At 41.6% G+C, this 62851-nt stretch overlaps 1 protein-coding gene and 1 long non-coding RNA gene across 5 annotated transcripts; both read right to left on the minus strand.

Moving 5' to 3' along the window:
- Positions 1-31655: 31655 nt before the first annotated feature.
- Positions 31656-36351, minus strand: LOC139583499 (D(1)-like dopamine receptor). Of its 2 annotated transcripts, none has more exons than XM_071414665.1 (2): positions 36204-36351; positions 31656-35069 (listed from the first exon to the last, which is right to left on the minus strand). In XM_071414665.1, exon 2 carries the CDS (start codon positions 34905-34907, stop codon positions 33594-33596), a length of 1314 nt encoding a protein of 437 aa, XP_071270766.1. In that variant the 5' UTR covers positions 34908-35069; positions 36204-36351; the 3' UTR covers positions 31656-33593. The 2 variants fall into 2 exon arrangements, with proteins under 2 accessions (XP_071270766.1, XP_071270758.1); XM_071414657.1 differs by having other exon boundaries at positions 35514-36351.
- Positions 36352-58378: 22027 nt separating this feature from the next.
- LOC139568164 (uncharacterized) lies at positions 58379-59355 on the minus strand. 3 transcript variants are annotated; one of them, XR_011673534.1, is made up of 3 exons: positions 59191-59355; positions 58963-59056; positions 58379-58704 (listed from the first exon to the last, which is right to left on the minus strand). It is a non-coding gene; the product is annotated as an uncharacterized lncRNA (long non-coding RNA). The 3 variants fall into 3 exon arrangements; XR_011673533.1 differs by having other exon boundaries at positions 59143-59355; XR_011673532.1 differs by having other exon boundaries at positions 58963-59355.
- Between the last annotated feature and the right edge of the window lie 3496 nt (positions 59356-62851).

A 62851-nucleotide genomic window follows, 5' to 3' on the forward strand; every position in this document is an offset into this window, starting at 1 on the left:
CTGCAAACCACTGGAAACCAGGACAAAGGAGAGGATATTTTTAAAGTACTGGGCAGCTTTGTGACATCAAATGGACTTTGGTGGTCAAGATGTGTTGGTATCTGTACTGATGGCGTAAAAGCCATGACAGTGAGACATAGTGGAGTGGTAACGGCATGCAAGCAGTTGCTCCCGGCACCACTTGGGTACACTGCAGCATCCACCGAGAGGCTCTTGCTGCCAAAGGAATGCCTGACAGCTTGAAAGACATTTTGGACACCACAGTGAAAATGGTTAACTTTGTTAAAGCAAGGTCCCTGAACTCTTGTGTATTTTTGCCCTATGTAACGATATAGGCAGCGACCATGTAATGCTTTTACAACATACAGAAGTTCGCTAGTTATCCAGGGGCAAAGTATTGACACAATTTTTTAAATTGAGAGAAAAGCTTAAAGTTTTTTTTCCTGACCATAATTTTCACTTGTCTGACCGCTTGCATGATGACGAGTTCCTCACACAACTGGCCTATCTGGGTGATCAGGTGATTGCCTGAATGATCTGAATCTAGGATTACAGGGACTCTCTCTGTAACTATATTCAATGCGCCGGACAAAATTGAGGCTATGATTAAGAAGTTGGAGCTCTTCTGTTTGCACAGGTCTTTCCATCATTGTATCAGTTTTTGTGTGCAAATGAACTCAAGCTTACAGACAATGTCAAATGTGATATAGCGAAGCACATGAATGAGTTGGGTGCGCAATTACGCAGGTACTTTCCCGAAACGGATGACACACACAACTGGATTCGTTATCGCTTTCATGCCCTGCCTCCAGTCCACATACCAATATCTGAATAAGAGCCTCATCGAAATTGCAACAAGCGGTTCTGTGAAAATTGAATTTAATCACAAGCCAATGCCAGATGGTTGGAGTGTGGAGGAACAGACTGTCATGGCGGAATGAAGACAGTGCCTCAAGAAAGATGTCATATTCAATAAGTTTGACTAAATATTAGCACTTCACTCCACATACTTGTGGGCAAAAACATTCAATCAGAATAACACAAACAAATAAGTCTAGACAAATGTATCGACCAATATCACCATTACAACCGAGAGTAAGCATGGAGAACAAATCCCCAAAAGAAAACTAAACTACTCGCTGGACACAGACGATTTATGCTTTTCACCACCGGGAATGGTAAGTGTAGAAACTGACTTGCTAAAGTTGATCAATGATAAACTGGGCATACTTGAATTATTCAGGAAATATATAAAGTAGGTGAAGGCGAGCCTTGAGATGAGTGGTGAAAAAGCTGTGACAATGGAGAAAAAATAAACAAGCTCAAAGGTACAGTCAATACTACTGAAATGGATGTTAAAGAACTTCAAATGTTCCTGAGAGAAGTCTTACTTGAAATACAGACTAGATCTATGATAGAAAATCTGGTACTTACTGGATTCAAAGAAAATGAGGGTGAAGATCCTGAAGGTGTAGTGAAATATTTTTTTCTTAAAGCTTCGCAGATTCCAGGCGACACTCGACAAATTCAAATGTGTACCATTGTTTCGGACAGAGAAGACACAGTTGAAGTCGGAAGTTTACATACACTTAGGTTGGAGTCATTAAAACGCATTTTTCAACCACTCCACAAATTTCTTGTTAACAAACTATAGTTTTGGCAAGACGGTTAGGACATCTACTTTGTGAATGACACAAGTCATTTTTCCAACAATTGTTTACAGACACATTATTTCACTTATAATTCACTATATCACAATTCCAGTGGGTCAGAAGTTTACAAACACTAAGTTGACTGTGCCTTTAAACAGCTTGGAAAATTCCAGAAAATGATGTCATGGCTTTAAAAGCTTCTGATATGCTAATTGACATAATTTGAGTCAATTGGAGGTGTACCTGTGGATGTATTTCAAGGCCTACTCAGTGCCTCTTTGCTTGACATCATGGGAAAATCTAAAGAAATCAGCCAAGACATCAGGAAAAAAAATTGTAGACCTCCACAAGTCTGGTTCATCCTTTGGAGCAATTTCCAAATGCCTGAAGGTACCACGTTCATCTGTATAAACAATAGTACGTAAGTAGAAACAGCATGGGACCACGCAGCCGTCATACTGCTCAGGAAGGAGATACGTTCTGTCTCCTAGAGATGAAGGTACTCTGGTGCGAAAAGTGCAAATCAATCCCAGAACTGTTGCAAAGGACCTTGTGAAGATGCTGGAGGAAACAGGTACAAAAGTATCTATATCCACATTAAACAAGTCCTATATAAACATAACCTGAAAGGCCGCTCAGCAAGGAAGAAGCCACTGCTCCAAAACCGCCATAAAAAAAGCCAGACTACAGTTTGCAACTGCACATGGGGACAAACTTTTTTGAGAAATGTCCTCTTGTCTGATGCAACAAACATAGAACTGTTTGGCCATAATTACCATCGTTATGTTTGGAGGAAAAAGGGGGAGGCTTGCAAGCCGAAGAACACCATCCCAACCGTGAAGCACGGGGGTGACAGCATCATGTTGTGGGGGTGCTTTGCTGCAGGAGGGACTGGTGCACTTCACGAAATAGATGGCATCACGAGGAAAGACAATTATGTGGATATATTGAAGCAACATCTCAAGACATCAGTGAGGAAGTTAAAGCTTGGATGCAAATGGGTCTTCCAAATGGAAAATGACCACAAGCATACTTCCAAAGTTGTGGCAAAATGGCTTAAGGGCAACAAAGTCAAGGTGTTGGAGTGGCCATCACGAAGCCCTGACCTCAATCCTATAGAAAATGTGTGGGCAGAACTGAAAAAGCGTGTGCGAGCAAGGAGGCCTACAAACCTGACTCAGTTACACCAACTCTGTCAGGAGGAATGGGCCAAAATTCACCCAACTTATTGTGGGAAGCTTGTGGAATGCTACCCGAGTTAAACAATTTGAAGGCAACGCTACCAAATACTAATTGAGTGTATGTAAACTTCTGACCCACTGGGAATGTGATGAAAGAAATAAATGCTGAAATAAATAATTCTCTCTACTATTATTCTGACGTTTCACATTCTTAAAAATAAAGTGGTGATCCTAACTGACCTAAGACAGGGAATTTTTACAATGATTAAATGTCAGGAATTGGGAAAAACTGAGTTTAAATGTATTTGGCTAAAGTGTATGTAAACTTCCGACTTCAACTGTGTATGTGTATCACAACATTCCTAAAGAAAATAATGTACCTTTTACTCCATACATTTTCCTGACACCCAAAAGCACTCGTTACATTTTGAATGCTTAGCAGGACAGGAAAATTGTCCAATTCACACACTTATTGTATCAAAAGAATATCCCTGGTCATTTCTATTGTCTCTGATCTGGCGGACTGCCTGAACACAAATGCTTTGTTTCTAAATTGTGACCTGATTCAGGAAACTAGGCGTATGTCTCAAGTCACAGGAGAGCCATTTGAAGGCAAAAAAAAAACATTTTTTATCAACATGCCTTTTTTGGCAGAAATGTCTTCTCGAACATGTGAACTTTCATGTGCCTTAATAACAAACCTGTAGGCTATCTGTAAATACAAATAACATTGTTAAATTATGAGCCATGTTGGTTGAGCCACAGAAAAAGTCAGCAACCTTCCCACTATCCATGATTGGCTAAGATAATGAGTGGGCTGGACATGCTGAGAGAGGAGAGGATTGGTCTGCCATATTGAAAGCTTCTGTCTATTTGAGCTCGTCAGTCTGTGTTAGTAATCCTGTCGAACGCTTCTTTTAAAAAAAATGTATTGTGTAGTGGAGCTGCATAAGTGTTGCTCTCCACTTTCTGGAGGATCATCTCCGGATTACATCTTCAAACTAAGGGCAACCGTGGTATGGCATTTCTGACAAGGAAGGAGCTGCATAAGTGTTGCTCTCCACTTTCTGGAGGATCAAGTTTTAAAGTATGTATTAGAGTATGATAGCTAAAGAGATGGAGAAAACACCTGTCTCCGGATTACATTTCAATCTAACGGCAACCATGGCATCCGACAGGAGACGCGTATAATGATGTATATGGGTAAGATCAATCAATCAATCAAATTTATTTACAAAGCCCTTCGTACATCAGCTGATGTCACAAAGTGCTGTACAGAAACCCAGCCTAAAACCCCAAACAGCAAGCAGTGCAGGTGTAGAAGCACGGTGGCTAGGAAAAACTCCCTAGAAAGGCCAGAACCTAGGAAGAAACCTAGATAGTAACCAGGCTATGAGGAGTGGCCAGTCCTCTTCTGGCTGTGCCGGGTGGAGATTATAACAGAACATGGCCAAGATGTTCAAATGTTCATAGATGACCAGCAGGGTCAAATAATAATAATCACAGTGGTTGTCGAGGGTGCAACAGGTCAGCACCTCAGGAGTAAATGTCAGTTGGCTTTTCATAGCCGATCATTCAGAGTATCTCTACCGCTCCTGCTGTCTCTAGAGAGTTGAAAACAGCAGGAATGGGGCAGGTAGCACGTCCGGTGAAGAGGTCAGGGTTAGATATGAGTGCCCAATCGTTGACAAATTTGCATTCTTTAAAGATAAAGTAATGGTTAAAAACCTGGGCTTAAGACTGGCTGGCACAATAATAGGCATGAATGATCAGTTCCCGAAAGAACTTGCATAATATCATAATACTCTTAGCAAAAATTGTATCTTTAATTTACAATCTGTAGAAACTATGAAATATATAAGATAACTATTGTAAAATATACTGTGTCTGTAAAGTGTATATAGTATGTATAAGCTGGAAGTAGAAGCCTAAGTGTTGTTGTCCATTAGTTTACTCCAATTAGGTGAGGGTTGGTAGGGTTAGGCGAAAATAATGAAGGAACATTTATTAAAATATACAGTGGGGAGAACAAGTATTTGATACACTGACGATTTTGCAGGTTTTCCTACTTACAAAGCATGTAGAGGTCTGTAATTTTTATCATAGGTACACTTCAACTGTGAGAGAAGGAATCTAAAACAAAAATCCAGAAAATCACATTGTATGATTTTTAAGTAATTAATTTGCATTTTATTGCATGACATAAGTATTTGATACATCAGAAAAGCAGAACTGAATATTTGGTACAGAAACCTTAGTTTGCAATTACAGAGATCATACGTTTCCTGTAGTTCTTGACCAGGTTTGCACACACTGCAGCAGGGATTTTGGCCCACTCCTCCATACAGACCTTCTCCAGATCCTTCAGGTTTCGGGGCTGTCGCTGGGCAATACGGACTTTCGGCTCCCTCCAAAGATTTTCTATTGGGTTCAGGTCTGGAGACTGGCTAGGCCACTCCAGGACCTTGAGATGCTTCTTACGGAGCCACTCCTTAGTTGCCCTGGCTGTGTGTTTCGGGTCGTTGTCATGCTGGAAGACCCAGCCACGACCCATCTTCAATGCTCTTACTGAGGGAAGGAGGTTGTTGGTCAAGATCTCGCGATACATGGCCCCATCCATCCTCCCCTCAATACGGTGCAGTCGTCCTGTCCCCTTTGCAGAAAAGCATCCCCAAAGAATGATGTTTCCACCTCCATGCTTCACGGTTGGGATGGTGTTCTTGGGGTTGTACTCATCCTTCTATTCCTCCAAACACGGCGAGTGGAGTTTAGAGCAAAAAGCTCTATTTTTGTCTCATCAGACCACATGACCTTCTCCCATTCCTCCTCTGGATCATCCAGATGGTCATTGGCAAACTTCAGACGGGCCTGGACATGCGCTGGCTTGAGCAGGGGGACCTTGCGTGCGCTGCAGGATTTTAATCCATGACGGCGTAGTGTGTTACTAATGGTTTTCTTTGAGACTGTGGTCCCAGCTCTCTTCAGGTCATTGACCAGGTCCTGCCGTGTAGTTCTGGGCTGATCCCTCACATTCCTCATGATCATTGATGCCCCACGAGGTGAGATCTTGCATGGAGCCCCAGACCGAGGGTGATTGACCGTCATCTTGAACTTCTTCCATTTTCTAATAATTGTGCCAACAGTTGTTGCCTTCTCACCAAGCTGCTTGCCTATTGTCCTGTAGCCCATCCCAGCCTTGTACAGGTCTACAATTTATCCCTGATGTCCTTACACAGCTCTCTGGTCTTGGCCATTGTGGAGAGGTTGGAGTCTGTTCGATTGAGTGTGTGGACAGGTGTCTTTTATACAGGTAACGAGTTCAAACAGGTGCAGTTAATACAGGTAATGAGTGGAGAACAGGAGGGCTTCTTAAAGAAAAACTAACAGGTCTGTGAGAGCCGGAATTCTTACTTGTTGGTAGGTGATCAAATACTTATGTCATGCAATAAAATGCAAATTAATTACTTAAAAATCATACAATGTGATTTTCTGGATTTTTGTTTTAGATTCCGTCTCTCACAGTTGAAGTGTACCTATGATAAAAATGACAGACCTCTACATGCTTTGTAAGTAGGAAAACCTGCAAAATCGGCAGTGTATCAAATACTTGTTCTCCCCACTGTATATACAGTACCAGTCAAAAGTTTGGACACACCTACTCATTCCAGAGTTTCTTTATTTTTACTATGTTCTACATTGTAGAATAATAGTGAAGACATCAAAACTATGAAATAACATAAATATATGAAATCATGTAGTAACCAAAAAAAAGTGTTTAAACAAATCAAAAGATATTTTATATTTGGGATTCTTCAAAGTAGCCACCCTTTGCCTCTATGACAGCTTTGCATACTCTTGGCATTCTCTCAACCAGCTTTTTTGTTTTGGCTACTACTTGATTCCATATGTATTATTTCATAGCTTTGATGTCTTCACTATTTTACAATTACAATGTAGAAAACAGCACAAATAAAGAAAAACCCTTGAATGAGTAACTCTGTCCAAACTTTTGACTGGTACTGTATATATACTGTATATTTTTAAAGATATACATGGGGAATGGAAAGGATGCAGACAATTACATTGATGGAAGCCACAATCAATCTGTAATATTAAATGTGATCTACCTCCTATACATTTTGTTTAAATACCTAAGTTAGCAAACAGGGAAATCATTTGATTTCCCCCCACTGTGACACAGTAAGTAGTATGTTAGCCAGCATTACACAATATGGGTTTCAGCTAAATTTGCTAGCTAAATGGCTTATATGAAAAATAACTTACATAGCTAGCTATTTGTCATATGCCCTGTTGGTACAGGCATCGTCTGTAACTGAGCATGTAGCTAAATCCAATTCTTTGTTTTAAATCATCTTTGCTATATTCAGTCTGAAACATACAGTTGAATGTCACCATGTAGCTAGCTAAAGAACATAAAAAAATGCCCCATCATTGAATTTGTGTTGATGAAAGGAATTACTTGAAGCCATTGCAGTCTGGTCAGTTCTTTCAGTTTTGTCCTAGAAGATTTGTGTTGCCTCCACCTCCCTTTCAAAAAAGACAGCCTTGGGGAGGGATGGGACCAGAGCAGGAAGCGAGACTGGAATAAAATGTGCAGGACTACACATCTCACTGACCTAGAAATGTCTTGGACATGATCAAAACAAACCCATATTCCCGCAGGGTGAAAATTTCCTTTAATAACAAGGGACCAAAGGTGTATCCTATGAAGCAAGCTAGATCTACTCAGGGTTTTCTAAAGCTAACCCTCTTTAGTTAGCTTCACATTCCAGCTGAGGTTTCATTTGTACTACGACGATGGATATTGCTAGTCCACCTGCCGCTAACTGTAGCAGGCTTGTAACTGCGCTTGCATGTCACACATGGCTTGTTGAACGCTGAACTCTTCATTGGGACAATGCTGAAACATTAATCCGTGGGAAAGTCAGTGCCACATTTTCATTTGTGCCAAAATCAAAATGAAGGAAAAGTTATCTTGAAAATTCAGCAGGCTATGGCGTGAAATAGGCTTTTAGAAGTGCCGTCTTTATTTTATTACGTATCTTCAATGCCAACTTTGGTGTGCTTATCAATCCACCATTTTTCCCACTCCTACCGATAAAATAATTGTATTAAGACGTTCAAATGAAACTGTGACATTCAAAATGCTTCAAAATTACAATTTTTTAACACACAGAAAACATTTGATAAGTAAAATATTTAATCAGTCATCTTCCTCAAATTAAAGTGATGATGATGCAATCTTTGCTACAGAGAGGGAATCTGATTTTACAGGTTCTCAACCCCGCAGCTCAGTCATTTCATTCAGGGTGTCACGTCGTATAAATGATTGGAGACGGGCTTAGGAATTCATAATAGGGGGTTTAATAACAAGTGCACAATACACACAGCACGAAAGCTGAAATAACAAAGCCCAGGTATTCACAGACCAACGGACATGGGACCAATAACCAATCAGACAATGGTGAACAGAGGGCACATATATACAATTACTAACAAGGGGAATTGGATTCAGGTGTGCGTAATGAGACAGTTCAGTGATGCCTAGAGGCCGGTGACATAGACCTCCGGAACTGGTGCTCGGAAGGGCAGCAGTACCGGGGTAATCTGTGACACAGGGTAAGTGGACTTATCCGTGAGTTAGCCGGTACACCGGCACAGGTTAGTTCTGAAGGATTTGTTGCCATAGAAATGTACCTGGCTAAAAGGTGAGCCACTTTCGTATGACTGGTTATCCCGAGTTGAACTCAGAGTTGACCAAAGTTACCTTATTAACTCCTCAAACCTGCTACGTGGATACCCCGCTGGTTGACACCTCATCCTGTTGCATTGCCTCTGTCGATTTACCAGACAGAATTTCATTTCACTGAGATTGAGTTAAAGGGAAATTCCACATCATTGGAATTATTCAGTGTACTGGAATAATGTAGTGGCACAGATTTGACTTCAGCTCATCATTGTGCTAAGAAATACATAAATGCATATTTCTGTGCTGAATACTCTTTCTGGTTGATTTTCTGTGAAGCACCACATTAAATGATAACAGCCAGAGTATCCTGCTCACTTGCTGAATATATGCAGATGGCAGCATAACCAACAGGTTGGGGGTAAAATGAAAGGTGACCGCGGAATTTGAGGGCCTCTCTAAAATAGCATCCTGACGCAATTTTATTTAAACACCGTGGGTATTTCAGTTTCTGCATGTTTGATTTTGATTTTATTCCCTAGTTTGTCATCCCCTTGGGCTGCCTTAGTCACTTCAGAGCTGGTGCTGAAACTTACATAACGGCCTGCCTGATCTGTGTCTGGACAGATACGCTGTAAATATACAAGTTACAGGCAAACTTGTGGAGCTGTGGTACTGTCACCCTTCCCTCACCTCCCTTCCCTTTCCCATCCCTTATTTTCCACTAGCTGCAACTTCATCTTCCGATCTCATGTTCACGCTTCTGTGCCATCATCACCCCTTCCCCTTACTATCAGACCCTTGCCCCCGAACCATTCCCCCCCCCCACCACCTCCTCCCTTCTCTTCACACCTCCATCCTTGCCACTTCCCATCAGACTTCTGTGGTCACAGGAGGGTGTGTGAAAGCGTGCCACGCACCTGCCAGTGAGAGGCCTGTCGCACAGCTGTGAATCCACCTCGCCTCGGCCCGGCCTAGTGTCTCCCGGCCAACTGTGCTCATCCGCTCTATCCCTAACACCAAGAAGCAACAGCAGCTGCATCAGCAAAGGCAAAGCAGTGTTCTGTTTTTGGGGTTGCAAGAATAGCATAGTCCTCACAGCACTAGGAGCTAGCTAGGAGAACCAGAGGGTGGCTGATGTCTTTGTTCTATTTTGTTTTAAAAATACAAAACCCCAAAAAGCAGCCCTCAGGTCATTGTGACGTCACTGACTCCCTGCGATGGCGATGTGTGGGCGCTGACTCACTGCAAGAGAATGACACTCTCCTTTCCTCCTGTGACTTCCAGCCGCTGCCTCATCACCTGGTGCATCTGGCCCCGAGTTCCTCCCTCCCTCCCTCTCTCCTCCTTCTCTCCCTCCACCCTCTCGCTTCCCTCCCCTCTGCCAGTTTCCCCTTTGGGGTGATCAGTGGGCTGGACAGGGAAAAACAAATCCACACCTCCATTTATGTGAGCCCTTTCCACTGCACTATGGCAGTGGATCTACTAGCATGGCGTTTAGGAGCCCAGCCAAAGGAAAGGTCTGGAGTCTGTGGACAGTGGCGCCACATCCCATTCTCTAGCCTTGGACAGACGTTTTTAACTAGGTTTTTCATTATGTGTCATGGAGGGCTCAAACTTACCATGATCACAGTCCCTATCAGCAGCCATGCAGGGATGAGGTGGTAATTGATTTTCGCCACGGGTGAAGCACTTTATAGCAGAAGTCAAATTGCGTCATGGCGTAGTCTGTGCACCACGAGAGCTACTGATGTCGTCCTCAGGTTTGATGGAGTTCTGAATGTGAGCTTTGGTCACTGGTTACTATGGAGATAGTGAGGCTTTGTATCTAGTAGGTAATTGATCAATACAGCCATGTATGTATAACTCTGTTCATGGTACTTGATGCCTCATTCTCTGCAGTATGACAGGACCACAGTGGGGAGAGATTAGTTGTGAAACTCTCTAGAAATGTCTTTGCATGTGTTAAATGTGCATACGGTATAATGTATGTATGGTGCTGTGAACCATTATTTGATAGGTTGAAGGGACGTTTCTAAAGGCATTATGCTCTCTTAATGTGCTGTTTTTTAAAACGTGAATGAGCCTTGTGAAGGCTTGTGCAACTCAATGAATATATACATCTATGAATACTTAACCGCCTGTAAGGAAGTGCAATGCCTTTTTTTGTTGTTGCATAAACTGAAGCAAATAGACCCAATTTGTGGCAAAACCAAGAGGAGAAATAAGCCCGTGTTTGAGTTGTCATCATAACCATAGGAAATAATGAGCAAAGTATATGCGGTGTACCTGCACTTACTATAGTCATATCCAAATGATGATGCTATACTCAGCAAAAAAAGAAACAGCCCTTTTTCAGGACCCTGTCTTTCAGGTAGACAGGATGGACCGCTGATCATCCTCGCAGTGGCAGACCACGTGTAACAACACCTGCACAGGATCAGTACATCCGGACATCACACCTGCGGGACAGGTACAGGATGGCAACAACAACTGCAAGAGTTACACCAGGAATGCACTGTCCGCAATAGGCTGAGAGAGGCTTGACTGAGGGCTTGTAGGCTTGTTGTAAGGCAGGTCCTCACCAGAAATCACCGGCAACAACATCGCCTATGGGCACAAACCCACCATTACCGGACCAGACAGGACTGGCAAAAAAGTGCTCTTCACTGACGAGTCGTGGTTTTGTCTCACCAGGGGTGATGGTCGGATTCGCGTTTATTGTCGAAGGAATGAGCATTACACTGAGGCTTGTACTCTGGAGCGGGATCGATTTGGAGGTGGAGGGTCTGTCGTGGTCTGGAGCTGTGTGTCACAGCATCATCGGACTGAGCTTGTTGTCATTGCAGGTAATCTCAACGCTGTGCGTTACAGGGAAGACATCCTCCTCCCTCATGTGGTACCCTTCCTGCAGGTTCATCCTGACATGGCCCTCCAGCATGACAATGCCACCAGCCATACTGCTCGTTCTGTGCGTGATTTCCTGCAAAACAGGAATGTCAGTGTTCTGCCATGGCCAGCAAAGAGCCCGGATCTAATCTCATTGAGCACGTCTGGGACCTGTTGGATCAGAGGGTGAGGGCTAGGGCCATTCCCCCCAGAAATGTCCAGGAAGTTGCAAGTGCCTTGGTGGAAGAGTGGGGTAACATCACAGAGCAAGAACTGGCATTAATTGCAGTACTTAATGCAGCTAGTGGCCACACCAGATACTGACTGTTACTTTTGATTTTGACCCCCCCCCCAATTCAATTTCTGTTAGTCACATGTCTGTGGAACTTGTTAAGTTTATGTCTCAGTTGTTGAATCTTGTTATGTTCATACAAATATTTACACATTTTAAGTTTGCTGAAAATCAACACAGTTGACAGTGAGAGGACTTTTCTTTTTTTTTCTGACTATTGGCTATGCAGCCTAAATGACAACCCATTAATTGGTAGGCTATAGCCATGATATATTTGATTAATATCCATTGCCAGTTTTTAGAATTAAAAACTTTTTAGGAGCGTTTGAAATTTGTCACGATCGTTGTATAAATAATTAGACCAAGGCGCAGCGTGAGTAGAGTTCCTCATTTTAATGATGGTGAAACTTCCAAAAACAACAAGGATATAACGGTCGTGAAATACGTGGCGCACATAGGCACTCAAACAAAACAATATCCCACATCGCAGGTGTGGTATGATCCCCAATTAGAGGCAACGATTATCAGCTGCTTCCAATTGGGAACCATGCCCACACACCAACATATAAACACAATACCTAGAACCCCCCCTAGTCACGCCCTGACCTATTACACCATAGAGAACCCCGAGGGCTCTCTATGGTCAGGGCGTGACAAAATTAGGATCCTTTGCCCCAACAAGAGCATATCCAGGCACGGAAATTAATAATATATTTAGAAAATTCCCCAAACAAATCTTTCCCTTATAAAATCCCCATTTTAAGCTTAAATAATGCAACAAAATATATATATATTTTTTTTTACTATACAAATAAAGTTTCCCTGCTTGATAAGGATTGTCCCGACTTTCAAGAATCTCTGAGCTAATTTCCTGCTATTCTACACATTTTGCCATGAGGATAAGATACATTTTAGCAGTTTTAAAGCTAATTTCCTGTAATTCTAAACATGACGTGTTCATATGCTATCTGGGCGGCCCGACCTCCGGGTCGACCACAACCCCTCTGGTACGGCAACCTGGTACAGTGTCACGTGGTACGGCAGCTGCGCCTCCTTCAATCGCATGGCTCTCCAGAGGATGGTGCGAGCAGACAACATTGGAGGCACACTACCTGCCTTCCAGGACATCTACAGCACCTGGTGTCAAAGGATGGCCAAGAAGATAATTAAGGACCCCCAAGAAGATAATTAAGGACCTCAACCACCTGAGCCACGGACTGTTCACCCGGCTACCGTCCGACATACAGAGACAGTACAGGTGCATTGGAGCTAAGACTGAGAGACTATAAAACGGCTTCTACTACAAGGCCATCAGACTGTTGAACAGCCATCACTAGCCATCTACCAACTGATGCACACTCACTCATACAAAACATACACACAAACTATCACACACACACACCACGTACACACATCCAACACTGCTTCCCCTTGCTATAGAGGCATTGAACTACTGGTCACTTCCGTTTCAAACTGTGATACTGTATCCCTGACTCATCATTTATTTATGGATTCTTGACATAGCTTATCTATTGCTGTAAAATACCATTCTTAGCTGATCCGTGTAAAATTCTCCCGGTGTTCATGTGTTTAGATTGCATTTGATTACTGCTACAGTGCTATTTTGGTTATTAATCAGAATCGTCCCACCGGTCTTGATTTCATGTATTTTTGTATATACTGTATATATTTTTTCTTACATTTGAATTGTTTGACATTTTACTGCATTGTTATATCTGGCCAGAGGAACCCATAAAAAATATAAAAAATCTTCACGTCCAGCCCTTATATTTAGGTTCATGAAGTGTTTTACCATTTTCTTTTCAAGACAACCAGGGCTGAACACAAAACAAATGGACATAAACAGTTCATTGGCAAATGTCAAAAAAGAAATAAGCTCCGCCTAGCAAAAACCTGATAAAAACTCATTTATAAGAATGCTGTAAGTACGGAAATTGTTTGCTCAGTGGGAAATGAATATCCAACTAGTCAGTGACAACTGAAGTCTATGTAGAGTCCGTTACAGCTGCAGTATGTATATCATTGCATACTGTATATCATGGTACAGCTATATGGATGGAGATCAGACATGGACTATGATAAGGGTTGTTAAGCATGGGTAAGTGTCGAATAGTAAGTATCTAAAAAAGTAGCCCATCATGCACTGTAAAACTTTTCCCCGCAAATGCACAGCTTTAAACTGGCACCATAGTTGCAAGCTTAATACTGTAATGTTGCTTTCCAGCAGAGTAGCTGCAATATATTTTCACAGTACTATTTTCTGTCAAATATATTACAGCATCCCTGCTCTACATTTAAGAAAATATAGTACCTTGAAATATATTACAGTATTTCTGCTGTAAAGCAAAATCACAGTATTAAGCTGGCAACTCCGGTGTAAATATAGAGTGAAATTCTTCCTAAAATCGAAATGTAAGAAAAACAATACATTTGTACATGTAATGCATTTATTTATTCAAATTGGTAAAGACCTTATCGCGTGACGAACACATTTGAGTTATCGAGTGTGACCAGATACTCAAGAGGCCACTCTAACAATGAAAATAAATGTCGAAAGCGTTCCACAGGGATGCTGAATCGAATGCTTCCCATAGTTGTGTCAAGTTTTCTGAATGTCCATTAGGGGTGGAGCATTCTTGATACACAAGGGAAACTGTTGAGTGTGAAAAACCCATCAGTGTTGCAGTTCTTGGCACACTCAAACCGGTGCGCCTGGCTCCTACTAGCATACCCCATTCAAAGTCACTACAAATAATTTGTCTTGCCCATTCACCCTCTGAATGGGTAAGCACAATCCATGTCATGCACAACCCATGTCTCAATTGTCTCAAGGCTTAAAAATCCTTATTTAACCTGTCTTCTACCCTTCATCCAAACTACAAGACATCAATAAGGGATCATAGCTTTCACTTGGATTCACCTGGTCAGTCTATGTCATGGAAAGAGCAGGTGTTCCTAATTTTTTGTACACTCATTGTAGCGGTTATTTTGAGTAATATATTTAATGTTTTATGATTTTCTGTTGTTTTAAAATCATTTAATATGATTAGAAGTTTAGCTTCAAAGTGTCTCTTTACCATGAATGGCCAGACAATAGGTTCACAAAATCCTTCTAGGTCTTTCTCTTTTTTCCAGCTCACATTCCATTAAGCTGTGGAAAAGTTATGCATGATTCAATTATCTTGACATCGTGTCTATTTAATTTCAAACAACAGCAGTGTTTCGAGTGCAGTCACACAGCAAACATCCCACCGTGAGTCAAATAGTTGTTATACTAAGAATGCACTTTCAACGCTCAATTATTCATCTCAAATTCACATGAACGAATCAGGCTTAAAAACACATTTCAAGAATAATGTCAGACAGGAAATGTTCCAGTCCTGTGTGAACCCTTGGTCAGGCTGACGTGGCACCTTGAGCATGCCTGTCGTGCATCACTCACATTGACTAAACTCAACTCAGGACTCCAGGCCCCAGACCTTTACACAAGCCTCGGTGACCTTGTCAGCAAGTTCAAGTATGTTCGCTCCACTCCTCCCGAGTGCTGTAGTAGTCCCTCATCAGGCGATACCATGCAGTCGCACAGACATTGACAAACTGTTGACTTATTAACGGGAGTTTCAGATCATGTGGCATCATCTTTAGAACATAATGACCATCGGAATGATATTGGACACACAATAAGAAAGTCCTCTGGGGTGGTGATGTAATGAGATTTCTTAATTATGTCAAATGAAGTGTAGGGCCCAGGGGGGGCAGCGGCGCTCTCTCCTCCCCACACTGTAAATAAAGTCACTGTCCGTGATCCAACAACAACAAAAAATATGTTTTGTCTGGGAGGATGACAATCTGTCTGGGCGGATGATAATCAATCTGATAATCCCTCCTTCTGACATGAGCCATACTCTTGGGCAAACTCATATGCACAAATGACTGCGCTGTGGAGCGGCGCAAATTTCATTCTCCTCCTGAGTCACACTATACTCATTGGTCGTTAAGATATTACTGTAGGTTTGGCGCATGTGTGTTGGAAGGGGATGTCAAATGCAGAAAGCTCAATCCTGTGGCACAACTGTTGATATGATGAATATTGAAAAGGACAGATTTGCATGAGAGAGTATTTTCTCTCGCGATGATTAAGCTCTCATTAGGCATCCTTTGGAGGTTTCACCATCCCTTTGCAAAAACACCAATACCTTTGAAATACATTTTTGTGTAGCCATCAGTGACGTATTTCCACATGTAGAGGCTATGTGGCTTACCAAACAAACCCCTGGTGTTTTCATTAGCATAAATAAATATATTCAAAGACGTGCTCCAGAACTTTGGCGACTACTCAGTATTTTTCAAACTTCCCTCTTTGGCCTGGATGTGTCAATCAGGGGCGAAAATCTGATATCAACCTTGGAGGGGACAATTACATTACATTTTCTCAAGAGCAATTCCTGAGGGGGACACCAAAAGTAGTGCTGTAACACATAGCCTACGTTGTAATATGTTAAATGTATATTGAGGAACCATAATTCCTACAACTGAATAATTGATAGGTACAGTAGTTAACTGAAGGGTTTAACCAACTTGTTCAAATGTTTAAATCATTATAATACTACTACTAATAATAGTTATAGCAGTGCTCCTTACCAGTCCAGTATGTATGCAGGTATTCGTACTTACAACTAGCAATATCAAGAAAGGCCAGTAGGTAGCAATGGTACTGTACACTGTATGGGTGTAGTTTTCATAAATACAATGAACATGGTGTGATCTCATCTAAAATAATCTCCATTGAGAACCATCACAAAGTTAGTCTCGGTATTGAATTGACCTTTTAATTTGACTTTTTCTGATACATTTATATAGTCATTAAATGTGCCACTGGCCTGAGTCTACTACAATATCTTTACAAGAACAAAAAGCTTAAAATAAGTACAGTTCTAAAAGCAAAATAACTACTTCAATGAAAAACCCAAATAAATCAAACAAAATATCCTTCAGTCAGTGTCTCAACTCTTCAAACAGCAGCTATGGACAAGTATGTCGCACAAAGTATGCAATTTTAAATAAAATAACATGAAATAAATAATTTGTAAGTGTACTGTCGTGTACTGTCATGTACTAAAAACTACTCTCCTCTAGGCTGCTTAGTACCCGCTCATACTGCCCTAGCACAGCTCTAATAGCAGTATTCCGCACAGTCCACCTTGTTGGACATAGGGGTTTCCGGGTGGGCAGATGTGTTTCTTTGGACGTGGCAATTGATTCAAACATGCTCTTAAACTTTCCTGACTGGCCATAGAGGACACCTAACTGATGGACCCAAGAAAGGGAATCCCGGATCAGTGGGGAGGCTGAGCAGCCAGCCTGTGTAATCAGATTTACACAGTGTGCTCCACAATGGACATAGAGGGCTAATGGCTGCTGCCTTCTCACAATTGCCTGTGCACCTGTGTATTTTCCTGCCATGTTTGAGGCACCATCGTAACTCTGCCCACGTAAGCCAGACATGGGCAAATTGAGCCTCAACAACACTTCAGTTGCCACTTTCGCAATGCCCTCGCCTGTTGTCTCCGACACCCTGTATAGCCCAATAAACTCCTCGTGAGGGACAAGGTCATGGTCAACATAATGCAAAAAGACACTCTCCTGTTCAGCACCAGAGACATCTTGAGTACCATCAACAATTAATGAAAATTGTACAATCGGAAGAGATCTAATCTCAGCTGCAATGCCTCGAATGATTGTATTGGCCATGATGTTCAGAATTTCATTCTGTGCTTTGGGGCCTCTTGAAACGTCAACACTCTGTTGGCAAGAGTTTGCGGTTCAAAAATTGTGGGTGTGGCTGATATGGTTTTGTGCCATCACTGAGGTAACTGGACAATGCTGTGCCACTGTCCCCTATACTGGTGCTGCTGGCAACAAGGGTGACACCTGGTCCTGCCGTGGCTGTGACATTGTTCTCTGAAGTCTCTCTCCCTGGCTCTTTCCCTTTCACCACCCTCACAGACTCAGTCTGTCTCCTAGAAAAGAAATAAGGTGTTTGCCGTACTCCTAACTACTGGTACCCAAAACTACACAATTAATCACAACAGCAATACCATTGCCATAAACAAATCTTAGTTTAGTCATCAGTTTAAGTTGAGAGCGGGGGTATCCATGGCATTTTCCAATTATGTCCCTATTTTACAAGTAAAAAAAATTGAGAACCTTTCATAATGTTGCCAAACAAAGACTCAACAAACTTACCTGAGACTCCCTGTCTCTGCCAGTCTGTCCCTGCCTATCTGTCCCCAGCTCTGCTGTCTGTGTGCCATCTGTTGCCTGCTCTGCCTAATGACATCATTGTGAAACATTCCATTAGCATTTCACTTCTTTCTTATGAACATTTTATCAACTCGTCTTTGAGATATTAGGCTACTAGAGTTCTTACTTTGCGTTTTGGTGTACTGAAAAATACTCTGATGTCCGTCTTTTACTTTTTTCTGCAATTTTTCTACCTGGCTGGCTGGCTGGCTGGCCGGTCTAGCTGCACACACACACATTTACACAACATATGCTACAACCTTTTCTAATTTTAATATAGTTTGTTTCATATTGGCTGGCTTCCAACAATAGCTGAATTTGTAAAGCTAGCGAGCACCAACTCCGTTTCTGTGGTGTTTGCTATAATCAAAAAAAAAAAAAAGTGAAATAAAATAAATGTAAAAAAGTTCACTAGCGACAATTTAGCTTTTGCAACGAGACCATTAAATATATTTAAGACAATGGTATAAGAGAGTGTAGTTCTGTTCAGTTTGGACTTCAGTTTATCGCTAACCTTATCACAGGGACTTTGAAGCACTACAGCTGCATGCTGATCTTGGAATAAACTGACGATAGCGAAGATTCCATCTTTGACGACGCCACATTAATGGAATAGGTACTAGCTAGCTTGCTAGTTAATGTTTGCTTTAGTTTGCGCGCTAGCTCTGCAAATTCAGCTAGTGTGTGAACCCTGCCAACATAAAAATGTAAACATTGCTATGGCGCGATTGACTGGATTAACCTCACGTCAGTTACGTACATGTGCCTTTCAGACAGTAGATACGAACCCTCTATTACCTTGCCAGCTAAAGAACTGGCAGTGGATCAAACCATTGTGAGGCAAAGGGCGGGGTGGTCGCAATCTTTTGAAACTTAAAAAGGCGCTATTAAGTGTCTATAATCAGCACAACTGCTTTCATTGCGTATTATTAATATTATTGAAATTACATAGTTATGTTTACAGTGATAGATTGGGGGGGACAAATCATATTTTTCCCAGGATGGGGGGGTCGTGTCCCCCCCATCCCCCCTGGGATTTCCGCCTATGGTGTCAATGTGTAGTTCATACATGCATAATTACTGTTTTACCTCAATTAGCCACTAAATCCCTAGTTTGAAAGTGACTGTTTTTTCGTGAAGCTCTGCTGTGCCATTTTCCCAACATTTCCCACCAATTCGAGTTAAACCAATGACCTTAAGTCCGTCGCCATATGAGTGACAGCTAGCATGCACACACATGACGTGGGGCACATATATGACAGTGGGCAATTTTTGGCGACCACTTTTGGCTCCTGAGCTGTACTTTCAGATCTACTGGCTAAAAAGTACACACAAGTACCAGAGAATCTCTTTAATCAGTTTTTGACAAAAACGAATAAGTAAAAAAAGTGGGTGGTGTGACTTAACTTGATTTCACTCAAATTCAACACAGAACAAAGCACCAGTCAAATTCACATCCAACAGTCATAGCTGACAGTGAGGTGTCAAAAAAATGTGAATTCAACTTGAAATAAACTATACCTTGAAACCCTATCTTTGATTTGGGGTTGAAATCTGGATTACGAAGCTGTTTTGTATCATGTAGCCCACAATATGTGTGCTTTCTGTCACAAGAAATGAATCCATATATCTGTAGAGCCCAGTAATGCATAAACACAGCAACAGCACAGCACTGAAAATACGATTCCAATTTAAAATATTAACCAGCTAATTAATGAATAAAACGAAGCTATGCTGACACTTCTCTGACCTCTACTAATAAGACTAACAACTGGCCAGCAGAGGGAAAGCTATTTTTGCTGATCATTGCTGGTCATTTGACTATCATGGACAAATCATTTGTTTGCATCTGCCTGTCCATCCACATGCAAATATTTAATTAAACAAACCTGGTGCAACTCTTCATCTGTGAAACACATATATTAACAAATTATTCATTCGCTTTACCATCGAATGTACTGATCTAGAGGTGGTCAGGCCAGGGCCAGCAAAGCAAAAGCTATAGGGTAAAAGATAATGGTAGGATGAATTAACCTTTACAAATGTAATAGTGTGTCCCAAAGGTAGCCGACAGTATTCCATTTTTTTAAGAGAGGGCAGTTAGTGGTGTCAGAGGCGACTGGAGCTACAGTTGTCGGATCTTAATTTGACCCCTTTCGTCTCAGGAGGAAAATAATATCAGAAGAAATATTTAGAATCACCACCAGATGGCAGATGGAAGCGATATTTGCACACCGTACAATGCACACCGTACCTACTTTGTAATGTATGTAGGCTACGTGCAGGCTACAGCGTGTTTCACATGAAGTCTTATGTAGATTATTATAAATTGACATATTTGTAGGTTAGGGAAAATCTTTTTTTTATTATCAATTGTTTTATTATACGTTGAGGGCAAGTAATAGGCAGAATAAATTATTAGTTTCCTCAGTGCCTGTGTGGTCCAGTGCTTACAGCCACTGACCTCAGCACACATACTGTATGCCGGAGTTGGCATGGGTTTGAATCTGGCCCACTACCCTTTGACTCATGTATTAATGTCTATTTTTTACGCATTAATTCCACGTGGTTACAGGGTTAAAACAGAAACAACTCAAAGGTTAACAGTTTAGGCATTAATTAAGTTAAGGCTATGGTTTGGGGGAGGCTTAAAACAAAATAATAAAAAATGACACGCCTATGAATCAGCAGTATTCATAGTATTCTTAGTGCTTACTACAACATCGTGAACTGCGCATAGCTCAGTGGTCTGAGCAGCGAAGCAAACTCCGGTTCCCAGTTTCATGAGTTTGTGCCCAGTGCTCCCCGATATTGTGACCAGTCTGAGTGTACATTAGGCCCACAAGTTAATTGCATTTATTTCAATATTTGTATTAAAAAGTAAAACAAATAGTCTGATATTTTACACATCAAAGAAAAGTGTTTCAGCTCAAAGAATAGGCTCAAATGCATAAACATCTAGACAGCTTTACGAAATGAAATATTAAAGCCACACAATACATGCTTTCAATCCACACCAAAGACATATATATTGGCAAATGATACATAGCCTAACTATAAAACATGGACGAGCATCCACACTGGAGGAAAGTTTATACCCCCTGTATATAGCCTCGTTATTGTTATTTTATTACTTTATTTTATTGTGTTACTTTTTTTACAATTTTTTACTTTAGTTTATTTGGTAAATATTTTCTTAACTCTTTCTTGAACTGCACTGTTGGTTAGGGCTTGTAAGTAAGCATTTCACCTTAAGGTCTACACATGTGACAAATAAAGTTTGATTTGATTTGAACAATCGATGGCACTAGATTATCGGCAGTTGATGTCTCGTTAAACATTCAATATGGGCTAAATTCATCCGCACAGCTGATCTCAATTGCATCCATTATTGGTCACCTCATTACTGCTCCCTAAAAGATCTTGTCGGTGTTACCCTAAGTCCTGCTTGCAACCAAAGTCTTTCAAGATATGTTAAACCTGTAGTTGGTATTGTAATCGGAACAATTTAGTCCTTTTTGAACAGACTAGGGGCAATTGATCTATTTGACAAACATTCCGTACAATATATATAAAGTATTTAATCGTTTACCACTGCAACCTAGCCAGCCTCCATTACTTACAATGGAGAAAATACCAACAAGTTTTTCACTCTGTTAAAACTCCCTTTAATTGCATTCAAAAATCACCAAACTCATGGACTATGTAGTTAACCATGTTATCTCAATATTTAGTGAGTCAGATTGCACTTTTGCAAATTACATAACTGAATTGACAGGGTGAAATTATGAGACAGAGAAACGTTAGTAGTGTTTAGTAGTAGGCATTCTCCAACATTGAATAAGAAACCTCCAAGACCTCACAATCCCACTAACGCTCCCCATTGACGCCACAGCTCCCCCTAGCGGCAGTAATCAAATACATTACCTTAAATGCAAATACCTGGGAGGCCTAGAAAATGATACAAGGGATGGCTCCATACAATAACAAATGAATTAAAACATCCCAAAATCGGACCATATACAGTTGAAGTCGGAAGTTTGTCACATTCATTAAGTTGATAAGCCATTGGCAAAAAGACAGAACATGGTATTCCAGGGGGGGAGTTATTCAGGCCAGATCGCGGAACTCCCCAAAGCAAGTATGACAAGACATTAGTGCTCAAGCCTCATTGAGTGAAATTGCAGATCCATTTAGGCCGCCGGCCACGTTGTGCGTACATGTAAAACTTTCATATACCACCGTCTCATCTAGACTGAATTCCTCGATTCATCCTTCAGTGTAAACATGTCCTCCAGCTCTCTCCCAGAGCCATTATAATGACCCAAGGAGGTAGTGCACTGTTTACTAGTGCACGTCACAGACAAACCCTCTATTAAGGAAGAATGTGGAAATACTGTGCCTGCACTAAGCTTTGTTTTGTCTCTTTGTGTGCATGATTATAAATAGGCCTTTTGGTAAAGGCAGTTATTCTTGGGTGGAAGAGTTTGATCCTTTCTCTCCCACCTTGGCACATAAGTATGAATGGATGTTACAGTAATTGTGCTGTATTATAATCTACCTTGTGGATCTGGTAAATACATGTCTGGATGTGGAGTAGGGGAGTCTTGAGGGGACACATAAGGCGTTTATCCTTAACTCTATGTCTTCAGATGCTTTTAAAGAAATAAGACCCAAAGCATAGTGAGGACTGAAGAGTGAGTCAAAAGAGTTTATTTCCTGTCAGACACAGGACTCTTTGAGATGTTTGATTTACTCTCCAGTATTCATTCAGGGACATGCTTTTAAAAATGATCATTCAGTGACATGCCTCTGATGAAACCTAACTGATGATGCAACCAGTGTTAGTTTTATTGAGTTGTTGCCTAAGTTAACATGGTTACTTTTTGTTAATATTTTTCTATTTAATACTGTAATTACTGTTTTTATAAAATGACCTAATAACAAACTGCCTACGCTACCCCTTCCCCAACTACTACTTGCTAATGTATAGGATAAACAGGCTAACTATAGGCTATTTGTAACCTGACTGCATTTAACGTCACATTAAAATATGAGAAGGTGTGTGTGTGGCAGTCAGCTCACCTGGACCTTCAGATTTCTGATCTGCAGAATTGACACTTTTGGCGGCCAGTCCCAGAATAGGGTTTTTGTTCAAAGTTATTGGTTCTGGGAAAAGGATTGATGTAACGTCCTGACCAGAGTTATTATGTGTTTTGCTTGTTTAGTGTTGGTCAGGATGTGAGCTGGGTGGGAATTCTATGTTGTGTGTCTAGTTTGTCTGTTTCTATGTCCAGCCTAATATGGTTCTCAATCAGAGGCAGATGGTAATCGTTGTCCCTGATTGAGAATCATATATAGGAGGCTTGTTTTGTGTTGGGATTTTGTGGGTGTTTGTTTCCTGTCTCTGTGATTGTCTGCACCAGATAGGTCTGTCTCGGTTTTTGCACATTTGTTATTTTGTATTGTTGTTTGTAGTGTTTCACTTGTTCTTTATTAAACATGTTTAACACTAGCCGCGCTGCACTTTGGTCCTCTCCTTCACCCCTGGAAGAAAACCGTTACAATTGAGGTGAAACAGACCATGTACATCAGTAGTCCATCATTAGTGGTCCAACACTAGAATGCAATTTCTGATGTTTAGATTGGCACAATTTGCAGACAGCAAGGAATAGAGAAACCTTCCTGTTGTAAGCCCTCTGACAGTAAGTCAGTTCTGGGAGGTTGCTACTGCACTCTAAATGATGGGGGTATGTAAGGGTGTAGTGTTGTAAGTGTAAGGGTGTTGAGTTCTCTAATGTCTACTGTAGAAAATAACGTCTCTAAACCTACCAATCCTCGTGCTATCCCGGAGCATGAGTACAGGACTTAAAAGGCTGCTTCCGACTGTTCTACGACAGCTGCCGGGAGCTGATGCTGTCGTAGTCCATGTGAGGTCAAACGACAATAGGAGGGCTAGCTGGGAACTGCTGAAAATAGATTTTAAAGAACTGATGCTAGTTCTGAAAGATTCCAAAAAGCGGCCAATTATTTCAGGTCCGGTACCATCGTTGGGCCACGGTTGTGAAATATTCAGCAGGCTACTGGCATTACACACCTGGCTAAAATATTACTGTAGCTCTGTTGGAATAACTTATATAGATAACTTTGCACTGGAAACAGAAGATGCTCTACAGGAATGACGAAGTCAATCATGTTGGCTCCTGGACACTCTGAACCAGAGTTATACTGTTAGTACTAAGGCGGCGTGCCCTAGTACGAGGTCCACCAAGTGCACTTCATCCTGCACTATCAGCTCAAACATAAATAACATTGCCATGTCTACTTCTGATAAGCTTCCCAGTAAAGCAATAAAAACAATCAACCATCCCAGAAACGTTATAAAAATAGCCCACATTAACATATTAACGTGCTTCTACACCTGCATTGCTTGCTGTTTGGGGTTTTAGGCTGGGTTTCTGTACAGCACTTTGAGATATCAGCTGATGTACGAAGGGCTATATAAAATAAACTTGATTTGATTTGATATGTAGCTTAAGAAACAACGTTCATAAAATAGATAACTTGCTAGTAACATATTACATTCATATTCGGACTCTAAAAATCACTTAGATAATACCTTTGATGATACAGTGGTAACAATACAGGGTTATAACATCTACAGAAAAAAACAGAAATGCCAATAGCTGCGATGTTGTAGTCTATATTCAGAGCCACATTCCTGTAAAGCTTAGAGAGGATCTCATGTTAAATACTGTTGAAGTAATATGGCTACAGGTTCACCTGCCTCACCTAAAGCCCATTCTTGTGGGAAGCTGCTATAGACCACCAGGTGCTAACAGTCAGCATCTGGATAATATGTGTGAAATGCTTGATAATGTAGATGATATCAACAGAGAGGTATATCTGCTTTAAAGCAGTATCCAAATCCATCGGATGTAGTGATCACAATACTGTATAGTAGCCATATCTAGGGAAACCAACGTTCCAAAGGCTGGGTCTAATATAGTGTATAAGAGGTCATGCAATAAGTTTTGTAGTTATTTCTATGTTGATGATGTAAAGAATATTTGCTGGTCTGTGCACTTGACACATTTATGAAATTGCTTTTCGTTACTAATAAACACGCACCCATTAAGAGAGTGACTGTAAAAACTGTTAAATCCCCGTGGATTGACGAGAAATTGAAATATTTATATATAGCCAGTGTGTCTATGTATGCGGATGACTTAACATTATACACGTCAGCTACTACAGAGTGAAATCACCGGAACAGGGCTGCAGTCAGTTAAAAGAATGGGTGGCAAGAATAAGTTAGCCCTAAATATTTCTAAAACTAAAAGCATTGTATTTGGGACAAATCATCCACTAAACCCTAAACCTCAACCAAATCTTGTAATGAATAATGTGGAAATTGAGCAAGTTGAGGTGACTAAACTGCTTGGAGTAACCCTGGATTGTACACTGTCATGGACAAAACAAGTTGATGCAATGGTAGCTAAGATGGGGCGGCAGGTAGCCTAGTGGTTAGAGCGTTGGGCCAGTGACCGAAAGGTTGCTAGATTGAATCCCCGAGCTGACAAGGTAAAAATATGTTGTTCTGCCCCTGAACAAGGCAGTTAACCCACTGTTCCTAGGCCATCAGTGTAAATAAGAATTTGTTCTTAACTGACTTGCCTAGTTAAATAAAATAAAAAAATAAGATGTCTGTCCATAATAAAGTGTTGCTCTGCCTTCTTAAAAACCCTACCAACAAGTCAGGTATTACAGCCCCTAGTTTTGTCGCACCTGGACTACTGTCCAGTAGTGTGGTCAGGTGCCACAAAGAGGGGCTTAGGAAGATTACAATTGGCTCAGAACAGGGCAGCCTGGTGAAACCCTTAAATGTACACGGAACACTAACATTAATCATATGCATGTCAATCTCTCATGGCTCAAAGTAGAGGAGAGATCGACTTCATCACTACTTGTTTTTGTAAGTATTGACATGTTGAATGCACCAAGCTGTCTGTTTAAACTACTAGCACACAGCTCGGACACCCATGCATACCCCCACAAGACATGTCACCAGAGGTCTCTTCACAATCCCCAAGTCCAGAACAGACTATGGGAGGCACACAGTACTACATACTGTAGAGCCATGGCTACAAGGAACTATATTCCACATCAGGTAAATGATGCAAGCAGTAGAATCAGATAAAAAAACAGATACATGTAACAGCGGGGACTGTGAGGAGACACATACAGGCACAGACACGCTAACACACGCACTGTACACGCACTCTACACACACGTACACATGGATTTTGTATTGTAGCTATGTGGTAGTAGAGTAGTGGTCTGAGGGCACACACTTAATGTGTTGTGAAAAGTGTTATGAAATCTAATGTCATCTAATATTTTTAATTGTATATAACTGCCTTTATGTTGCTGGACCCCAGGAAGAGGGGGATCCTTAATAAATACAAATAAATACTAATAGACTGTTCATCCATAATGTTGGTTAACAGAATGTTAAATAATACAAATTTCCCCCTCATTTTGAAGAGTACAATTTGACGGTGATGGTAGGGATGATGCAAATTACTTTTTTCTCTTAGAGTTGGTCACTGGTCAGAAATTGTATCTGATCAGACTGTTGAAGCACCACATTTTTTGATTATGTGGACCAGGCAGTTGCTCAATGGGCAGAGAAACCTGTAAATGAGCTGAATTTAACTACTCCCAGCAATTCGATAGACTTTGCCAGACCAGATAAACGTTTTCTCCGCAGACAGGCAGCAGAATGCTACATTTATGGAAAACTCTTGACATGATTGCTAGATCAAAGCCAGGTGGAGACAGAGACGGGTTGACAGTTAGTTATCCATCAGGTGAACAGCCATGGGCGTGTTGTAATGAATAAGATGTATCCAACTCGAAGCCTTTCAGTATCAGAGGAGAAAGAGAACTAATACAAAACACGTCACTGCATACGTGCTGAACAGATGCCATGAGTCAGGGACAGAATTAGAAAGCAGTAGGGAAGTCTGCCTTCACTAGCCTGCCTGTTTGATAAGAGTAATAGCATGTGACATGGTGGTACAAAGAGGTGAACGAAGGAAACTTTCCTCCCTTGTAGCTCCCAGTTGGTGAACTTAATTTGTGCTGCTCTACGTCAGGACTCCAAATCAAAGCAATGTCAAGCTGTTGCATTGGCAGCAGAACTGTAAACATCTTAACTAAGATATCGTGTCCTTGTCACCCCCTACAATCTATAACAGCAATACACATTGCAAGGTTTTGAATCATCGTCTTTGGAAAATACTGTCGCTACATTAACTTTGATCAAGAGAACACACTTGCAATTTTTCTGTTTGATATATCGACACAAATTCTGGGGACTAAAGGAATTTTGACCTTTCAACTGCTCTTTTGCCCTTTTGCCCGTTCAACCAAAAACCATTTAATGTATCTCTACCAGGAAATGTTAAAGATTTACTCTCTCTATAGATATCCCGGCTATACAGAAGAAGGAGGCAAAGAGGGGATTTGGGTAAAGACTGTATTTAGTTCAAGTAAAGTATTTAAACCCCTCATCTGGCACTATAAAGGCTTTTCCTTTCTGTCCACTAATGCAGACTGACCTCATGATTATTGGTTCCCCCTGCAAACAAATCCTCACCCCATGGGTTTCAGTAGCTTAGACATAATATCCTCACGAAGACACAGCCTAGCTCCTAGTGCCTGTTCAGACTTGTACTGTAATTTAAATCTCCATTTTTTTCCAGTTCGAACTGCAAGCAGTGGTGCTGATGCTGTGCTTGGTGGAGAAATAAGAAGCTGCATGTTGGTTACATAAGCACATTACAGCAGTCGTTCATGGCCACCTCCTCTCACCAAGGCAAGCGCTGCCCGCGGGCCTGTCATTAACCTTGACTGTGTTTCCACTGTGGCTCCCTTCAATTCCTGCCTGTGTTGATCTACGGGGAAGGTGCAGATCAACCATCCATGTGATTTATGCATCGCTTACGGGATGTGTCAACACGCCAGGCATTGAGTTTACACTAATGGTCATAACATCTCCAATATTAATGTTTTTTACTGTATCCAAACCTTGCAGTCTTTCTGGTCCTAATGTTTTTGAACCCCCTCACACTGTTGGGTTTCTAGACAACTGCTGTCTTGTTCAGATCTAAGTCAGTCAGAATGAGAGCTTTGCATTTGTGGCTGCAGCCCAGCAAGTCACTTACGGACACAGAGCTAAATGGGGCTGTGGTACAGTATCTCCCTCTGCACACCACAACAGCCACTGATTCCACAGCTGAGCGCCACTGAATGGCTCTGTGTTGAGTCACATTACCTGGTTGACTGAGATGAGGATGTTTACATGCTTTTTAAAAGAGCTACTAATTGAATGTGAACAGCTGGGCACAGAGTGGTCACCCAGGGCCTTCGTGGCACCCACACCAATACACAATGTGGACAGATACCTTTTTTAATCTGTAACTGTAACAATCTTATTCTTAAATAGAAACATTAAATAATAAATGACATATGCGACAGTAGAGCATCTCGCTCAATGGTAAGGTCAACTGTCACATCAGCATCAAACAAACTATTAAAAGAGCAGTTGTATTTGGAATACCATCAGATCAGAGTGACATAGACTTTGACATACCAGACACTGACTGCTTTGCTGTTTGTTTTGCTTTTGAAAGGCTATTTCAACTCGTTTCTCCGCATCTAGTTATGTAAATGATGTGGGATATGAACAGAGTGAGGCCATCAAAGCTGAAAATGTGCGTCACTGTCAGACAGAAATCAATTCATATTGATCCTCCACAAAGACATGATCTTCCAATAAACAGTTGGACCCAAACTACAGTACCACACCAGCCAAACCTCCTCTAAAATACATTCAAATAATCGTTTTACAAAATGTACATGTACTTTTATTTTGCAAGTAGTATAGGGCACATTTTGTTAGAACCGTAAACTAGGTACTGTAATAAATGTGGGGATTATTATTTTTCAAAACCTTGACAACTGCAGAACATCTGACTGACGAGTGTCTTGACCTTTCAATAAACCCACGCTGAAAAACAGCACATGCAGTTTGCTACTCACAATTAAGGATTCCAAAATTTTAAAAAAGCACTTGTGTTCACATCTACATTTGAACATTGTACAATAATTTTCTTTCATTTTATGTCCATGAAGTGTTGTTGAATGTCGAGGTAGGGATGCCATTGTTAATAAAGCATCTTCATAAAATGAGCTTGACAACAACACCCCTGTAATTGGACCCATCCAAAAAGGATCGTGTTTAATGTCATATGAGGACAGTGACCGTTATCTTTCCCTGTTTGTCATCTGATGCAAAGGAATGCTTTGCTGTCAGATAGGTTAACAAAAGCACTGTTACATGTGATGTCACAACAAACATCTAGACAGAACATGAAGCTGTCACAAGTTCTTTCTCGTAACCTGTGGGGCACCCCTAGGAAAGACATTTGAACAAGCAAGGCATTCTGCTTTGTTCATTTAGCAATGCAATGCCCCCCAAATCATAAAGTGGCAGTTTACTGTGGTGAGTAGAGTTGAACATGACTGGTGAACTTGGTCAGATCTCAGGAATGATACAGATACAGCAACAAGCAAGATAGTTAAACCATCTGAAACCAAAAGAAATATTGATCTGTATAAATGTATAAAACCCAAAAACATCTGGACAAGCCTCAGATACTTCAAAGAGCCATGCCAGCGGCACAATTGTTCATATGGCTAAGCAAATGAAACTCATACAACTTTATAAAACATTGTCGTCTTCTCACAGCATGGACTTCACACTCAGCAAAATGGTTGGAAACAAAAGCTGAATAGACATTTGTTTATTTTGGGCATCTTTATGCAGGCCAAATTACCTAGTTGTAGGACCAGGTGTGCATGTTGCATCGTTGTGATAGAACCACAGGGGGAAACAGCAGGGGAGGATTGTTTACTAATGAAACTGAGTAACAGCTTCTCCACTGAGTAGACAGGGCCTGACGGGGTGAGCGCTGAGCAGACAAAGAGTCTTCTGGAATATGTCCCATAGCAGCTCAGATTATGTGGAGTTATTTTTTAATTGTATATTTGAGTGGACTCATGTTTGAAGATAGCTAGAAAATAAATTATCAGCAAGGAATATAGTTTATAATGGAGAGACAAGTCAATATTGGTCAACAACTGTTATTTTTTGTATTTTTTATTGAACCTTTATTTAACTACGCAAGTCAGTTGTTTAATATTTACACTACGGCCTACACTGGCCAAACCCGGACAACGCTGGGCCAAGTGTGCGTCGCCCTATGGGACTCCCAATCACGGCTGGTTGTGATACAGGCTATGCAGTGGTGTAAAGTACTTAAGTAAAAATAATTTAAAGTACTAAACTAGTTTCTATGGGTATCTGTACTTTACAATTTATATTTTTGACTACTTTTACTTTTACTCCACGACATTACTAAAGAAAAGAATGTACTTTTTATCCTAAAGAAAAGAATGTACTTTTTACTCCATACATTTTCCCTGACACCCAAAAACACTCATTACATTTTGAAAGCTTAGCAGGACAGGAAAATGGTCCAATTCACGCACTTATCAAGAGAACATCCCTGCACATCCCTACGGCCTCTGATCTGGTGGACTCATTAAACACACATGCTTCATTTGTAAATTATGTCTGAGTGTTGGAGTATGCCCCTAGTTATCCGTAAAAAAAAAAAAAATCTGGTTTGCTTAATATAAGAAATTTGAAATGATTTATACTTTTACTTTTACTCTTGATACTTAAGTATATTTTAGCAATTACATTTACTTTTGATACTTAAGTATATTTAAAACCAAATACTTTTAGAATTTTACTCAAGTAGTATTTTACTGGGTGACTTTCACTTTTACTTGAGTCATTTTCTATTAAGGTATCTTTACTTTTACTCAAGTATGACAATTGGGTACTTTTTCCACCCCTGCTGTTATGGTAGAAATTATAAAAGGCCAACCTTCACTTGACATAGTTGCATGTAGTTGCTGCAGTTTTGCCTTCGTCAGTGACATAATACCTTTGAAAAAACATTTACAAAATATCAGATGCTACTATATCAAGTCAGCACTGTTTTTACTTCAATATTATGGGATTGGTGGCTTCTTTGGCTGTCCCCATAGAATAACCCTTTTTGGTTGCAGGTACAACTCTTTTGGGTTCCATGTAGAACCCTCTGTGGAAAGGGTTCTACATGGAAGCCAAAAGGATTCTACCCGGAAAACAAATTGTTTTTCAAAGAGTTCTCCTATGGGGACAGCCGAAGAACCCGTCTAGGTTCTAGATAGCACCCTGTGACAATTAGAGTGGAGCTGAACAATGAGCACGTTCCACCATTATCTACAAAATGACATAGGCAGAGGTCTTCTCAGAGGGAGTTCATATTTTGACACTTGTCATAGAAGACTTGTCATAGATGGACATACACTCTAATTAAGAATCCAGGGTCAGGCTAATACAATTAGGCCATAAAAACTCAATAGGAGAGCAATACAGGAGTGGGGGGAGTGAGGCAACTCATAAGTAACATGTTGATCCACAAACGTTCCTCCTTTGTAATTTATGTCAAATTTGATTTCCCAGAACAACAAAATATAATAACGAATGATTTTGAGACCAATACTTGACTTAATACAAGGACTTAATACAATACAATGACTTACCCTATTCAATGTATGACAACTCTATGCTTTTATAGCTGGAGATACGAGAACAAGGTTGACGTCTGGAAACAACTAAACCACAATGCATTAACTCTAGTTAATGTTTACATCAAACCCCTGGCCATGGGACTTCCCATCATGGAACTATGATAAAGTGGTGTTGCCACACTTCTGTAAAGAGTGTGAAAATATGTTCTGCACCCAATTCACACTGTGAAATTACATCCAATGTAGATTCATGCAATGCCTCCTGAAATTAACAACCTTATGAAGGCCTTAACCACACAAGCTCTATATAATTGTTCATATTTTATGAACGTTTTGTTTGCCATCTGTCAAATTCAATATAGATTTCAATACTGCAGAGAGAACAACTTAACAGTCAGAGGTACAAATTAGAGAATTGATCAGAAGAGTCAAAGGACCAAAGCATACAGTGGGTGGCTTCAATCTGGCAGCTATAAGCACAACAATAGTCCCACTGTTACCTAAAACATCACAGCACTAGCTTAAGCAATTCACAATATGTGATTTCAGCGGTTTAGCAAAGGTCACATAGTGTCAATTGTGTTCCGGTTGGGTGACCAGTGACTTGCATAAGGTACAGGATTGACATTTTTCTTTTATGCATTGATGGCATTTACTGCTGCACACTAAGCAGTTTTTTTCTCTTCGTGCCCAACAGAACGTTAATAGAATCAGAATCGGTTCTCTGCATTAGTACAGTAAAAGGGTGCGTCCGAAATGGAATCCTATTTCATATTTAGTGCTCTACTTTTGACAAAAGCCTTTTAGGATCTGGTCAAAAGTAGTGCACTATATTAGGAATAGGAGATGCACACCTGAAGGAGTGTCTCATGAGGCCTGACTTGCCAACAGGATCACTGATGCCCTAAGTGTGAAGAGGTAACACTTTTTAAGCGGAGAGTGTCTTGTGGGAGTGAGTAATAGGGACAATCAGAATGAGCTCCATCTACACCAGTTGGAAAATGCATTTACTACAAAAGGGGAATACAACTGAAATATTTAGAAATATGGCATACTTGGCATAAGATGTTGTAACTGTGAAAATTAAAGGCATTTAAAGCATGCCTCAGTTATTGACACAGTGCTCTAAATGTCAAATGCAAAAAACCTTACTACCACCCTACCACTCTAAGGCTTACCACTTTGTCACAAGAATGTAAATGCAAGAGTTGATGAGGGTTGTTTTCAATTATTTACACCATCCTATGGTCATATTATTTTACTCAATTGTCATTACCACCGAAGTGTCTTCAACTCGCCAATATATTATGATAAATAATATAAATAAAAACCAATTAATTACACACTGTGGTTGACATTTTAAAAAAAATAGCAAAACCAATTATCTTTATAGTTCTGTATATGAAACACATTGTATACATAAATGTAAAGCACTTACAAGACATTTAGCTAATATTTCTACTTCTTTCTCCATGTTATAACGGCATCCAGGATATTTGTAACATCACTACTGTACATATATGCAAATGTATACGTATTTGTAAATACAACACATGTATACACGTGTGTATTTCTTTTTTCTTTATTCAAGTTATGGAACATTTAGCAACAAATCTGTCTATACTTCATTAATAAATGCTGAAGGTGTTTTGCAGATAGTTAATCAGGTTAAAGTGCCTTCATTTGAAACATTCTGTAGATTTCCATAGTGATTCGAGTTTTAAGGTTTGCAGTGAAGCTCAGTTTGTACACCCCACACCTTTGCTAGGCATACTGCCTGGTCTCTCCCTCTGTGGGTTCCTTCTATGTTTGTACACCAATACATACACCAATCAACATCTCACAGTTTTGTGTTGGCCGTTCTGAGTTATCGGATTAATCGCATCCGCATCGCTGTCCACGTTTTCAGAAAGAGGCGGGGACAGTTTCTCCAAGGTCTTAATCCCAACCTCATTCTTCTTCTGCAGCTCCTCCTCCTGACACAGGATGCTGTGGGGAATCACATAGGTGGCATTGTTTCTCTCCTTGGGAATGTGCCCTTTAGGCTGATACTGGGACGCAGGTGGCTGTTCTCCATTGTTGTTGATGCTCACTATCTCTATGGCATTGCTGCCTGGGCAGAGTCTGTGGCAGCCCAGCAGGATGGAGAATGCTTTGCGGAAGTCCGCGTTGAAGGCATATATGATGGGGTTGAGTGAGGAGTTGGCCCAGCCGAACCAGACGAACACGTCAAATGTAGCAGGGCTAATGCAGAAGAAATCAGAGGTGCTGTTGGCCTCACAGAAGGGCACCATGCAGTTGAGGATAAAGAAGGGCAGCCAGCAGCATACAAACACCCCCATTATGACAGAGAGGGTCTTTAGGACTTTGGTTTCTCTTTTGAAAGACATCTTGAAGGAGCTCTCCGTCTCCATGTTGTTCCCCATACTGCTGTGGCGGTTCTTGGCACTCTCCGCAGCCCTCTCCAGGGCTGAGATCCTCCTGATTTGTATCTGGGCAATTCTGTAAATCCGGGTGTAAGTCACGATCATGATTGCCACAGGGATGTAGAAGCTGATGAGGGAGGAGGAGATGGCATAAGTCCTGTTAAGGCTGGAGTCGCAATTGTCCGGAGGCAGCTCCCCGTAAGTGCTGTTGAGCTCCAACACTGCAGCCTTGTGCCAGTTCAACTGCACAGGGATGAAGGAGATGAGCACGGACAGAGTCCATGCCACACTGATCATAATAAATGCCACCTTGGGTGTCATCTTCCTCTCATAGCGGAACGGGCTTGAGATTGCCCAATATCTGTCCACGCTGATGACACATAAGTTCAAAATGGACGCTGTGGAGCACATGATGTCGAATGCCACCCAGATGTTGCAGAAGGCTCCGAAGGGCCAGAAGCCCACGATCTCTGTCGCTGCCTTCCATGGCATCACCAAGATGGCCACCAGCAGGTCTGAGATGGCCAAAGAGATCACAAAGAAGTTGGTGACCTTTGAACGCAGGTGGCGGAACTTGGTGACGGCAACACACACTAGTGTGTTCCCTAGCAGTGTGGTCAGGATGAGCGCAAAGAGAAAGCAGCCTGTCAGAACGCGCTTGGATGAGTTTCTCTCTGGCAAATTATCGCTATCACGGACCATGGAGAAGTTCAAATCCATGTTTCTGTCAGCTTGTAGAGATGGAAATCACCCCATAGTTCCAATCACCTGAAGTCAGGACAATTAGATGGGAAATGTAGCCTTGGCCTCTTGCCTGGGGACAAGCTCATTTGGAGGTTGGGTCACCATGCTCATCACAACGATCATCTTGCAGAATAGTGTCTATAAATATTTCAAAAAGCAATCGTTAGAAATGAGCCAAAAAAAAAATCATCCTGTTCATGAATTCTCAAAGACATTCTAATGTTAGTGCAGCAGTTATCAACAAAAGGTATTCCAGCTGTTATTGAAGAGTTGAATATGCTACCAATCTAAACTTGTTTTTTTATTTGATGTTATGTCTATTTCAATGAGCTGGCAGCAGTCATCTGAAACTTTCACACCATATTCTCGCAGGCATGTTATGTAAACAGAGGCTGGGCCAATCATTAGCCTTATATATGGGCTCATCAATACAGTCTATTGATCATATTTGCACTTTCATTTATCTGATTTGTTTAATGACTGACAAGGCGTGTCCATCTGATTATATTCGTGCTCCTATTGACACTCCATCCAGGACAAGCATTAGACTTTGTAACTGCAATGCACATGCACTGGACCTACCGCATGACGATTTGGGCTGTGATAGAAATGTAGACATAATCACGACTCCTCCCAAAACATTGTTGACTAGAAATGCATTCGCATCATAACAACAAAATGAATACATTGTCTGTGTCTTTACACATGAAACGTGGCTTCTGCGTTTGTTTTATGAAAAATGTACATTCAAGGTTCCATAAGCACCAATAAAACATGTCAGGCTACATTTTACTGTGGCGCAACACATAACCGTAATCCTGGAACTCAATCCGTTTGTGCGGTCCGTTTTTGTCACACATCAAGTCTCCAAAATTGCAATGAGACTCCATGGAAGATGAGCTGTCAACTTTTTTCAAACAAACGTTTTTTTGTTGTTGCAGATGCCGTTAAATCCTCAAAGAAAGCTCAACGGTAAGTCATTATTTACATGGAAATAGAAGGCTCTACTTATTCTCCTTCCCCCCCATCTATACACCAGAAGCGCACGCCTCTCTGCTCTCCTCCTCTCTTCGCGTGTGTTCCGGATGCAGCCCCAGTACCGCCAGCAATGTGTAATTACCATTAAATTAAGTCCTTTCGAAATTCACTCTACTTTCACGTGAAAAACTGTGCGACCACATCCAGAGAAGGTGCAAAAACCGTACGATAGAATCAAGTCAACTCGTTTATCTTCTCACAAGCTCCAAATCAACAACAATAAGAGTAGCTTACGAGTTTTCCTAAACGTCACGCACTGGATGTCGTGCCTCTTTTGTTTTGTTACTTTCTTCTTATTTTGAAGTTATTGTGAAGAGATCCCAATTCCGTTTTAGTCTCCTCATCCAGCAATGACGTGTCTGAAGTGAAGTCTCTCACTTGTAGATAGAGGGAAGGTGAGAGGGTGTCGGAAACGTCCCCATCTGCTTTTCTCCAGCTCATTAAAAAAATCAGCTCATACTTCAGCATGGTGAAATGTGCTTATTTGATCCTATTAAAGCCCACTCACTCTTCTATATTGATATTAGATGTATAATTACATAGTTATTTATACAGTAGCCAAATATCTTCGATATTGATATTAGATTTATAATTATATAATTCATTATACAGTAGCCTAATATTACAGCTAGGCCTGCTATCAAACGCATTGGCCACAGTATGTCATATAAGGGATTTGATGAAACGTAAAATAAAATGAACCATGGAATTATTAAAATATCTTATGGTGAAATTGTCTTGAAGTTGAACATGAAGAGAATCTTTTTGCACAATGAGGCCCAATGAGGCCATCTACTGGAGGCCATATTAAGTAATCATAAAAAAATGAAAATATGATATGCTGCAAGCTTAAATTACTATCATCATTGACATGACAGAATAAGAAATATGCAATTCTAAAGATGTTTTAGTAATTACATTATTAATACACCAACACAATATATAGAGAAACTATGAGAAATGGATAGATCAATAAAACCCCTGACCAGTGCTCTGTTTTCTTCATATTTGCTGTGAATTTCAGAGTCAATGCAGACATCAAATATTTCTGCATGTACAGGGCATTCTGAAACTATTCAGACCCCTTGACTTTTTCCACATTTTGTTAAGTTACAGCCTTATTCAAAAATGTACTCAATTATTGTTTTTCCTCATCATTCTACACACAATACCCCATAATGACAAAGCAAAAACAGGTTTTTAGAAATGTGTGCAAATGTAATAAGAATAAAAAAACTGAACTATCACATTTACATAAGTATTCAGACCCTTTACTCAGTACTTTGTTGAAGCACTTTTGGCAGCGATTACAGCCTTGAGTCTTCTTGGGTATGAAGCTACAAGCTTGGCCCACCTGTATTTGGGGAGTTTCTCCCATTCTTCTCTGCAGATCTTCTCAAGCTCTGTCAGGTTGGATGGGGAGCGTCGCTGCCCAGCTATTTTCAGGTCTCTCCAGAGATGTTCGGTCGAGTTCAAGTCCGGGCTCTGGCTGGGCCACTCAAGGACATTCAGAGACTTGTCCCGAAGCCACTCCTGCGTTGTCTTGGCTGTTTTCTTAGGGTTGTTGTCCTTTTGGAAGGTGAACCTTCACCCCAGTCTGAGGTCCTAAGCGCTCTGGAGCAAGTTTTCATCAAGGATCTCTCTGTACTTTGCTCCGTTCATCTTTCCCTCGATCCTGAATAGTCTCCCAGTCACTGCCGTGAAAAACATTCCCACAGCATGATGCTGCCACCACCACGCTTCACCGTAGAGATGGTGCCAGGTTTCCCCCAGACGTGGCGCTTGGCATTCAGGCCAAAGAGTTCAATTTTGCTTTCATCAGACCAGAGAATCTTGTTTCTCATGGTCTGAGTCCTTTAGGTGCCTTTTGGGCAACTCCAAGCGGGCTGTCGTGCCTTTTACTGAGGAGTGGCTTTTGTCTGGCCACTCTACCATAAAGGCCTGATTGGTGGTGTGCTGCAGATATGGTTGTCCTTCTGGTAGGGCTGGGCGATATGGCCAAAATCTCATATCCCGATATAGGTCATTTCATATCCCGATAACGATACATATCACGATATAGCACATTTTCTGTAAATTCTATTAATAAATAGTTTATATAAAATGACCACATTGTAAATGTCAGAGTCGTGTGTATAGGTGGCAGGGAAGTCAGGCGCAGGAGAGTCAAACGGAGTCTTTTAATGAATGTCCAAGTACATGCTCCATAACACTAATAAGAAACGACCATAAACAAATATGGGTACGAAGACCCGTAGCGCACCTATACACATAAAAAACAACACTAACAACAAACAATCTCTGACAAAGACATGAGGGGAAACAGAGGGTTAAATACACAACATGTAATGGATGGGATTGGAAACAGGTGTGTGAGAAGAAAAGACAAAACCAATGGAAAAATAAAAAATGGATCAATGATGGCTAGAAGACCGGTGACGTCGACCGCCGAACACCGCCCGAACAAGAAGAGGCAACGACTTCGGCAGAAGTCGTGACAGTAAAGGCCTATTTCATATTACATTTTGAATTATACTCAACAAATAAAAGGTACTTACTCATATTTGATTATTTCTCCTTTTATTTAGAACCTTTATGCAAATTTTCAATTAAGCATGTAACAAAATATAAAATATGAATGTATAAAATCTAAAAAGGTAAAAAGAGAACACTTCAACTATAGTTGCAAACAAAATAAATATAGGCCTAAAATATATATATATATATATATATACAGTGGGGAGAACAAGTATTTGATACACTGCCGATTTTGCAGGTTTTCCTACTTACAAAGCACGTAGAGGTCTGTCATTTTTATCATAGGTACACTTCTACTGTGAGAGTCGGAATCTAAAACAAAAATCCAGAAAATCACATTGTATGATTTTTAAGTAATTAATTTGCATTTTATTGCATGACATAAGTATTTGATACATCAGAAAAGCAGAACTTAATATTTGGTACAGAAACCTTTGTTTGCAATTACAGAGATCATACGTTTCCTGTAGTTCTTGACCAGGTTTGCACACACTGCAGCAGGGATTTTGGCCCACTCCTCCATACAGACCTTCTCCAGATCTTTCAGGTTTCGGGGCTGTCGCTGGGCAATACGGACTTTCAGCTCCCTCCAAAGATTTTCTATTGGGTTCAGGTCTGGAGACTGGCTAGGCCACTCCAGGACCTTGAGATGCTTCTTACGGAGGCACTCCTTAGTTGCCCTGGCTGTCTGTTTTGAGTCGTTGTCATGCTGGAAGACCCAGCCACGACCCATCTTCAATGCTCTTACTGAGGGAAGGAGGTTGTTGGCCAAGATCTCGCGATACATGGCCCCATCCATCCTCCCCTCAATACGGTAGAGTCGTCCTGTCCCCTTTGCAGAAAAGCATCCCCAAAGAATGATGTTTCCACCTCCATGCTTCACGGTTGGGATGGTGTTCTTGGGGTTGTACTCATCCTTCTTCTTCCTCCAAACACGGCGAGTGGAGTTTAGACCAAAAAGCTCTATTTTTGTCTCATCAGACCACATGACCTTCTCCCATTCCTCCTCTGGATCATCCAGATGGTCATTGGCAAACTTCAGACGGGCCTGGACATGCGCTGGCTTGAGCAGGGGGACCTTGCGTGCGCTGCAGGATTTTAATCCATGACGGCGTAGTGTGTTACTAATGGTTTTCTTTGAGACTGTGGTCCCAGCTCTCTTCCGGTCATTGACCAGGTCCTGCCGTGTAGTTCTGGGCTGATCCCTCACCTTCCTCATGATCATTGATGCCCCACGAGGTGAGATCTTGCATGGAGCCCCAGACCGAGGGTGATTGACCGTCATCTTGAACTTCTTCCATTTTCTAATAATTGCACCAACAGTTGTTGCCTTCTCACCAAGCTGCTTGCCTATTGTCCTGTAGCCCATCCCAGCCTTGTGTAGGTCTACAATTTTATCCCTGATGTCCTTACACAGCTCTCTGGTCTTGGCCATTGTGGAGAGGTTGGAGTCTGTTTGATTGAGTGTGTGGACAGGTGTCTTTTATACAGGTAACGAGTTCAAACAGTTGCAGTTAATACAGGTAATGAGTGGAGAACAGGAGGGCTTCTTAAAGAAAAACTAACAGGTCTGTGAGAGCCGGAATTCTTACTGGTTGGTAGGTGATCAAATACTTATGTCATGCAATAAAATGCAAATTAATTACTTAAAAATCATACAATGTGATTTTCTGGATTTTTGTTTTAGATTCCGTCTCTCACAGTTAAAGTGTACCTTTGTAAGTAGGAAAACCTGCAAAATCGGCAGTGTATCAAATACTTGTTCTCCCCACTGTATATATATATATACACACTGCTCAAAAAAATAAAGGGAACACTTAAACAACACAATGTAACTCCAAGTCAATCACACTTCTGTGAAATCAAACTGTCCACTTAGGAAGCAACACTGATTGACAATAAATTTCACATGCTGTTGTGCAAATGGAATAGACAAATGGTGGAAATTATAGGCAATTAGCAAGACACCCCCAATAAAGGAGTGGTTCTGCAGGTGGTGACCACAGACCACTTCTCAGTTCCTATGCTTCCTGGCTGATGTTTTGGTCACTTTTGAATGCTGGCGGTGCTTTCACTCTAGTGGTAGCATGAGACGGAGTCTACAACCCACACAAGTGGCTCAGGTAGTGCAACTCATCCAGGATGGCACATCAATGCGAGCTGTGGCAGGAAGGTTTGCTGTGTCTGTCAGCGTAGTGTCCAGAGCATGGAGGCGCTACCAGGAGACAGGCCAGTACATCAGGAGACGTGGAGGAGGTTGTAGGAGGGCAACAACCCAGCAGCAGGACCGCTACCTCCGCCTTTGTGCAAGGAGGAGTAGGAGGAGCACTGCCAGAGCCCTGCAAAATGACCTCCAGCAGGCCACAAATGTGCATGTGTCTGCTCAAACGGTAAGAAACAGACTCCATGAGGGTGGTATGAGGGCCCGACGTCCACAGGTGGGGGTTGTGCTTACAGCCCAACACCGTGCAGGACGTTTGGCATTTGCCAGAGAACACCAACATTGGCAAATTCGCCACTGGCGCCCTGTGCTCTTCACAGATGAAAGCAGGTTCACACTGAGCACATGAGCACATGTGACAGACGTGACAGAGTCTGGAGACGCCGTGGAGAACGTTCTGCTGCCTGCAACATCCTCCAGCATGACCGGTTTGGCGGTGGGTCAGTCATGGTGTGGGGTGGCATTTCTTTGTGGGGCCGCACAGCCCTCCATGTGCTCGCCAGAGGTAGCCTGACTGCCATTAGGTACCGAGATGAGATCCTCAGACCCCTTGTGAGACCATATGCTGACACATGCACATTTGTGGCCTGCTGGAGGTCATTTTGCAGGGCTCTGGCAGTGCTCCTCCTTGCACAAAGGCGGAGGTAGCGGTCCTGCTGCTGGGTTGTTGCCCTCCTACGGCCTCCTCCACGTCTCCTGATGTACTGGCCTATTAATGCAATTGCAGACAGAAAATGACAATGGAAACACAGCGTGTTTGTTTCAGAGTAAGTTCTGCACCCCACCTAAGGGCGCAGCTGATTTTATACATGTGATCACTCCCTAGTGGTATGATCACCTACGTCAATGCATGTGTGTATCAATAAGCTGAGGTTACCTTATAATAAGGCAAGCTAGTACAGTAGCTTCTCTGAAATTATTAGCATTGTCCACTGTCACACAAGATCAAAATGTCAAAACCAGACAGAGGTTACTTCTCTTTATCTAGTTTCTCTTTATCTAGTTTCGGTCTGACTCAGACCTAGCCTGCAAGCACACTCTTGCAACAGCTAGGGCTTAACCACAAAGACTAATATAGATGGCTTGCGCAACGTATAGTGGCAGAGTTTTTAGGCATATAGCAACAGTATCTATTAAAAGGCCTGCAGCAAAACATATGAATCTTAAGGTTCCCTTAATCAATAATGGCCTTGGAGGGTCTCTGGGACCCATCCCCTACACCAGTTTTGCATGTTATTTTGGCATTAATACGTGTCACATATACATTTGCATTTGGTACCTTGGGTCGAGTGTTAGCACCAACTCACAAAACCCCCCTTTTCTCAACCGTGTAAATTGGGGCCATGTTTTTGCAGATGTAAGTTGTAACGGCAGGTGTTATCTCCTTCCATCTTCGTGATTCTTTGCCACATGATGTGCATGTGAGAGGCAGACGCCTCTTGCAACATCTGAGTCGGGTTTGTTTTGAGCACTCGGTTGTACTTTTTTGGGTCTCATCCGTAGACTCTCTCTGTACTGTTTCACATGATTCTTTCGTAGGTGGTAAAAGAGGTTAGTGGTGTTTGAGCCTGTTGTCGGGACAGGCCTGCGGCATATTTTGCAGAGGACGGTTTTCTAGTCGGGTTTTCTGGTCCGTGTCAGACTTTTCATACCTAAACCACGTCCATGCGACCGAAGTAGCCCCTCTTTTAGGTATGAGCTCCGTGTCTCCGTGCTCTGTGTCACGTTCACTCTCCTCCATGTTTGTTTGTGTTGCAAATTTCCTTCCACACGTGGTGGAAGAACGCAAAAATATTGCCATAAAGAGTGTGATTTGCGACACAACGAAATAAACGACCATAATATGAAACAATAGACGTTTTTATATCGTCACACAATATATATCGTCATATCGCCCAGCCCTACCATCTAGAAGGTTCTCCAATCTCCACAGGGTAATTCTGAAGCTCTGTCAGAGTGACCATTGGGTTCTTGGTCACCTCCCTGACCAAGGCCCTCCCTTACAAGAGCTGGTGGTTCCAACTTCTTCCATTTAAGAATGATGGAGGAAACTGTGTTCTTAGGGACCTTCAATGCTGCAAAAATATGTTGGTACCCTTCCTCAGATCTGTCCCTCCACACAATCCTGTCTCAGAGCTCTACAGACAATTCCTTCGACCTCGTGGCTTGGTTTTTTCTTTGACATGCACTGTCAACTGTGGGACCTTACATAGACAGATGTGTGCCTTTCCAAATCATGTCCAATCAATTGAATTTACCACAGGTGGACTACAATCCAGTTGAAGAAAAATCTCAAGGATGAGAAATGAAAGCAGGATGCATCTGAGCAAAGGGTCTGAATACTTACAGTTGAAGTAGGAAGTTTACATACACTTAGGTTAGAATCATTAAAACTTGTTTTTCAACCACTCCACAAATTTCTTATTAACAAACTATAGTTTTGGCAAGTCGGTTAACACATCTACTTTGTGCATGACACAAGTAATTTTTCCAACAATTGTTTACAAACAGATTATTTCACTTATTATTTCACTGTATCACAATTCCAGTGGGTTAGAAGCTTACATACACTAAGTTGACTGTGCCTTTAAACAGCTTGGAAAATTCCAGAAAATTATGTCATGGCTTTAGAAGCTTCTGATATGCTAATTGACATCATTTGAGTCAATACCTGCAGTCTCGCTTGGCAGCCTCTACACTGAGAGCATATTTGGCAGAAATATCTGCCTGCCATGTGGGGTGGATGGACAGGCCAGTGGGGTGCCATCCCTTGGTCTCCAGGTTTATGAAGGGGGTTTGTCACCTGTGTCCAGCTAGGACACGCTCAACGGAGAGCTGGGATCTGGATGTGGTCTTAGCAGCTTTGGCAAAGCCGCCTTTCGAACCGTTGGAGTCTGCCTCCCCGAAACACCTCTCTATGAAGGAGGTTTTCTTGTAGCGATTACTGTCATGTAGAGGGTGGTTGAGCTCCATGCTTTTTCGGTAAGTTCTGAGTGCTACCGGATAGACCCTGGGGGGAGGAGTATATCTCTCCGCCCCAACCCCTCATTCCTCCCGAAGGTTCTGATAGACAGGTATGTGAACATCCCTTTTATCCTTTCTGCTTACGACCCCCGGCAGTGGAGTCTGGGCCTCCCTCCGGCATGCTGTGCCCTGTGAGGGCACTGGCTGCCTATGTGGAGCGGACACGGTCAGTGAGAACAACAGACCAGCTCTTTGTCTGCTATGGTGAGAGAGTCCTCGGGGCTGGACTATCAAAGCAGAGGCTCTCACTGGATCGTGGAAGCGATTGCGACAGCATACCGCCTAGCCGGCAGGCCAGTGCTGGAATCTGTGGTGGCACATTCAAGACGAGGTGTGGCTGCATCCTGGGCTCTACTGGGAGGAGCACTGATATCTGTGCTGCGGCCAGCTGGGCTTCCTCTTGCACCTTTGCTAGGTACTATCGGGTAAATGTGGCACCTCCCTCTGCCGTTGGTTCAGCGGTCCTGGGCGTCGTCTCCCCTTCCACAGACTGTGCCGGGACCCCCTTTCCACATTGGCGGCCCCTGCGTCTCGGTCCCGCGCTGGGACATCGCCGCTGGCTGGACAGGTCCCTCTAGCACCGACTAATCTGATACGGGTATAACAATATATTGGAGTGATCCAATATAGTGAAACATAACGAAGGTACTTATGTAACCACGGTTATGTGAGCTATATGGATCATTACAATCCTCTGCGGTGCTCGAGGCGCCTCAAAACTGATGTAGAGAACGTGTGTCGCGGCCATGGGGTCTATATATAAGGGCGGACCCCAGCCGTAAATCCTCACCTCGGATGTATCCCTCCGCCGCGGAGTGATACCAATATATTGGAGTGATCCATACAGCTCACATAACCGTGGTTACATACATAACCTTCGTTTTCATGGTTTACAGTCAGCCAAAACACCCTTAGTCTGTCAAAATAACATTAGCTGTATTCCACTGTCAGTCACCCAATCGCATGTCTCGACATTTGCTCACGTTCTGGTGGACTTCACACGGGAGAATTAACCCACTGGCTAGGTCAAATATCGATAACCCGACCTTAATAACCCACCACCAACAACCCAGTCTTGCTGTTTTTACAAAAAAACGACCAACTATTGACCCAATGCCTGCATCGCAGCAATCGGGCCATCCAAACAACCAGTTTATTTTTTTGTAATTTACATCTCAAAGCCTTGACCTGTCTGGTGCACACATATTTCTCTGTCCTCCATTTGATTGAAGGCCTCAATCTGAGTTTTTACCCTGTAACTGATTGCTTCTAGAAAGAGAGTAGGAACAACACATGATCAAGATGATCTAGCTACTAGTTTAAAGCAATTAAATATCTAATTGATGCAAAGAATGACTGTAAGGGCTACATTTATGAGAATACATGCATTTACTTACCTTGTCAATCGTGAAGACGATTCACAAAAAAAAATACATATTTCCATGCATCCTCCTCCCAATACAGCCTCTTCCAACACCATGGGTAGGGGAATCCATCTGAAAAAGTTTCAGAGCGTCAAAGATCATACCCCCAAAACATGCTAACCTCCCCTGCTATTGGTAATGGTGAGAGGTTACCATATCTTTGAGGTATGATCTTTGACCCTCTGAAACTTTCTCACTCATCATTATTCACGGTTCATTCAGGATTATTTGGAATCATGGTAGCATCCCCATTAATGTAGAAGTGTTTAAAAACATATTCTATTCTTATTTACAATAAAAGTGACTCCAAAAATAAATCTGAAACATAACCAAAACTAACTGCAAATGCATTCAATAAGTTTGTAGAGTCACAAGCTTGATGTAGTCATTGCGTGCTAGGAATATGGTACCAAATACTAAACTTTTAACTACTTTATTTATAAGAATCTTTAGTGATGTCAATAATTTGGACATACGGAAGCCCTGAAGCCCAAGGCAAAAAATTATATGGCGACTCTTGGAATGATCTAATTTGAACCACTTAGTATCTTGTTTGAACAGTTTTAGTATATTGTTTGAATAACTTATTATCTCGTTTGAATGACTTAATTGTTATTTTGTCTACTTAGGCCTTTGTTATGCAGCTTCTCAGACCGGGTAATGGCTGCTGCAGCCATTTATTCACTGATTCCATCCATTGATATGATTATTCATTGACAGTTTCCACTGTGAATCATGAAGGTGTGGGGCTGCTTTGCTGGTGATACTGTCAGTGATTAATTTAGAATTCAAGGCACAATAAACCAGCATGGCTACCACAGCATTCTGCAGCGATTCTGGGCTATTTGACCAAGAAAGAGAGTGATGGAGTGCTGCATCAGATGACCTGGCCTCCATTATCACTCAACCTCGACACAATTTAGATGGTTTCGGATGAGTTGGATCGCAGAGTGAAGGAAAAACAATCAACAAGTCCTCAGGATATGTGGGAACTGTCATCAAGGAAAATGGTGGCTACTTTCAAGAATCTCAAATATAAAATATATTTTGATTTATTTAACACTTTCTTTGGTTACTACTTGACTACATATATGTTATTTCATAGTTTTGATGTATTCACTATTATTCTACAATGTAGAAAATCGTAAAAATATAGGAAAACCATTGAATGAGTAGGTGTGTCCAAACTTTTGACTGGTACTTGTAAGTATTCAGACATTTACTTTGTCGAAGCACCTTTGGCTGCGATTACAGCCTCGAGTCTTCTTGAGTATGACACTTCAAGCTTGGCACAACTGTATTTGGGGAGTTTCTTCCACTGTTCTCTGCAGATTCTCAAGCTCTATCAGGTTCGATGGGGAGCGTCGCTACACAGCTATTTTCAGGTATGTTATATCAGGTTCAAGTTCGAGCTTTGGCTGGGCCAGAGACTTGTCCCGAAGCCACTCCTGCGTTGTCTTGGTTGTATGCTTAGGGTCGTTGTCCTGTTGGAAGATGAACCTTTGATCCAGTCTGAGGTCCTGAGCAATCCTTACAAGTCTTCCAGTCCCTGCTGCTAAAAAAACATCCCCACAACATGATACTGCCACCACCATGCTTCACCATAGGGATGGTGCCAGGTTTCCTCCAGATGTGCCGCTTTGGCATTCAGGCCAAAGAGTTCAATCTTGTTTCTCGTGGTCTGAGAGTTCTTTGGGTGCCTGTTGGCGAACTCCAAGCGGGCTGTCATGTGACTTTTACTGAGGAATGCCTTCTGTCTGGCAACTCTACCACAAAGGCCTGATTGGTGGAGTGCTGCAGAGATGGTTGTCCTTCTAGAAGGTTCTCCCATCTCCACAGAAGAACTCCCTAACCAAAGCCCTTCTCCCCCGATTGCTCAGTTTGTCCGGACGGCCAGCTCTAGGAAGAGTCTTGGTGGTTCCAAACTTCTTCCATTTAATAATGATGGAGGCCACTGTGTTCTTGAGGACCTTCAATGTTGCAGAATATTTTGGTACCCTTCCCCAGATCAGTGCCTCAACACAATCCAGCCTCGGAGCTCTACGGACAATTTGTTTGACCTCATGGCTTGGTTTTTGCTCTGACATGCACTGTCAACTGTGGGACCTTATATGTGACCCGTTTCAGGAAACTAGGCATATGTCGCAGGTCACTACTTCACATGAGAGCCATTTGAACGTAAAAATGTTTTTTTTTATCAAAATGCATATTTTTGGGGCAGAAATGCCTTTTTGAACATGTGAACTTTCATGTGCCTTAATAACAAACTTGTAGACCATCTATAAATACGAATAAAATTGTTCAATTACTAGCTGGGTTGATTTAGCCACAGAAAAAGTTAGCTACCTTCCCGCTAGCCATAATAGGCTGAGATAATGATTGAGCTGGGCATGCTGAGAGATGAGTTTGGATTGGTCTGCCATATAACATGTTTCTGTCTATTTGAGCCATTCGGTATGTGTAGGTAATCCTTTCTAACGCGTCTTTTTGAAATATCTACTGCGTAGTAAAACTTCATAAGTGTTGCTCTCCACTTTCTGGAAGACCAAGTTTTTAAATTAGTGGAATTCGAGTATGATAGCTAAGGAGATGGAGAAAACATCTGTCTCCGGATTTACATCTTCAAACTAACGGCAACCATGGCATCCGTGACAGGACACGCGTCCATCTATGATGTATACCGGTAAGATGGTCAAGGTGGCTACATTTTCAGATATTACAAGTTTCTAATTCAGATATTAAACATTTCTAAAGACATAAAGTCTTTTCATTTCAAATTAACGTGTACTGTTAGTGTCACGCCCTGATCTGTTTCACCTGTCCTTGTGCTTGTCTCCCCCTCCAGGTGTGTCTCCCCCTCCAGGTGCCACTCATTATCCCCGGTGTATTTATACCTGTGTTTTCTGTCTCTCTGTGCCAGTTCGTTTTGTTTGCCAAGTCAACCAGCGTTTATCTCCTAGCTCCTATTATTCCCAGTCTCTGTTTATTCCTAGTCCTCCTGGTTTTGATCCTTGCCTGTCCTGACACCGAACCCGCCTGCCTGACCATTCTTCCTGCCCTGAGCTCGAGCCTGCCTAACGCCTTGTACTGTTTGGACTTGGACCTGGTTTATGAACTCTCGCCTGTACCCGACCTGCATTTTGCCTACCCCTTGTGTTATAATAAATATCAGAGCTCAACCATCTGTCTCCTGTGTCTGCATATGGGTCTCGCCTAGTGCCCTTATAGTTAGCTAGCTAGATAATGTTAGCTGGCTGACTTGCTAGCAAACGTTACGTGTATGATCTTATTATTGGTATCTCAGAGCCATTTGCTTGGCTAGTTATAGCCTAATGTTAGCTAGCTAACATTGAACCTGGTTGGTTAGCTACCTGCAGATTCATGCAGGGTAGTAATATCATGAGTTGGGATTATGGTTCATTGTTTAGCTAGCTAGTTAGCTACATGTCTTAACAAAAGACTCCACTACACAAGTAACCATTTCCGGTTCGTTCCTAAATTCAGGCTGGCCAACTACTCCATTTTCAGAGCACTATCATCTTAGTGGGCCAGAGCGTAGAATAACTAATGCATTTACGAACGCTCAACACCTGTTGAACATGGCAGGTGTCAGTAAAAGTCGCCAAAAAATCGTAATTAAATTGTTGCCAACAGCACAGTTACAGTCACCAACACTCTGGATAACATGAAAACAGCCTAACCAGCTCTGCTAGGGCGAGTAAAATGGTCAGAGTTTGGGTGGCGGGGTAAAGCTTAAGAGGGTGTGAACGATGGTGAATAGGTGTAGACAAAGAGGAGCTCTCCAGTAGGTACCAAAACATTCAAAGGCCATTTTCTCAAAAGTGAGGTTACATGTTTATCAACTTTCAAAGCAAAATTACTTTCCCATTGTTCCTCAAATGCAGTGTATGATATACCATTTTGTAGCTCTGTGTCTCTGCTTTTATCCAATGTAAAAAACACAATTTGAATACTGCACTATACTTTCCAAATGCACTGTATGCTGTATGACTTACATTTCAGCTAATATGGTGGAAACGTCATTTGATGGTAACACTATAGGCTTTCAGATATCATCTCTCACATGCACCCAAAGTGCAAAGGCCACGGTATTGCTGATTTTAAACCATTGCTCCATTCCTAAATGATACATTATCAGGATTCTCATGAGAATCAAGTAATCAATGTGAAATATGGAAGATTGGTTGATTTCCAGTTTTTAAAGGTGCACTAAGCAGGAATCGATTCCGCCATTTCCTGGTTGCTAAAATTCTAATAGTTTGCCTAATTTCAGTTTATGTGACAAAACAAGCAATTATCATACAGAGAATCATTGTACCATCTAAACCGCTGTGAAATATATTTTCCTCAACCAAAAACGTGTATTTTTAGCTGTTTGAAGCTGGTGTACAAAACCTACAGTAAAAGATGCTAAAACGAAACATAAGAATGGGAATCACAGAAATACCGCACATAGAACACATCTACCTCTTCCTAGACTTGCTTTCAAAGAGAATGACAGATCTATAACTTACATTTCTGTTAATTTTGTAGGGTAGCCCAAAAAGTTACATATTGTGCCTCCCGAGTGGTGCAGCGGTCTAAGGCACTGCATCGCAGTGCCAGCTGTGTCACTACAGATCCTGGTTTGATTCCAGGCTGTGTCTGGGAGAACCATGAGGAGGCGCACAATTGTCCCAGCGTTGTCCAGCTTAGCGGAGGGTTTGGCCGGCTGGGATGTACAGTACTTGTCCCTCAAGAAGCAGTGAGGCTTGGCGGGGTCGACGCACGGCTCTCGACCTTCGCCTCTCCCGAGTCCATATTGGAGTTGCAGCGATGGGATTGGGAGGATATATATATAATTGACGAGAAGAGTATCGCCCATCCCATCAGGCATCTCACTGCACCCTCATATCACGTCTTGAAATATGCAGAGACCTGAAAATAGCTGTGCAGCAATGCTAGCCATCCAACCTGACAGAGCTTGAGAGGATCTGCAGAGAACAGTGGGAGAAACTTCCCAAATACAGGTGTGCCAAGATTGTAGCGTCATACCCAAGAAGACTCGAGGCTGTAATCGATGCCAAAGGTGCTTCAAGAAAGTACTGAGTAAATGGTCTGAATACTTATGTAAATGTGATATTTCCATTTTTATTAGCAAAAATTTTGAATAACCTGTTTTTGCTCTGTCATGATGGTGTATTTATGTTTATTGATGAGGGGGATTTTTTTTTTTTTATCAATTTTAGAATAAAGCTGTAACATAACAGCTTTATTAACATAATGTGGAAAAAGTCAAGGGGTCTGAATATTTTCCGAAGAAAAAAAAGGAAAACATTTGTTTCACCATTTTAAAATGAGAGTCCAGTTCACGTAACAGGGTTTACCTTCAAATGAGGGACATGTTTTTTCCTTAAATTGTATCACTAATCACCTTAAATAAATTATAATCCCCAGAAATGACTTTGTAAACGTTACATAATAACTAGGGCTTTAGAATGATGGTGAAGACTTGAAGAAATGTTGGGTTAAGTGGGTTCAAATGACAGAGGGTGCATTAATCAATGTTTCCATATGGTCTATATTAAAGGGCACTTCATATAACAGGTTCTAAAAATTCAACATTGGTGAACAATGTCTACTTAAAATGGAAATAGTCCGGGTAGCTAATTAATTGATTGTTCAGCACTATTATGGCTTGGGGGTAGAAGCTGTTAAGGAGCCTTTTGGACCTAAACTTGGCACTCCGGTAACGCTTGCCATGCGGTAGCAGAGAGAACAGTCTATGACTTGGGTGACTGGAGTCTTTGACAATTTTTCGGGCCTTCCTTTGACATCACCTAGTATATCGGTCCTGGATGGCTGGAAGCTTGGCCCCAGTGATGTACTGGGTTGTACGCACTACCTTCTGGTGCGCCTCACGGTCGGATGCTGAGCAGTTGCCATACCAGGCGGTGATGCAACCAGTCAGGATGCTCTCGATGGTGCAACTGTATAACTTTTTGAGGATCTGAGGACCCATGCCAAATCTTTTCAGTCACTTGATGGGGGAAAGGTGTTGTTGCAGCCTCTTCACGACTGTCTTGTTGTGTTTGAGCCATGATAGTTTGTTGGTGATGTGGACACCAAGGAGCTTGAAACTCTCGACCCACTTCATTACAGCCATTTTTGGCCCTCCTTTTCCTGTCGTCCACGATCAGCTCCTTTGTCTTCCTCATTTAGAGCGAGAGGTTGTTGTCCTGGCTCTAGGTCTCTGACCTCCTCCCTATAGGCTATCTCATCGTTGTCAATGATCAGGCCTACCACTGTTGAGTTGTCAGCAAACATAATGATGGTGTTGGAGTCGTGCTTGGCCACGCAGTCATGGGTGAACAGGGAGTACAGAAGGGGACTAAGCACGCACCCCTGAGGGAGCTCCTGTGTTGAGCATCAGCATGGCAGAAGTGTTGTTGCCTACCCTTACCACCTGGGCCCGGCCCATCAGGAAGTGCAGGATCCAGTTGCAGAGGGAGGTGTTTAGTCCCAGGGTCCTTAGCTTAGTGGTGAGCTTATTGGGCACTATGGTGTTGAAAGCTGAGCTAGAGTCAATGAACAGCATTCTGACAAATGTGTCCTTTTTGTCCAGGTGGGAAAGGGCAGTGTGGAGTGCGACTCAGATTGCGTCATCTGTGGATCTGTTGGGGCGGTATGTGAATTGGAGTGAGTCTAGGGTTTCCGGGACGATGCTGTTGATGTGAGCCATGACCAGCCTTTCAAAGCACTTCATGGCTAAAAGTGAGCCATGACCAGCCTTTCAAAGCACTTCGGGTCACTGGGCAGCTCGCAGCTGGGTTTCCCTTTGCATGCCCTGCCACATCTGACCAGCGTCAGAGCCGGTGTAGTAGGATTCAATCTTTGTCCTGTATTGATGCTTTGCCTGTTTAATGGTTCGTCTGAGGGCATAGCACAATTTCTTATAAGCGTCCTGATTATTGTCCCGCTCCTTGAAAGCGCTAGCTCTAGCCTTTAGCTCCGTGAGGATGTTGCCTATAATCCATGGCTTCTGGTTGGGAAATTTAGGTATGGTCACTGTGGGGACGATGCACTTATTGATGAAGCCGGTGACTGATGTGGTATACTCCTCAATGCCGTTGGATGAGTCCCATAACATATTCCAATCTGTGCTAGCAAAACAGTACTGTAGCGTAGCATCCGCATCATCTGACCACTTCTGTGTTGAGCGAGTCACTGGTACTTCCTGCTTTAGTTTTAGCTTGTAAGCAGGAATCAGGAGGATAGAATTATGGTCAGATTTGCCAAATGGAGGGCGAGGAAGAGATTTGTACGTGTCTCTGTGTGTGGAGTAAAGGTGGTCAAGAGTTTTTTTCCCCTCTGAATGCACATATGACATGCTGGTAGAATTTTGGTTAAACGGATTTAAGTTTGCACTGATTCTGGATGAGCATTTTCTTGTTTGCTTATTGCCTTATACAGCTCGTTGAGTGTGGTCTTAGTGCCAGCATCAGTTTGTGATGGTAAGTAGACGGCTAAGATGCATACAGAAGAAAACTCTCTTGGTAGATAGGGTGGTCTACAGCTTATCATGAGGTACTCTACCTTAGGCGAGCAATACCTCGAGACTTCCTATTAGACATCGCGCACCAGCTGTTATTGGCAAATAAACACACACCCCTACCCCTCGTCTTACCAGATGTAGCTGTTCTGTCCTGCCGATGCACCAAAACCCAGCCAACTGTATATTATCTGTGTCGTCGTTCATCCACGACGATCATCAAGTTAATTCCTCTTCTTCTATTGGCACGTTGGACAATAGAACGGATGGTAGAGGCGGGATACCCATTCGCCAATGAATTCTCACAAGGCACCCCAATCTCTGTCCCCTACATTTCAGTCTTTTCTTCACGCGAATGACTGTGATTTGGGCCTGGTCTCGGAGAAGCAGTATATCTTCATCCAGTTGGAGGTGAGTAATCGATGTTCTGATATCCAGAAGCTCTTTTCGGTCATAAGAGACGGTAGCAGCAACAGTATATAAGTTACAAACAATGTGAAAAAAAACACACAAAATAGCACAGTTGGTTAGGAGCCCGTTAAACGGCAGCCATCCCCTCCGGCACCATTATTATCGGGAATCTTCCGTTTTGTTGTGAAGGAAAACATTAATGGATTCCCCAACAGTTCAGCCTGATAATCCCTCTGATAATCTTTGGTCACCGTACGCATCATTCTTGATAGCCACAAGCCAATGGCAGCATAGTAAATCTCTGGTAGGTAGAATGGAAAAACAGAACTCCTTTCGCGCCTGTTTGTAATTAACAAAGCCAGGCACATGATGTCAAATGTTAGTGAATAACAAACAAAAACAATTTGCCTACAGAAGTTATGAGATGACTCTGTTGTTTGTTTGAAGTAAACAACACCATCATCCAAGTTTGTGGGCACGCCCCATCTACCTAGTGGACGTTTTCTGCATTCGCTATGAATGGCGGACTTTGTGGTTCACTATGAGCAGACAAATACACAGGTAGTTAAAACTTCCCGATTCTACCAGTGAAATGACAATGCACTCTTTATAGCTTGTGGTTTGGATAATTTTTATGTTTATTACAAAAACATAATATTGTTAATATAGTAATGACTAAATGCTGTTGCAGAGCCAGGATGGAATTTCCCTTTAACAAAAGGCACATCTCAATACGTGGTCCAGGTATCCTTATGAAATGGCACAACTCTATTGCTCCTCTATTTATCCAGCAAGCAATGGGGCAGGCCGATGACATCAGAGGGCACCATCAGACCTACTCCTTGAATGACCAACTCCTTGAAGTTTGCAATTGTGTCTAAAAAAACACTTTTTTTTACCCTTAATTGTGTGTATATTACTGTATTTGTAAGTGGGATATTGTTTTCAACAGGAAAAGTATTTTTTTTTTTGCTGGAGTGGGTCTTTAACAATCAGCAATTATTGTATTGCAAAATGCCATTATTGATGCAGATACAGCTCTACCACTGGCAAACGTATAGGCTGACTGTCTGAAGAGAGCATGAAAGTAGGATTGGTACTGATGAGGGAATGACAGCCCATTGTTCATCACAGAAGCAGAAGCAATGAGCTGGCTTTCACCCATACTGCAAGTGTCAGAATCAATTTCATTTTCTGTATCTGGCTCCCAAAATTCATCAAAGGCCACAGAACAAAACTAATACCACTCAGTGCTCTATATGAAGTAAACCACTTTGTGTGATTTATTGAGAGAGAGAGATAGAGAGAGAGAGAGAGAGAGAGAACATTGTATGAAAACTGAAAGCACTCTGTTGCATATTTTTTATGGTATTTGTGAGGACTGCCACGGTTGTTGAGGATGATTTCTTCTAAGTGCTATCAGATGTATGATTTCACCCGAAATTGGAAGCAGTGAACCCTCGACAGGCAGCACTCTTGGAGACCGAAAATAACTATTTCTGGTGCAGAAGTCAATACTACTTTCTCTAACGGATGCTCTTCAGTGTTGCAGCACTCATGTGTCATCCACCATACCATTAGTTTGAAATGAAATATTGGCATTTGTAACGATTTTCCTCCTCCTCTTCATCCGAAGAGTAGGGATTGGACCAAAGCGCAGCATTGTGATGTGACATATTGATTTATTAAACGAAACCAAAAAACACGAAACACTTGATAAATTACAAAAAAAACAACACAACGTAGACAGACCTAAACATGAGAACTTACATAGACACGAAGAACGCACGAACAGACTACATAAACCGAACGACAACCGAAACAGTCCCGTGTGGTGCGACATACACAGACACAGGAGACAACCACCCACAACAAACAATGTGAAACCACCTACCTTAATATGGTTCTCAATCAGAGGAGATGAAAACCACCTGCCTCTAATTGAGAACCATATCAGGTCACCCATAAACCAACATAGAAACACATAACATAGAATGCCCACCCACACTCACGCCCTGACCGACTAACACATACAAAAACAACAGAAAACAGGTCAGGAACGTGACAGCATTGCAATTCATGTGACAGGAGCCCACTAAACTACACTAGCTCATTAAATCTCAAACCACAGAGTGCAGGTAAACAAACACCACTGCCTTTTTGCCTTTGTGCAGATTGCCATGATATTGATATATTTATATATTTTTCAAAGTATCTCTCTTTTTAAAACATGCCTTGCAGAGCTGTCTACAATTTCAATTTCATCCCCCTGAAAGATACAACAAATATTATGGCTGAACTCAAATGTGCTGGTTGATTAAATACCTGTATGTATGGGAAAGATGTTTGAAAAGGGTATTTTGTTCTTAAATGATATTGTAAATTGGAATGGTAGAGTTATGTCCTTCATGGAGTTATCAGAATTGTACAGGAAGGTCTGCTCAATCCAAGAGCACAACCAATTGATTACAGCATTACTCCAAAAATGGAGGAGGCAGGTGGCAGTGGGAGGAGGTAGTGAACTGGTCTGTCTGCCCAATATAAAGGATCAAAACTGGTGGAGGAATAAAAATAGCATATATAGGAAAGTATACAAGTTTCATTTGAGGACCAGGATGTTGACAACTGTGCCATACAGATTGCAAAATAGTTGGGAAGAGATTTTTGATGTACCGATTCCATGGTACAGGGTGTATGAGTTGATATATAAAACAACGCAAGATTCAAGACTTCTTGCTTTTCAGCTAAAATTATTATATAGAATTCTTGCCGCCAACAAAATGTTGAATATTTGGGGCATAAAATCATCGAAGCTCTGCCGATTTTGTTGTGAGGATACAGAATCAATAGACCATTTATTTTGGTATTGCCCTCAGGTAGCCTGTTTCTGGTCTCAGGTTCAGGAATGGCTGAAAATGCATAGATAATAGTACTGTAGGAGATTACTAATATACTAATACTCTTAGTAAAAGTATTTATCTTCAACTCGCAATCTGTGGATTCTATCCGATTAGATTGAAATTGTATGTTGAACATCACAGCATAGTTGAAAGATATGTGTTGCGTAGAAACCCGAAGAGGGTGGCCAGCAGAGATCGATGGGATGAGCTGAGGGAAGCTGAGGGTTGGGATGTGGAATTGGAGTGGGAGTGGAGATGCTGTGGAGTGGAGATAGAATGATGGCAAATATAAAAGTTTTTTTTTTAAAGTTAAAATAAAACATAATAAAAAGTATGTTTGAATGACACTGAGGAGCAGTGTTTTTACAACTAATGCCGGTTTGCCTGAGGCTGATGCCATGCAGGTGTTTGTACACATGCATATACACACACTCTCATTCAAATAAACGCATACAAGAACACACATATACATGTAATAGTGAAAAATGCACACAAACATATACAGTTGGGATTACTGTTATGATTTTAGTTTTCCTTCATGTCCGTCTTATTTTTTATATATTTTTTTATTGATATAAAAAAAATAGCATTGTTGTTTGCTGTTTTCTTCTGTCTTTTTCTTTTTTCTCTTTAGTTCATTCTTTGGTTGTTGGTACGTTGGGGGATGGAATTAATTGTATTTTTTATTTTAAAAATTCTTCTGAGGTGGGGGGCTGTGGGAGGGGTCTCGAATGGTTGAGGGACAGCTATTGGGGAACTGTGGGGGGATCTTGGAGGGTTTGGGTTCATGTTTTTTGGCCTGGTGGGAGATCTGTCAACGTGCCCTTGAGCAAGGTATTGACCCTGGATGCTTCTGTGTGTCGCTCTGAATGGGAGTCTGTTGGATGACTGGTATGGTGTAGTTGTTGAGCGGCTTCACTGCAAGTATATTGTATGTTTCGGATATTCAATAAAAAATGCAAAACACCACTGTCTCTCATGTCTCTCTCAGTCTAGGAACAAAGGGTTTTTATAGTGCACAGTGCGCTGATGTTGCCAATGCATGGTGGTGTACACAGCCGTTTTAATTCTCCCACAGCTAGCTGTACAGCAGCAACTTCAGTAGTGATAGTGACACTCTTCCTTGATTAGAATTCTGCCTACTGAACCAATCACATTTGGTATTTGGCTACTTTGAGGATTAGGGGTTTTAATCACACACAGGGGCTGTGTCCGAAATCTGGCTTGCCTATTACTTACTTAAACTGCATACTGTGCACTAATCATACTACATAATATTTTGCACATACTGTTTAGTAAAAAGTATGTAGTATGCAACGGCCGAAACGTACTACTTTTGGTGCATTCCAAACAACTGGGAATTCGGAAACAAAATGAGCTCAGACTGGGAAAAACCATGACGTTGGTGATCTTCAGGTCGGAGATTTAGGATGATGCCCAAGTTTCTGACTTGTAATTCCGAGTTGGATGATTTTTTCCAGTCGGAGCGTGATTTTTTTCATTGTTACCTGTTGTCTTGAACACACCATCAGTTACGGCTTCATATGAACCAGAAAGATCTGTAGCCCCACCCAGTGACCTTTCGTGTTATTGTTTTCAGCTAACGTTAGCTAAGTAGCTAGGATTTGGAACGGCGTATATGGAGTAAACTTGAGTGTACCATAGGCCTACACGTGTATCAATTGAAGAGTCACCTGAAGCTTGAGAAGAATGGGAATGCAGTAGAGGAATGCAGTGCTGAGGCAGAGGGGTTGTAATGAGGAAGACTGGCTACTACTCTGAACTGTGTGTGGTGAGCTTTCTGGCGCCCAGAGCTGCCAAGGCATCACCCAAGTGGGCCATACATTGTGAAGGAGAAGTCCAGTGGCTACACCCTCTACAAGATTGTCACCAGACTCCATCTTCATCAACCATCTCCTTGACTACCTGCTCAAGCCATGAACTATCGCTCTCCATCTTTGCACTCAAAGACTTGGCCTCTATTGGGTGACCTAGCCAAATAAAGCTAGGCTACTCAAGATGATGTATTGCCGGTTTGTTTTTTGCTTTTGATGTACTTTGAGATTGTTATGAAAAGCGCTATAGATATGTAATAAATTATTATTATATTAAAGATAGTTTAGTAGAGCAAAAAGCTCTGACGAAGGCCAAGAGGCTGACACATAAGCTTAAATAAAAAAAGAATACTAGCAAGAGTCGTGTGTGGGTTTCTTTTTTCTTTCAACTTATCTAATTGCTACCATGCACCTGCAGCAAGATACAGTAGCTCAGATGTGGGAGTGCATCTTTGAATGTTGAAATGTTGAAAGTAAAATACACAAATAGTAGATGCAACGGTGTCAAATAAAAATGTTTATTACAAACAAGAAACACTTCAATGACAAAACAGAAATCCACTTTGGGTTTAAAAAAACAGTAAAATAGGAATAGCTATAAATAAAATGCATACAAAATAAAACACATTTTTATTAATCTAACCGCTAAAATGGCCATAAGGCGTGCCTCCCTGGCAGCCACCTTCTCCCGCCTCCACATCTGGACCCTTCTGGAAGGGAGAGGAGATGATGACCGGTGGGGTGATGGAGTGGCAGGCCTCGCAGCACCTCATCCATCACCACATACCCCCACCCTCCGTGATGACTCCGGTGGGGGGAGCTTTCAATTACTGAAAAATATGGAAAAAGATAGCTTTCAGCATCAAACATACTACATGTAAAGGTCTGTAAAATGTATAATGACAATTGCAGTACATTTCTCTGGAATACTTGTACCTTTCTAACATGTAAATCTGCACGCTTACATGAATGTGCCAGTGAAGCATAGGAAATAGATGGGAAAGTGGTGTTGCTCTCAGAGAACAGGGGTACTTTATTAGCCAAGTACAGCACAGCAATAAATGTCAAGATAACATACAGCAGCGTACCGTGTATTTTTGCTTATGGCTCTCCCACTTATTTTTCACCCATGCAGGCGACAGCTGCTCCTCCAACTCACACTTCTTCACGTACAGGTCGATCCTGAAAAGGCATAAGACGAAGTACAACATTAACCAAAACAAGTAGACTTGTGTGAAATGTATGTAGATAGCTAGACTGAAACGTACTTTACCGAATTGGAGTTCCAAGGAGAAACAGTAATGAGTGCAGCTTACCATTACTTTCACCTTAACAGGTTATGTGCAATGAAACTAGCTAGCTGGACCCATTCAGGCTGTAACCGTTCAGGTAGAAACTAATATTGCATAGCATGAACATTACAATCAGCTCAACACAGATAAACCAACGTGACAAATCGGGAGAGCTACAAGAAAAGAGAAGTGGTGGGACCAGCACCGCTGTGGAAAATAGGAATGTAGACTACCGCGTCACTAATATTAGCTATAGTTAGTGGCAGTGCATAGCGCAGTGGCAAGAGAGCTAACTATGGCCACATGACTTACTCAAAACCTTTTTTTGCGGCATTTCTCTTGCCATGTTTGCCACTGAGTTAAATGCCTGTTTTTAAAGATGTAACGTTAGGATGAAATCGTCATTTGCATTTTGAGGAGAAGAAAAACAACTTACATAAATTTTGAACATCACCGCAGAAGCTTCGCTAATCACCATCTTCCAAGTTGTTTTGGTATTTGGTATTTTATTAGGATCCCCATTAGCTGTTGCAAAGCAGCAGCTACTCTTCCTGGGGTCCACACAGAACATGACACATAATACATAATGACAAAATACAGAACATCATTAGACAAGAACAGCTCAAGGACAAAACTACATACATTTTTTAAAAGGCACACGTAGCCTACATATCAATGCATACACACAAACTATAGGTCAAATAGGGGAGAGGCGTTGTGCCACGAGGTGTTGCTTTTTCTGTTTTTTGAAAGCAGGTTTGCTGTTTATTTGAGCAATATGAGATGGAAGGAAGTTCCATGCAATAAGGGCTCTATATAATACTGTACGTTTTCTTGAATTTGTTCTGGATTTGGGGACTATGAAAAGACCCCTAGTGACATAAGAGTGTGTCAGAGCTGTGTGTAAATTGACTACGCAAACAATTTTCAACACATTCATGTTTCTTATAAAAAGAAGTGATGCAGTCAGTCTCTCCTCAACTCTTAACCAAGAGAGACCGGCATGCATAGTATTTATATCAGCCCTTTGATTACAATTAAGAGCAAAACATGCCGCTCTGCTCCGGGCCAGAGGCAGCTTAACTAGGTCTTTCCTTGCAGCACTGGACCACACGACTGGACAATAATCAAGATTAGACAAAACTAGAGCCTGCAGAACTTGCTTTTTGGAGTGTGGTGTCAAAAAAGCAGAGCATCTCTTTATTACAGCTAGACCTCTCCCCATCTTTGCAACTATTTAATCTATATGTTTTGACCATGACAGTTTACAATCTAAGGTAACACCAAGTCATTTAGTCTCCTCAACTTGTTCAACAGCCACACAATTCATTACCAGATTCAGCTGAGGTCTAGCACTTAATTTGTTTACAGAGAAATAGCATTGTATTTGGTCCCAAAAAAATTCCAACAGTTTGCTAAGAGCTGGCAGCAAGCTTATAGGTCTGCTGTTAGAACCAGTAAAGGCCGCTTTACCACTCTTGGGTAGAGGAATTACTTTAGCTTCCCTCCAGGCCTGAGGATAAAGACTTTCCTCTAGGCTCAGATTAAAAATATGACAGATAGGAGTGGCTATAGAGTCAGCCACCATCCTCAGTAGCTTTCCATCTAAGTTATCAATGCCAGGTTTGTCAGTATTGATTGTTAACAAACAAAAAATTCCACCTCTCTCTCAGTAACTTTACAAAATTCAAACTTGCACTGCTTTTCTTCCATTATTTGTATTTTTATGCATGAATATAATTGCTCACTGTTTGTTGTGGGAATTTCCTGCCTAAGATTGCCCCCTTTGCCAATGAAATAATCATTAAAATAATTGTCAACATCAAATGGTTTTGTGATGAATAAGCCATTTGATTCGATGAAAGATGAAGTTGAATTTGTCTCTCTGCCCATAATTTCATTTAAAGTACGCCAAAGTTTTTCATTCTTTATTCTTTATATCATTGATTTTGGCTTGATAATAAAGTTTCTTCTTCTTTTTGTTGAGTTTAGTCACATCATTTCTCAATTTTCTGTAAGTAAGCCAGCCAAATGTACAGCCAGACTTATTAGCCACTCCTTTTGCCTAATCTCTTTCAACCATACAGGTTTTCAATTCTTCATCAATCCATGGAGCCTTAACAGTTCTAACAGTCAGTTTCTTAACAGGTACATGTTTATCAATAATTGGAAGAAGCAATTTCATAAATTCATCAAGTGCAGCGTCTGGATACACCTCACTAATCACATCAGACCAACAAATATTTTTAACATCATCCACATAAGAGTCACAGCAAAATCTTTTGTATGATCTCTTATACACTATTTTAGGCCCAACTGTTAGAAATTTGGCTTTCCTGGATATTGACAGTATATTGTGATCACTGCATCCGTATATAGCTTTATAGCTTTAGAACAAAGTTAAATAGCATTAGTAAAAATGTGATCAATACATGTGGATGATCTTGTTCCTGTAGTGTTTGTAAACACCCTGGTAGGTTGATTAATAACCTGAACCAGATTACAGGCACTGGTTACAGTAAGAAGCTTCCTCTTGAGCGGACGGCTTGATGAAAACCAGTCAATATTCTGGTCCCCAAGAAAGTAGACCTCTCTGTTTACATCACATACACTATCAAGCATTTCACACATATTATTTAGATACTGACTGTTAGCACTTGGTGGCCTATAGCAACACCCCAAAATAAAAGGCTTTAGATGTACCAAGTGAACCTGCAACCACAACACTTAAATAACACTTGACATAAGATCTTCACTAAGCATTACAAGGATATGGCTCTGAATATATTCAGTCGTGGTTTTGAGAATGACACAAATATTAATTTCCACAACGTTTGCTGCTTCAGTGTCTTTAGATATTTTTGTCAGATGTTACTATGGAATACTGAAGTATAACCACAAGCATTTCATAAGTGTCAAAGGCTTTTATTGACAATTACATGAAGTTGATGCAAAGAGTCAATATTTGCAGTGTTGACCCTTCTTTTTCAAGACCTCTGCAATCCGCCCTGGCATGCTGTCAATTAACTTCTGGGCCACATCCTGACTGATGGCAGCCCATTCTTGCATAATCAATGCTTGGCGTTTGTCAGAATGTGTGGGTTTTTGTTTGTCCACCCGCCTGTTGATGATTGACCACAAGTTCTCAATGGGATTAAGGTCTGGGGAGTTTCCTGGCCATGGACCCAAAATATCGATGTTTTGTTCCCCGAGCCACTTAGTTTTCACTTTTGACTTATGGCAAGGTTCTCCATCATGCTGGAAAAGGCATTGTTCGTCACCAAACTGTTCCTGGATGTTTGGGAGAAGTTGCTATCGGAGGATGTGTTGGCACCATTCTTTATTCATGGCTGTGTTCTTAGGCAAAATTGTGAGTGAGCCCACTCCCATGGCTGAGAAGCAACCCCACACATGACTGGTCTCAGGATGCTTTACTGTTGGCATGACACAGGACTGATGGTAGCGCTGACCATGTCTTCTCCGGACAAGCTTTTTTTCCGGATGCCCCAAACAATCGGAAAGGGGATTCATCAGAGGAAATTACTTTACCCCAGTCCTTAGCAGTCCAATCCCTGTACCTTTTGCAGAATATCAGTCTATCCCTGATGTTTTTCATGGAGAGAAGTGGCTTCTTTGCTGCCCTTCTTGACACCAGGCCATCCTCCAAAAGTCTTTGCCTCACTGT

This window comes from Salvelinus alpinus, chromosome 1, assembly GCF_045679555.1.
Source record: "Salvelinus alpinus chromosome 1, SLU_Salpinus.1, whole genome shotgun sequence".
NCBI lineage: Eukaryota > Metazoa > Chordata > Actinopteri > Salmoniformes > Salmonidae > Salvelinus > Salvelinus alpinus.

Excerpts from the sequence above, each read along its gene's own strand:
- LOC139583499 (XM_071414665.1), bottom strand. The coding sequence starts at position 34,907 with ATGGATTTGAACTTCTCCATGGTCCGTGATAGCGATAATTTGCCAGAG.